At 41.8% G+C, this 72,089-nt stretch overlaps 2 protein-coding genes across 2 annotated transcripts; one reads left to right on the top strand and one right to left on the bottom strand.

Annotated features, from left to right (window-relative positions):
• Window positions 1–29,815: 29,815 nt before the first annotated feature.
• Window positions 29,816–54,775, top strand: LOC137256081 (uncharacterized). Its single transcript, XM_067793779.1, has 23 exons — window positions 29,816–29,886; window positions 36,970–37,038; window positions 37,614–37,711; window positions 37,893–37,988; window positions 38,212–38,334; window positions 38,628–38,927; window positions 39,608–39,740; window positions 40,801–41,020; window positions 42,648–43,332; window positions 44,017–44,197; window positions 44,620–44,737; window positions 44,835–45,014; window positions 45,186–45,222; window positions 46,080–46,343; window positions 46,829–46,873; window positions 47,125–47,306; window positions 48,914–49,106; window positions 49,194–49,313; window positions 49,908–50,062; window positions 50,365–50,478; window positions 50,618–50,732; window positions 51,154–51,247; window positions 54,637–54,775. Exons 1-23 carry the CDS (start codon window positions 29,816–29,818, stop codon window positions 54,773–54,775), a joined length of 3,732 nt encoding a protein of 1,243 aa, XP_067649880.1.
• A 2,814-nt stretch (window positions 54,776–57,589) lies between these two features.
• On the bottom strand, window positions 57,590–71,817 carry LOC137256173 (WW domain binding protein VOPP1-like). The gene is made up of 5 exons (XM_067793879.1): window positions 71,738–71,817; window positions 62,233–62,309; window positions 61,024–61,101; window positions 59,568–59,698; window positions 57,590–58,674 (listed from the first exon to the last, which is right to left on the bottom strand). The coding sequence occupies exons 1-5, from the start codon at window positions 71,783–71,785 to the stop codon at window positions 58,457–58,459; spliced, it is 552 nt and encodes a 183-aa protein (XP_067649980.1). The 5' UTR covers window positions 71,786–71,817; the 3' UTR covers window positions 57,590–58,456.
• Window positions 71,818–72,089: the final 272 nt, after the last annotated feature.

Raw genomic sequence — 72,089 nt, 5'->3', positions numbered from 1 at the left:
CATCAGTGCCCCTTTAAAGTGCACTGCTCGTGAATGGACTTTCACGTGGTGTCTGTGGCAGACGACAGGAACAGGGAACGGACATTCTCAAGCTTTCACGGTGCTTTCTACAAGTTAGATCATCTAATACGTGATCGTTAACATCACAAGTGACATTCAGCCTTTTCCTCAACTAGAGAGACGAGAATCGTGAATTTCAACTTTCTCTCGTTGGCGACATTGGGTGTACGGCCAGCCGTACGGGACATAATCTGTAAATCATGGCAGAACTCACAGGTATTCCAATTCCTACATTAGGTTTAAAATCCAGTAACTTGCCAGAAGAATATTCGTAAATTTAAACAAACGTGTCAGTTCATTTTTGATGGACCATTAGCTGGTAAAACAGAAACTGTAAACATTCAGTATCTCATGCTATGGATTGGAGAAGAAGGCATAGATATTCGAGAAGGATGGAATCTCTCAGAAGAAGATAAAGGGAAACTAGATGTGTACTGGACTAAATTCGAAAGATATGTGAAGCCCAAGTCAAATTACAGAGTTGCTAGATTTCAACTGAGAGCTCTTAAACAAGAATCTTCAGAGACAGTGGATGCATTTATCACAAGGGCAAAAATCATCTCAGCTGAATGTGAGTACACAGACACAGATGATCAGTTGCTTGACACTCTCATTGCTGGAGTAAATAATGAAAGCTTTCAACGAAAACTAATTGCCAAAGATAACACTCTTACTTTAGACCAAGCTGTGACAATTGTACGAACATACGAAGCAACAAGGACTCAAATAAATGGCATTCAAGACACCAAAACTGTTCACACAGTGACAAAGAACAGTGAAAAAAAGGACAACAGGCAACCCTACACACGTAATGAAAGAGACAGTAATGAAAGAGGACGCAATATGACAAACACAAGGTCTTAGTCAATAGAACGATCACGTTTTCGCAGAAAACAAGTTCAAACCAGAGACAATTATAAGGTGCATGAACTGACCAACAGTGACAATGGGGATGCAAATGTGAATGACGTGACAGATGATTTCAAGGATTTTGTGTTGGACTCCATAGACATAGAACCGTAGAAACGTGGCACAGATGAACAATGTTGTGACAGCATGATCATTGAATCAATCTACAATGATGGTCCGAGGTATCAAACTTTTGCGAATGTTGCGAATGTTGCCTTCAACAACATCAGGCATATAGTCCGATGTAAAATTGACACTGGTGCTCAGTCAAATGTAATTCCTGTCAGAGTCTACAAAGAATTTGTACCAGAGCAGCACTCTAAAGCTGAGTATGAGATGCACCTCAAACCATCAAACATAAATCTAAAGGCTTATGGAGTATACCCCATCAAACAGTCGGGAACATGTGAACTGAACTGTAGCCATAGAGATAAGTCAGCAAAGTGTGAATTCCATGTAACAGAACCCAACGGACATACAATGCTTGGACTACGAACGTGCATTGACCTTGGGATTGTGAAACTGAACTGTGAACATTCTCATTCCAACACATGACCTAGTGACATTTCAGAGGTGCATAATGACACAAAGTGTGACAAAAAATGTCTATCCTTTGGTAGCAAGACTGGGAATCCAAAGCAGGATATGTTGGATAACTTTGCAACATGTTTTCCAGTAGTTGGATTATTTCCAGGTGACTATCACATTGAGTTACGAGCTGATGCAGAATCAGTTATTCATCCTCCATCCTCCTCCATCGTCCCAGAATCACTCAAAATTCCCTTGAAGAAAGAACTGGAACGAATGACAGATCTGGATGTCATTGAGAAAGTAGACTGCCCCACCGACTGGGTTAACAGTCTAGTTTATGTCACAAAACCTAATGGCGATCTAAACAGTGGATCAAGAGAGAACACCACTACACAAGGACTCTGGATGATGTCTTACCTTTTCTATCCAAGGCAAAGGTATTCAGTAAGCTTGACGCACGGTCTGGATACTGGAATGTCAAACTGGACATTGAATCCAAATACTTAACGACATTCAATACACCATACGGTCGTTATTGTTTCAAGCGACTTTCCTTTGGTCTGGTCTCAGCACAGGATGTCTTCCAAAAGAAGACTGACCAGACATATGAAGGTCTGCCTGGTTCATTTGGGATCACTGACATTATTGTGCATGGTGAAAACGACGCAGACCATGATGCAAACGTAACTGCTATGCTCAAACGGACGGAGCAAGTTGGAATAAACCCTGACAAATGTGAAGTGAAACAGGATAGTGTGAATTTTTTCGGCAACGTGATCAGCAAGGTTGGTCTAAAGTCAGATCTCATCAATTGAGAATATGAAATCCGTCAGTGAATTACAGTCAATCCTAGGTACAGCAAACTACCCCAGCCGTTTCACACCAAATCTTGCAGCCATCACTGCACCATTGCGTGACCTCACAAAACAGGACGTAGAGTTCATTTGGGGTCCTGAACCAAAAAGGATTTCAGAACCTGAAAGATATTATTCTTTCAGCTGATGTATTGACCTACTTCGATAAACTAAAACCAGTAGTTCTACAAATAGATGCAAGCAAAAGAGGACTCGGAGCTGCTATGTTCCAAAATGGACGACCTGTAGCATATGCCAGCAAAAGTCAATCTGAAACAGAAAGCAACTATTGCAACATTGAGAGAGAAATGCTTGCAATTGTGTTTGGACTGGAACGCTTTCACCAATATGTTTATGGCAGACATGTGGTCATTGAATCAGATCATAAACCCTTGGAGAGCATAACGAAGAAATGCCTGGCAAACGCTCCCCCGAGACTGATGCGGATGCTGCTACGCATACAGAGACTTTGAAGTGAAGTATGTTCCTGGCAAGCATATACCAGTTGCTGACACTCAATCAAGGATTCCTGTCAGCGGCGTGGAAATACCAGACATGGACATTACCATCCACGAAGTAGTCAATGTCTCCCAGTCAGTCAAGATTGCAGCAAATCAGAGAATGTAGTGACCAGGACTCAACACTCGTAGCTTTGAAAAAAAAACTGTTATGGCTGGATGGCCAGCACAAAGAAATCAGTGTAGTGCTGAAACACAACAATTCTGGAACTATCGTGGCGAAATTGCCATCTATGATGGCATCATTCTGAAAGGCGACCGGGTTATCATACCAAAGCAGCTACAGTCAGATGTTCTTGATAGAATACATGCTGGTCACCAAGGCATTGAGAAGTGCCGACTGAAGGCTCGAGCGTCAGTATTTTGGAACTGTATTAATTCTGACATTGACATGATGGTCAAGAAGTGTTCTGTTTGCCAAAAGAATCGGAAATCACAACAAAAGGAACCACTGATTCAGATTGACGCAGCGCAACCATGGACAATTGCTGCTTCTGAACTTTTTGCCTTGAATCGAACCAATTATTTGTTGCTCGTCGACTACTACAGCTCTTTCCCTATCATACGAAAACTGAATTCCACAACCTCAACAAGTGTCATCAGTCACATGAAATCTATTTTCTCAGAATATGGAGTGCCAAACGTTCTCATTAGCGACAATGGACCACAGTTTAGTTCAAATTACTTTGCCTGTTTCAGTCAAGAATATGGCTTCTAACATGAGACAAGTGGCCCCCATCATCCCCAAGCTAATGGCAAGGCTGAACGTTATGTAGGGGTAATAAAACATACCCAGCAGAAAGCACTAGAAGCTGGAGAAGATCAACACATGGTTATTCTATGTATATGTACAACTCCGCTCGTTCCAGGAATTCCAGCTCCAGCTAAACTGTTTTTCAGTCGAAAACTAGAGTCAAACCTGTCGGTGGTGAACAAACAAGAAAAGAATAAAAACGGAGAGACAAAGTACTTGCTAACCATGATACTGCAAGTAGCCTTATGTCTGAATTCAGACCTGGGGAAAGTGTAAGGATCCAGGATCCAGTAACTAAGCATTGGGTGCCAGCACACATCAAACACCCTCTCGGAGTACACCCCAGATCATATGTTGTTACCGGAGAGTCGGGCAAGACTACCGCCGCAACCGACTACACATTCGGACAACTGGAGAAACATTCAAGTTTCAACCTGAATTGGATACAGAGCAGGAGACACCTGTTTCCACAGAGCCCAAAACCCCACCAAGTCCCAACAGTTCAACAATTAGAGATCGATGTGTTTCTTTTGAGGAACCTAGGATTCCGAAAAGAGAAGGACAAGTGGTGACCAGATCAGGAAGAAGGGTTGTGCCTCCAGTGAAACTTGATTTATGAAATTAAGTTTCAAGCCTTACACATCAAAGACACTTGTAATTTCAATATTACAGTTTAACACTTTCACTATTACAGTTTAAGACTTTCAGTATTAATAACTGATGTTTATGTGCAACATTTCAAAGAGGGGAGATGTCATGTTACATGATTTATTTCGTTTCGTAAAAGTGAACACTTTTGAATATGAAAGAGTTGTCTCCCCTTGTACGAGCTTGGCGCTAAAGAAAAACATGACAGTGTAACTGGGTTATGAAGATTTATAAAAAGACATGTGTTGGACCCTCAGCTTATCATTTAATCACAAGGACAAAGCATGAAAGCGTTTTACTTCAAAGTTAATGCGGGGATCTCCAATTTAAATTTGGTCAGTTATATAGGAATACATTGATCTGGTTATTCATAGCAGGACAGCCGTTTGGCCAGTTCAAATGTGGCTTTCCAGGTCGGCACCTATAGTTCGGTGATGTGATGTTCCTTGCACAGATTGTTCTCAGTATTATGAAGAGATATCATCACCAGTATGGATTATTAAATTGTCTTTGATTTGATAACGATAGGTACTGCTTTTTAGAGCACATATTATCCATGTTAATATTCCTAATATCATAATTTCCTTAACTGCTTCTAATTCCAATGTTCAGTTGCATGGCTCCTTCCTCCTACTCACCTTTTCAGTTCAAATCAAACCCAGTCATTTACAATAGATCATACGGTCCAGTTTCCAGTACGTACTAATTTTTCAGACTGCTCAGCCAATATACCACCAAAGCGTATCAGGTTACAATGTAGATTAATGTATTCAAATACTTTGGTTCACAGTGAACAATGCACAGAAAATTATCTAAAGCATATTCTGTCAAAGTGTCTAGAGTAACAATGACACAGTGTTAAGAGCAGAAGGGTTATATCCCTTTATCTATGTGGGTGTTTGACCTCTGTCGCCTATTCACGTCATAGAGGAAAGTCCATTTTCAAATCATTTCATGCATTCAATCTATTGTGTTCTACATTGGCATACAAGCCCATTTCATACAATGATATGTGGTTCAGATATCAGACAACGTTTAATTCGTTCACAGTTTCCTAAAAGATGCCCAGTAAAATAAAGCGTCGCAATGTGCTTTTTCTTGGGTGTACATTTTCTGTACGCTCAAGTCCCAAGAATCTAATATTCTGGATATTTGTGTAATTTTTGTATCCAAGGGAGATCAAGACCCGCGCTTACGCAATTCTCTCGCTACGTAAAGACTTACGTTATATATTTATATATTTGATTAAACTGTGTTTCAGAAGATACACACAGCACCCCGGCACTTGGTTAAGGTTCCATTTTACGAACCTAATATACGTTCATATAAATTAGTAATTCTGTCCAAGCTTATGCCAAAGTTGAAAACTGAATACTGGTAAATTCTGATGCTACGTACACATTTTTATTTTAAACACATGTTGGAAAACGTATTGGAGACTACAAGCATTGGTGACGGGCATTTCGTATGTAGTATGAGAGTCGTGCAAGAAATATCCAATCTTTTCATCTTCGCACCATTCCTAGTAACGTGGGTGAAGAGTAATATTCATTGCATGGAAGTGCGTTGTTTGTGGTAAGGACGTCAGAGAAAAACAGAAAAGAAAATGAACCTGTGAACTGTCACCTGGTACTAATTTAGAATATTAATCATAATTATCGTCTTCTCTATTTCACTTGCTGAATTGCCATGTTGAGCTTCCAGTTGGAACAAGTTTTCGATTACCCAGTATTTCCCGATAAACAGAGAGAAAAACATCACTTCTATGGGTATAACTGCATGTTCCTGTTCAAGTCATTTCAATATTAATCAATCGATATGACAGTAATATTAAATGGGTGAACGGGCGAGTATCAAACAGTCATGTTCTGTGTAAACAAGCACTGAAGTTTTTATGATACCTGTCATTTGGCTGTTCCTCACTGGATTTAGGGACAAGTTACATACCTAATGAGTACAAATTCTATAAATATCATATGCTTGTTGTACATAAGCCAGGAACACGGATGTGGTGTTGAGTAATGTATTTAAACACAATGTATTTGTTTCGTCTATCGCACGCATTTAAGACTGTTTGTTTCCTCAATAGCACAATACCACGTATGTATAAATACCCCATCTTTTTCATCTATTAATGCTTCTGTCTTCTATACCACATGCGAACAGATCTTTCTTCTTTACGACTCATGTACCGACGCTTCTTCTACATCACATTTGTACCTATGCTCTTTCTTCTATACCACGTATCTATTGATAATTCTGTCTTCTAAACTACATATGTACCGACCCGTTTGTTTTCTTTACCACGTATGTACCGATGCTACTTTCTTCTTTACAACGTGTGTACCGATGCTCCCTCTATAGAACATATATATTGATGCGTCTCTCTTCCATACGACATGTGTACCGATCCCTGTTTCTTCTTTTCCACAAATGTACCGCATATGTACTGATGCTTCTTTCCTCTATACCACATATCCATTGATATTTCTGTCTTTTTATACTTCATATTTACCTATCCCCGTTTCTTCTAGATGCACCGATACTTCTTTCTTCTATACCACATATCTATTGATGTTTCTGTCTTTTTATACTACATATGTACTGATCCTTGTTTCTTCTAGATGTACCGATGCTTCTTTCTTCTATACCACATATCTATTGATGTTTCTGTCTTTTACACTACATATGTACCGATCCCTGTTTCTTCTTTACCACGTATGTACCACATATGTACCGATGCTCCTTTCTTCTATACCACATATCTATTGATGTTTCTGTCTTTTATACTACATATGAACCGATCCTTCTGTCTTCTTTACCACGTATGTACCGAGGCTTCTTACTTCTATACGAAATATGTACCAATGCTCCTTCTTTTATAATTGATGCTTCTATCTTCTATACAACGTATGTACCAGTCATTTCTTCTTTATCACGTATGTGCCGATACTTCTTTCTTCTTTATTACGTACGTAGGGCTGCATGTTTCTTCTATCCCAGGTATGTAGGGATGCGTGTTGCTTCTATCCCATGAATGTATGGCTGTATATTTCTTCTATCCCACACATGTAAACATATTCAGTGTATGTACTCCTACATCTTCTGGCCATGCATGTAGGGTGGTGTTTTCTCTAACACATGTATGTAGCTGAGGCTGTTTCACACCTCAATGTACGCGACTGTTTGTTTTGTGTGAGTTTCGCCAGCTTCTAACTACATTTTTACAATGACTTTTTTTATTTTTATTTATTAGTAGTGAGTTTGTCAGTGTATACATCCCGACACTTGTATCAGCATAAGTATTTTGCATTGTTATATTTTGAAAAACGACAGATATGCATATTATAGTTATCAGCTGCATGAGCTGTGAGAGACCATGAATAATGCATGACGAACCCAGCCCTAATATGATAACTGGTATCACTTTCCTCCTTCCTAATTCACTCGTAGTATCACATTTCACCACTGACATACATGTTCAATTGTTTTGAAACTTGACGGAAATATTTGAACGGCAATTAAGGAGGCTAAGGCAGTTTCTCCCATTATAGTGTGTGTCTTTTCTTGATAGTAATAGAAACAACCATTCTCTTCCCACAGAGGTTACTCCTCTCATATGTTCCTACGTAACCTCTGTTCTAATACGGCCATATTTCCCGGTCATCGAGAAATCCCCTTGCGGTAAAAAGTCACAACAGGAATTATCCCCCTTGTTACTATCCAATCAGAACACGCGTTAAATAGACTTAGCTCCAATATAGCGGCCCCCATGGAGTTGGTTCGTCAACGTACGAAGGAAAGATTCGGTATTTCATGTTTAACTGAAAATCAGAAACTGGCAATAGAGAGTGCAGGGATCAATCGCCATGATGTGTTTGTAGAAACAAAAACTGGTAGTGGCAAGTTTTCCAAATGCATTCGGAAATTACTGAGATCATACGAATGATCACTCTTGAAACAACGTCTCTGATTGCACAACTAAATCTGAACGCCTCCAATCGCGAGTCTTGAACACTCGCTCCATAAAAGGGCCGTATTAGAACAGAGGTTACGTAGGAAGATATGACAGCAGTAACCTCTGTGGGAAGAGAATGAGAAACAACGTAACACTCCAAATATTTATGTGAGGAAAGTAGACAGCTTAAAATAATAGAATTATCTCTATTTTTTTGTTAAACCCCAATCCTAATGTCGATCTACACAGGAAGACGTGCTTAAAAAATAATATGTGGTCCAATGTAAGGTCGCTGTGTGCATATGGTACTCACGGCGTGATTAATATTATGGCGAGAACTGACTGATCGAGATAGAGGAAAAGAAACGTCGAGAGGAGAAGAAAGGGTGGCAATTCATATAATGGGTTTCCGAAACGGTAGAAGATAGGGAAATAAGATACAAACTTACAGAAAATTACGTTTCGAACGTTTCAACGAATAACTTATCAGAAGTGTACACAATGTCAGTGATCCAGACTAACAGTTTTCCGACCATTCTTGAAAGTATCAGAATCCCAAATATAATATGTGTTACATTTGACCATATGTTGGTGGAATTTCGTACGATGTACATAAAGAACTTCATTAAGCACCACCTGTCACTTTCCAATGATACGCTTTCAAGAAATGCATGAAAATTCACATGGTGACCACGATAGAACAGTATGAGTTTTTTCTGATCTGAGTGATCATTTGACTCTTTAGAAAACGACACAATTGTTTAATTCTCAATGATGATTATGATGATAACAAACACTGATTTTCATACAAATCGATGTGTGTTCAAGTATGGCCCTGGAATGTTGAATTTATTGGTCAATGTGAACATTCAAAATTCATTTTGTTGCACACGACGACCAGTCATGTCCTAAATATACCCCAAAGGGTTACGATCGGGTCTCATTCATTCGTGAGACATGTCAGGGGTGCTAAATAAAGTTCTTCGTATATATATTAGATGTGTTAAATGTCAAAGAAGTTCTCTTCAGGTACTATCAGTAAGAACACTTGATGTTAAACGAGCATAACATAATATCGTCAATGTATTGCAGTGAGATATAGTCCACAGAAATCGGAATACAACAAAAATGTTCTGAATGAGTTTAAAGAGATTTTAGCCAAGTGCTGATTACGCCAACATTTTGTCAAGATGATAAACACCCAAGCTACAGCGAAACTCCCCAGGAAAAAAATGCTTGACGATGAGAACAGTCTAAAGCTTCTAACGAACAGTTTATGCATTTTGAAATTCCCATTATATTTTGAGCTTATCTACCTCGGTCATCGGCATAGACAACAAAGCACTCAGCTTTATCCTTTGTGTCAATACAAGGAGGAAAGTGCTCTATAAAGCCTGACAAGGAGTGAGTGAGTGAGTGAGTTAATATTTAACGTCACATTGGCAATATCTCAGCCATATCGTGACGAGAACTTTAAATACTGAAGTGAAATATATGGATACTATAAAAACCTGTCAACGAAGGACAGTAAAACAACTAGAATATCACAATAAGAAATAAAACTAGCATGAAAAGTTAAAACTAATATTCCTATTCAGACAAAACAATATAAAAACAGGCTATATAGATCACCAACAACTGAAGGTAGATCACCATACTAGGGGCCATGGGGACTTACAGTACTTCTGCTACCTGCATGGTCCCTAGCTGGATTTACATCATCCCCTCAGCTGCTGGTGATTGTATGCAAGATTAGCCACAAATTAAAATGACACATATTCTACGGCTAAGACAAAATGGAAGATCAAATTTGACTTCAAATGTTTTGGGACTTACGCACCCTCTCAGGAGGACAATAATTTTACAGTGCTTTAACCCCCCTCGAGGATACAGCCACTAACACTCTAAGTTACTAATTCAAACTTCCAAGCATAAAATATTTTTCTATTTACAATTCATTTAGCAAATCTACTTCTTTTAAAAATGCAATAATTAAATGAGAGCTAACAGAATTAAAAAGATCCTTCAAAGTTCGTAAATTAAAATATTTATCCCTTGTGATGGAATATTCAACACAGTCAAGCAGGACATGCTTGACTGTGATTCTTTCATCACAAGGGATACAAAACGGAGGATCTTCACCTTTTAATAGATACTCGTGAGTATACCTCGTATGGCCAATGCGACATCGTCGCATAATGACCACCTCAAATCTGGACTGACAACCCAAGTAAGTATAACCGATATAAGGTTTTATTTCATGTAATTTATTTATACCTACTTGAGTGTCCCACCTCTTCTGCATCAGATCGCGGATATACGTTCTAATGCAAGCTTTGTAATCTGAATATGGAAGAAGAAGTGGTGTCACAGATTTGGTGAGTGCTGCCTTGGCAGTAAGATCGGCCATCACATTCCCAGAAATACCTACGTGACTGGGTAACCAACAAAAGACGATGTCGTATTGGCCAGTAGCAAGAGTATTATACAGTTCCATAATTTCTATTAAAAGTGGATGTTTACAGGAAATATTTTTAATAGCTTGAAGGCAAGAAAGAGAGTCGGAATATATTATATACTGTTTACGTTTAGGGTGTCTTTGAATATATTTAAGAGCTGTTATTATGGCGTTAGCTTCTGCTGTAAAAATAGAACTATTGTCTGGTAATCTAGAAGATATTGTTCTGGATCCAGTGACAGTGGCACAAGCAACTGCGCCACCGTCCTTGGACCCATCTGTAAATAAGGATTTGTAATTGTTATATGTATGTTTCAATTTATTATATTCTTGTTTATACTGTAATTCATTCGTTTCTGATTTTTTAAATATCGTTAATGTTAGGTCAACTTGTGGCCTAACCAACTGCCAAGAGGGAGAGGAAAGAAGACGGAAAGGAGCTATTTTGTCCAGCGTAATACCAGCAGCAGCAATAAACGGCTTTATTCTGAGCCCAAGAGGTGGAACAAGAGAAGACTTTTTGCTATATAAATCCTCATAAAGAGGATTGAAGACACAGTTATATGCAGGGTTTGATTCGTTAGAGTATAGTTTTGTGACATATTGTAAAGATAATTTGATACGGCGTTGTGCAAGAGATGGTTCATCGGCCTCAACGTAAAGACTGTCAATTGGTGAAGTTCTGAAGGAACCAAGACAGAGTCTTAGACCTTGGTGATGGACAGAATCAAGAAGTTTAAGATTGCTTCTGCAGGCTCCACCATATACGATGGAGCCATAATCAAGTTTAGACCGTACAAGTGATCGATATAGATGGAGAAGGGTAGCTTGATCCCCTCCCCATTTCGAATTTGACACCACTTTCAATAGGTCAAGCGCCTTCAGGCATTTACTTTTAAGTGATTTAATATGCGGTAAAAACGTTAAGTGTGAATCAAAGATTAGACCCAAGAATTTGGCTTCCTTCACAACTTTAATGGGCGTCCCATCTAGAGACAGTTCAGGGTCTTTATGAGGTTTGTATTTTCGACAAAAATGTATGCAGTTAGTTTTCGATTTAGAAAATTTAAAGCCGTTTTCAAGACACCATTTATTAATCCTGTTTAAACACAACTGCAATTGCCGTTCAATGGTATGCATATTTTTACCACGACAAGAAATATTAAAATCATCCACAAATAACGATCCATCAATTGAATCGTTTAAAACTTTAGATAAACTGTTGATCTTGATGCTAAAAAGAGTAGTAGTATAGGGAATGGGGGTTCTGGCTCACTTTCAAGAAATGTCTCTACAAAGCCTTATTTACTAAATAAGGCTTTGGTTGGGTCATTAGCTCTTGCTACTATTACCCCTACTACAAAAAAGTTGGCGGTAATTACTGTGCCTTGGTAGGAGGTAACACTGTGCCGTACGGTACGATCAATAATTCTTCTCTTACAAAACCCCTACCCGGCCCATCCCTCAAGTAGTATAAGTTAGGTTCGTCGGCTTTTATATCCACTTTATCTATGTTGTAAGTTTTGACTGACCATATAGGATCGGTGGCTCGCTTACGGCTATCGCCCTCGTGTTCCCATATGTTATGTTTATATCGATGAAACAGTTTAACGTGAACCGCCTACGATCTCTTTGGTGTTCATAATAAAGGCTTGCTGGGCTTTTTGTATTCCCTGTTCTATGTACTTTTTTTTCTCGTCCTCGCTGATAGCAGATTTACGAGACTTGGATCGAATATCTTGTTTCATTTCGTTATATTTTTTGAGTTCAGATAGGATTGAACGAAACTCCTCTTCTGAGATCTTACTGTCAGAGAGTGCCGTGGAAATACGCTCACTAACTGTGTTCAGCTTTGCTTCGGCCAGAACCCTGATCTCATCGTGTTTCAATGCCTTACGATGCAGTCTGCGTGATACCAACTTAAGCGTCAACCCTAACACCCCCGCTATCCCAGCTGTTATTTCAAAACCTAGCACTATAGGTGCAGCCACGATGGTGGTTAACAACCCAACGCCTGCCGCCCCTAGTCCCATGCTGGTTGTCATAAGGGTAGTGTCAGCCCCGTCTACGATATTGAAAGCTCTATTGTACTTCTTACATAGAGCTTTCCGCGTGTCACGGTCTTGTTCTAATTGGCGTTTCACATCACATAACTGCCTCAAGCGGAACCCATCTACGGTTTCCAATGTCTTCGCTACTTCCTCTACGACTGGGTACAGACCCATCCTATAATATATATTTTGAAAGATATTTTAATTGGGTTTCAGTTAAAAATCTATCAATGAATTTAAAGCCTATAATTTCTAGACTGTTAGTCAGGGTAATAGGTGAGAGGCTAATAGAATTTGTTGGTACAAAATGAACCCCAAGGAGGCTTATTAAGTGGTTTATAGGGCCCGTGGTATCCTGTTGTATAACAATACGGCAATATTTGCCTTTGTGTCTGCTAAACCAGCTTATTACCACCCCGGGTAAAATTTGGTGTGTTATTGGGGGGTCTCCATTGTCTGAATACTCAAAGAAGACTTCTATGATGAGTGTGAAAGGGGGGAATATTATTTCAGGATTACTAAATGTTAATTTATTTTCGAATAGAGTCGATAACCCATTTCTGTAAGTTTTTATTAATCCCCTCTCCGGAATGAAATCCCCGGACCAGATACCGTTGTTCATAATCTTAGAGATACGCCCCGATTCAGTTAATGTGATATAAGGTGAGGTGAGTGTTATGTTGATCAGCCATTTAGGCTCTTTAAAATCTAATAACAACACCCGTCTGTACACGTTGTCTTCGAATTGTAAGATGTATAATTCACCTTCCTCACCAGGCTGATCGAAGCCCTCCGTATCTCCCAGGTCGTTAAGTGTAGTGTTGGGATGATGACTGGTCATTATTATACTATTACGATATAATTTCCAACTGGTTTTCTGATAATAATTCAGGGGTTAACTTCATACCCATGAAGTGTATGTTGTCAGGCAGGAAGATATTGATTAGTGATATCTTGTTTTCCACGATCACGTTGACCCCTTGCAGACTGGTCTTGGAGTCGACACCCACCCGCACGTAAACGTTGCAAACTTGAAACTGGTGTCGTTTCACCCACCCGAGTTTGATCCCCTTCACGATCTCGACATCATTCACCGATGGTTCCCCTAGGTAGACTTTGATGATCAGTGTTGAGTTTACCGGCAGACTCTCTAGTATCTTGACCACGCCTTCGAATTCAGACACCAACTGCAATTTCACGTTTTGTATGGTTGGTTTACTCGATAGCATGTGGGCTGCTATAGTGTTGACTGGGCTGACGACTATACTACGTCTCTGAGTTGGTACGTAAGCCACGAGCAGAATTCCATTGTTCACGACTTTGTTTAGGTGGTTGTCTTTGTTATCAGTGAACACGTAGGGGGAGACGAGTCTAATATTGATAAACCAGTCGTTCTCGGGTAACAACACCCACTTGTCATCTTCGGTGAAGACGAGCATATATGGTTTGTTTTTGACGACGGTAGTGCTCTCAACATCGTCTAAGTCGAACAGTTTACCTCCGAACGATGGGTATATTACCCAATTATTATCACCGGTGTTGACAAGGGTGTACTTAGTGTTGACTGTTGCTCTTGTGGTATCTACTATATCACTTAGGGTTCCACCGGAGGGGATTTCAACGCGTTTGTAAATGTTGTTTTTTAGTTGCAAGGCATACGATTTACCATCTACTCCGGGAGCGTCGAAACCGCGTGTGTCTCCGAGGTCGGAGATCCCGATATTGACGCATTTTTTCACTCCGGGTCCTTGTGCGCTGGTCATTTTACGTGAAGCGTTAAGCTGAGGTATCCTATATTTACAGGATTATGATTTATATCTAACACCGATATTGTCAGCTCAGGTATGTTGCCCTGGGTTAATCTCTTATACTGCCGTGGTGAAAATGACTCGGTTCTACCGTCGTTGAATTTCTCAGTTTTCACCGGCACTGCTCTCAGTATAGTGGAAGGGTGGCCTCCTTGAATGTTATACGTTGTGCTCACCTGACCGAGATGAATGTATAGCTCTCGGTACGGTACTAGGTCGGGTAACTTCGTGCCTGTGACGGTTGTTGTTGGTTTTATCTCGTCAGGAGATATACCGAGCATCCTTGCTAATGGTCGGCCGAGCCTCAAAGGGTTTCTTCCATTGTTGATTAACACCACTGTGCCGTTTGAGTCGTTCATCTTGAGTTCGGCTCCCAGGGGTTTGAAGACCTCATCGTTTAGAGAGCACACGCTGTAGTAGCCGTCAGTTATCTGACTGCGAGTTCCACTGACGAACAGCTTATTGTTGCTGATATTAATGTTAGTCCATTGCGGTAGGTAGGTGATATCGCAGAGTGCGACTTCGAGTTGACCTGAAGTGTTATCGATCGCGTGCGTCAGCTGAACGGCCTCACCGCTAGTTATTCCTGGAAGTGTTATGTACATATTACATATATATTTATTATATAATAGTTTTAAAATGTATTCCCCTGGTGTGTTTTACCCTAAACTGGATGTTGATTTCTCCACCATGAAGATCATGGTTGCTCCTGGGTTGTATTTCAATGCCAAGTTTATAGATATGCCTGATAAGTATAAGCTTTCGGTGACTAACGTCAAGGCAGTCCACGCTTGGTTCAACAACCCTATGCAGTTCTGGCAGAATCAATTCAACTTTGCCGTGTGGTGCGCTACAACGCGGTGTGGTGTGACATTGACCGACACTCGGCGTGGACCGCTGAGTCAATCTGTGTTCAAGTTCCACGTGTACTACCAGGTCAGACGTATCCTTAAAGAGATCAGCGCCCCCCTCCCACAGGACAAAGCGTGGGACGCAACAAACAACCCGTACGATAGACGGGCCTACGAACGTATTTGCAATGAATTCGAAATAAACCCGAAGACGGATTGGCGTTTGCCGGGGCCGAACCACGGGTTGGGTATTCCTTACAGTGATGGGTTCGCGGCAAAAGCATTTAACAAATATTTACTAACAAACTTTATGAAACGAAAAATTGGTAGTACGGAAAATTTTTTCCATGTATTAAAGGAGCTTGTTCCTAAACCTGCCAAATATGGACCACAACCAGTGAAAGATGCCAGTGATGATTTAGTGAGACGAGGTATACTTCGGCAGGACTTGGCTTTGTCGAGTAATGAATGGAGGGATGATCGTATGGACTTTAAAGGTGGTGTTGCTTTCATAATCCAAAAAGTGGAGCAGGAGCAGTCAAACGCAGACGGGTGGAAAATGTTCATGCTGGACACGTCAAAAGGATTCAATCGTGCCGGGGTAGTCAGGTTGAACGACTCGATTCGAACGTACGTTTGGGCGCTGTTGGGTGCGCAGTCGATGACGCGTTCCAACATCCTCGGTAAGGGAACTGCTTACGACGCTCAGACACAATTCGTTTCCAACGTTGAGGATGCTATCAATTCTCCAGTTGATCTCCCGCGGGCTATCGAACGCTACCAAAACGTGTTAGAATACGCCAGGTCGAAAGTCGACTACGTGTTCGGCGTGGGGTTGTACATGGCTCCGAGTGATATGCAACTGAGAGTAAAAAAAGTGGTGGGTTATAACAACGAAATAGTCATAGCCACGAAGGATCAAAAGTTGGGTATCAACCCCGATATTAACACCACCTATATCCCACACATCCAACCACGTGAAAAAGGTATAGTGGCGCCACCACCGGAGTCTAAAGTTCATGTGCCCCCCACACACTCTCATACACATGTGGGGGTACCCCCCTATCAGCAGCATATTGATAATAAAACAGCCTTAGTGGTTGGTGGGGTAGCTTTGGGACTTATTTGGTTAAAGATTTCTTAGCCGCTACGTACACCAGACCCGCCACGGCGACGATGGCTGCCCACAGGTTTTGACTGAGCCACATGGCAGTTTTAGACAGAGCGCTCAACAACCACGAGACGATGCTACCCAGGATGCCGGGAAGGGCTTCGGCGGCTTTACCAGCCAGTTTAGCTAGGCCTTCCCCGAGTTTTTTGATCCAGTCTTTAACACCCCCACCACCGCCTGGGGTAACTCCCCCACCGGCAGGCCCCACAGGGGTTCCTCCCACCAGTGACACCACCAGGGTTGATATGATGAAACCCAATGCAGTCAGAATGCTGGCGATGGTGATCCCTTGCTCCCGGAACAATATCCGAATCCTGTCTGCTAACGTGGTGTCTCGGTAGAGGACTTGATTGATGGTTTCCCGTATACGGCTGACCTGGGATCTAATCTTTTCTTTGTAGCCGGACGCTGTCTCCAACCAGGTCTGCCTTTCATCTTCCAAATTACGTATTCGTTCCTCAATGGTGGCTTTCATAGACTCGTCCTCAGTTTCACCGAGTTTTTTCTTTTCATAGGCGATGTGGTCGTCTATCTCACTTATTTTGGCTGTGCTTTTCCAGAGCTGACCACGAATGGTTTGCATCAACAAGTCCAACCCCCTCAGTTCCCGAACGGTAAATTCGAGCCCCGGGAAGGGCTCGTTCTCGTAGTCAGCCAACATCTTTTTAATATCATAAGTCATGTTTTGATCTGATGTGGCGTCCCTTATGCCTTCCAGACCTTGAACTAACTTCGGAGGATACTGCTTAGGTCGCGCACCACCGTAATTTTTGAAGCCTAGTTCATCTTGGACAAACTTACTTCCATGTTTACCGGCCAATGTTGATAAGGCAAGCGGTTTTCTCGTGTGTTGATGCATGAGATCGATCTCCGGGCTAGACTTGAAACGCAGCGTGCCATTGCTGAGGGTAAATTTGTTATAGTACCTTCCCAACGGCTTGAGTTTGGATTTATTTTCAACTGCGTTGTAATAATCATCGACGGCGTCCTTAAGGAGCTCGTCACCTTGCGAGAATGAGGTCTCCTGGTCATCATTGAATGCCTGGGCACTATAGTCCCACATATCATCCATAGGTATGTCTTCATCCATTAGTATTAAAAATATATTTCATTTATATAACAATGTACGGTAGAAAATTAGATCCTTTCAGAAAATTGAGAGAGCCATTAAGCGCCAGAGCCGTGCGACAGTCGGTGACCATCACCAACAATCCCAGCAAGATAGACCAGAATCAAACTCTGCTGGTTAGATTTCCAAACCTTGGTGAGAATGACCTCATTGTACCAGGCACTGTTCGACTGGCGTTCAATATCACGTTGACCTCCGTCAACGATAAACGCGAGCTAGTGCGGAACGTGGGTCGAGCCATCATCAAGAAAACGACCGTCAAGATCAGCGGTAACGAGGTGCTGAGCATCGACGACAGCGACGTGTTTCACTGCTACAAGGATCTCTGGAAAAGCGATGGAGAACGAGTCAATGATGTGTACCAGGGTATCAGCAAATCAACCCGGGCGCGCATAGGGTATGTCTTCACGCAAGACCAACAAGACAAGCTATCGGCCGGTGAAAAGGCCATCGCTCTAGCATACGGGAATCGATTCTGCGTGCCGCTCGACTTCGAGTTGCTCACGGGACACGCGCCGTTTTACCAGGCCGCGCTGGGTGATAGACTCGAATATGAGCTCACGTTTAACGACTATAGCAAAGTAGTGCGTACGCCGAACGGTGATGAGGCCAGTTATGCCATAGACAACATCTCTCTGGAGTTCGACATGGTCACTAGCCCGGAGCTGGCCAGGCAGGTTCGAAGTCAGTACTCTGGGAAGATGGCTATCCTATACGATCGCGTACTGAGACATAGATCAGTCGTGCGAGATAAGAGCGACACTGTGTGGAATATCAACCTGAACGTGCCGGCGAGATCGATGAAAGGTATCCTGGTCGTCCCCGTGGAGGATTACGAGCCATTCCAGAGGGACAGCGAGAAGTTTTTCAACCCCGAGATTGAAAAGGTGGAAGTTACCATCGAGGGCGTGCCCAACCAGCTGTTCAGTCATGGTATGAGACCACACCAGCAGTGGGATGAGATAAAAAAGCTACCAGTGGGGGATTACATAACAAAGGACCTGGACCTAAGCTCCGTGCAGATCGGTGAATACCTGACCACCAAGTACGCCCTATGGTTGGACATGCGATCCACGGATGATGATAAACTGCACGGTAGCGGGCGCCGTATAGATAACGGCAGCGAAGGGATAACCATCCAGATTACTAAGAAGGCTCAAACCGCTGGTAAGTTGAAATTATATCTGTACGTTATTATGGACGCGCAACTTAATATAGACAATGGTAGATTCGTGCAAGCCATCTACTGATGGGGGGTACCCCCCACTGCCCACTGACCCACACTGCGCCATAGTGTGCGGGCAGACTGGCTGTGGGAAGACCGTTTTCGTGTTGGATATGTTGGAGGGTTACTACAAGGATGTGTTCGATAACATCGTTATCATGTGCCCTACTCTTAGTATGAATAAAACGTACGCGCGACCTTGGGTGATGACGGACCCGGACGTACACAAAATCGACCCTGGAACACGCCTGCAGGACTGGTTGAAAGCTCTTCACGAGAAATTTAAAGGAGAACCGACGCTGTTCATACTGGACGACTGCAGTGCTAATCGCGAGATAACAAAAAAGAGAGACATGCTATCGTACCTGGCCTTCTCTGGCCGGCATGCAAATCACAGCGTCTGGGTGCTAACGCAGAAGTTCAACTCGGTGTTGAAAGACCTCAGGGAGCAGACGCGATGGGTGGCCTTATTTCATTGCAAGGACAGGGATTCGTTCGAGGAGTGTTTGAGAGAGAACGATGTGATGAGCAAATTAGAACGGGAACGGGTGAAGAAACAGCTCGCTGAAACTAAACACGCTAAGCTCGTACTAAAGACCGACCAACCAGTAGCATATATAGTATGCTAAGCAAAGCTAAGCAAAGCTAAGCAAATGCTAAGCATAGCTATGATATTCGAAGTGTTTGTCGTGTGCAACTTAACCTTCATTTCTCTGTGTTTTGTCTGCATCGGGTATTATATAGTTAAAACTAAATCTTACTTGTTATATTATAAGATGGAGTGTGAGGAATTGCTCGAACAGTTGTCTGGGGGTGTGGGGGATTCCCCCAAGCGAGAGAAACTGGTGGCGTTGGCTGTTGGTGGCAAAGCCAAACATTACCTTGGAGACTACACTCCGGATAAAATTCACAAAATGTCAGCTGAAGAAATCGATAAGCTGTACGCTAGATACGAGTCCCGGCTCGGAGCAGAAATGACAAAGACAATAGGATCGGCTATGACCCAGATATACACCGGTATTGTGTCACATTTCCTTCCCATTCCACCAGAGCGCCGACTTTACCTGTGGGAGGACCTCGAGAAAGACCCTTTTATCGAACACGCCGTGAGCTCTATCAGCTGCGGGCTGTACCACAAATATGGTATGTTGTTGGCTCCAGTGACAGCGGCGATTATCACGGCAAAACATTGCCAATTTGAGAGAAAGAATAATAATAATAGTATAGATGGATGCTGCACAGGAAACCCCAGTGGAAACAGTGAGTTCACAGGAACCAGTGAGTCCCGAGGTGACAGTGGAGACCCCTTCAGTGGGGGTGCCCCCAACAGTAACCAGGCAGAAGAATCCTAAGAGAGTAGCTGCCGGTAAAAAACGGTGGTGTAACCAACATAAAGTGACCAACCCAACCCGACTGTTGTTGGCTGTAGGTGTAACTGCTGCCTTGGCTATCTCGTGGTTATACGTGGGGGTACCCTCCCACAGTGAGCCACCACCCACCCACAACAGTGGGGGTGTGGGGGTATCCCCCACGGTAGATCCGCATATCATGTTATAATTTTAATATTTTATATCATATACATAATGTCTGAGGGGAAAACGTTCGTCAACGACGCATCTCATCTCATCATCTCATCATCTACGAGAATAAAAAAGGCTACATAAAAGAACGTAGGCGACTGCTCAAGATAGCCACTTAAGAGTTACCTCCCCTTACTGTGAACCAATTAGACATTAGTTCTCTTAGGTGTAAACACGATGTCTACTGTAAGCGAGCTCAAGCGGGTCGCAAAACAGAGAGGTGTGATCGGGTATTCTAGAATGCGGAAGTCAGTATTGTTGAGATTACTAGGTTTAGAAGCCCCTCCTACGGTAAAACAATTAAAAGCTCAAGCAAAACAGCTTGGGCACACTGGTTATTCAAACCTGGGGAGAGCCGGGTTAACCGCATTGTTATCACATGCCCCCGTAGCACGTCCCACTGTAAAACAACTGAAAGCCGAGGCACACGATTTGGGTTTAGGCGGGTATTCCCGTATGAGAAAACCACAGCTTGTAGAATTATTACGACAGAATAGAGCTATTAACCTACAGTTCGTGTGCACTGAGCACGCCGTAGGCAATTATTTGAGAGGTTGGCGCATGCACGTTGATAGAAACATAGACATTACAGATATCAAGCCTCTGATAGCTGATAAGGTCAACCAGGAACTAAATAACCTAGGAAGTATCAAGTTTCAGATCACAGTGAAAATGTCGCTCGATAAGCAGGTTGGGAGTACCACTGAGTATGTTCAGCCTTACTTCCGAGGTAAACAAGAGGTCGTCACACATGCAGAGACCATTGACGCATCAATCGATACAAGTTTTCAGCAGATACGAGAATACCTAGAACGCTACACACACTTAGGGTCCGGGTGGGCTGTAGATAAAATCGATAATGTCTATCTAGACATAGCTAACTACGTGCCGTTCAGAGGCGGATCATACCTAGCCTTGCCACCCTACTATAGGAACAAACATGCCATAGTAAACGTTAAGAATAGAGGAAACGATTGCCTGAGGTTAGCTATCAGGTCAGCCTTATTTCCAGCTGGCAAGAATTCAGATAGGCTTTCTAGCTATCCCCAAGACGATGGGCTCAACTGGGATGGTATAGATGAACCCACCCCCATATCCCAGATCACTAAAGTAGAAAAACAGAATAATCTGGCTATAAATGTCTTTGGGCACGAAGGTAACACAACAATAGTACACAGGGTCAGCCCGGTGAAGGATCGCCAAGTTATCAATATATTCATGATCCAGCGAGGTGACAAGTATCACTACACATGGATAAAACACTTTAGCAGGCTGTTGTATGACCAATCGGCACACAGAGAAAAGACCCACTTTTGTGTACGATGCCTACATGGCTTCACCCGAGCTGATTTATTAGAATCCCACCGGGATGATTGTCAAGGTGTGGGGCAGACGGCCATACGAGTCGACATGCCTAAGGAAGGTGAAAATATCCTAAAATTCAGTAACCACAAGAACCAAATGTCTGTACCTTATATTATATACGCCGACTTCGAAGCCTTAGTTGTGGGGGATACCCCCAGTGCTGCCGCCGGTACCTTTACCCACAAGACACAAGAGCATAAAGCCTGTTCGTTTGGATACATTGTCGTCCGTTGTGACGGGGAAACGAAAGCTCCGGTAGTGTATAGGGGCCCTGACGCGGCTGAAAGGTTTCTAAAATGTTTGCAGGAGGAAGAAAAAATTATTAGGAATGCATTGTATAAAATCGCTCCCATGCGTATGACCCGAGCCGACAGGCTAGCTCACGCTAGTAGCACTAACTGTCACGTGTGTGAATCACCACTTAACGGTGATTCGGTGAGAGATCACTGTCACATAACTGGTAAGTATAGAGGCGCCGCTCACAGCGCGTGCAACCTCAAGCTTAAAATCAACCCTAGGACAATAAACATCCCCGTTGTCTTTCACAACTTGAGAGGGTACGACTCACACTTGATCATGCAGGCCATCGCGAAAATCGATGGTAATATAACGTGCATCCCCAACAACATGGAGAGATACATCTCCTTCAGTTTAAACGGACTTAGGTTCATTGACTCGTTTCAGTTCCTCCTGTCGTCACTCGACAGTCTGGTCAAGGCCAACAATACCTTCCCTATCACCGATCGATACACAGACGCCGAGACTAGACCCCTGCTTATGAGGAAGGGTGTGTACCCCTATGAGTACATGGATAGTTGGGCCAAGTTCACCGAGACCAGACTACCCCCTATTGACTGCTTTTATAGCAAGCTGAATGAGGCGTCCGTCTCACGAGATGATTACTCGCACGCGACTAACGTATGGAATAAACTGGCTTGTAAGAACCTGGGTGATTATCACGACCTGTACTTGAGGACAGATGTACTGCTGTTAGCCGACGTGTTTGAAACGTTTCGGCGGACGTGTTTAAAGCAGTATAAACTCGACCCCGCATGGTATTACACCAGCCCAGGTCTGTCGTGGGACGCCTTGCTTAAAAAGACCGGAGTTAATTTGGAATTGCTCACAGATTACGACATGCACCTATTCATTGAGAAAGGCTTGCGAGGTGGGATTTCCATGGCATCCAAACGATACGCTAAAGCAAATAATCAATACGTGAAAGGTTACGATCCTAACAAACCAACCAATCACATTCTCTACCTCGACGCAAACAACCTGTACGGCTGGGCCATGAGTCAGTATCTACCTACAGGGGGATTCGAATGGGTACCCCACGTTGATGTTATGGGGGTTGCACCAGATTCGAACAAAGGTTATATCCTCGAGGTTGACTTAGAGTATCCCAAGGAATTACACACATCGCACAACAGCTATCCCCTTGCACCCGAACGTATGAGGGTTAACACAGACTGGATGTCTGAGTACCAACATAACTTGTCAGGTGGGCGTGTGACAGACGTTGAAAAACTCGTGCCTAACTTAATGAATAAGACCAAGTACATCGTTCACTATCGCAACCTACAGCTGTACCTGTCGTTGGGTATGAGGCTGACCAAAATACACAGGGTGCTCATGTTCGACCAGAGCCCATGGATGGAGCCCTACATCAGAATGAACACAGACCTACGAAAAAAAGCCACCAGTGATTTTGAGAAAAATCTCTACAAGCTCATGAATAACTCGGTGTTTGGTAAGACTATGGAGAACCTGAGGAAACGCGTGACCGTGAAGCTGGTTAGATCTAGTGAGGAAGACAAGCTCAGGAAATTGATAGCCAGTCCGGCATTCAACCGTAATAAAATATTTACAGACAACCTGGTTGCCATACACATGAAGAAAAGCCACATAAAATTCAACCGGCCTGTTTACGTGGGGATGAGCATCCTCGATTTATCCAAACACCTGATGTACGACTTTTACTACAACGAGCTCAAGAAACAGTATGGCGACAGGTGTGAAGTGCTGTACACTGACACGGATTCCCTGCTGATGGAGATTCGAACCGAGGACGTGTACGAGGACATGAAAAAACACCTCGATTTATACGACACCAGCGACTACCCTAAGACCCATACCCTACACAGCACGGTAAATAAAAAGGTCCTAGGTAAGATGAAGGACGAGTGTGCTGGCACGCCCATAGCCGAGTACATAGGTTTGAGACCTAAGATGTACTCCATACTGAAAGCCGACAATAGTGAGATCCGGAAGGCTAAGGGGGTTAAGAAGTATGTGGTGAAACAACACATCAAACACGCCAGATTCAAGGAAGCCCTGTTCAAGACCCGTACCTTTAGACATAAAATGAACACACTTAGAAGTGATGGGCATAAGATATACGGACTGACTATAAACAAGACGTCCCTATCGCCTATGGACACGAAACGTTGGATAGCTATTGATGGGATAAACACATACGCGTATGGACATGAAAAAATTTGAGGCTATTTACTACAGCCCGCGTGGGTACTGGAAAGGAGCTAGCGCAGTAGATAAGCTAGCTAAACTAGCGCGAGTACCCCCGGAGGAAGCCAAAGCGTGGCTTGAAAAACAAGCCCTGTGGCAGATCTATTTGCCGGCACCACGCTACGTGCCTAGAAGGAGGTTCGGTATTAACATACCTAATAGCATTCACCAGGCAGACCTACTGTTCCTACCCCACGATAAGAGGTACAAGTATGCCTTAACCGTAGTGGATGTAGCCAGTCGTTACAAGGAAGCCGAACCCTTGACCACGAAAGATTCAGCCCAGGTAGCCAGAGGATTTGAACGCATATACAAACGCAGCCCACTGACGTGGCCAACAGAGCTGCAAGTTGACCCCGGACGGGAGTTCATGGGTGCCGTGTCACAACTGCTAGCCAAACACGATACAAAGGTCAGGCGTGGCACGGCTGGAGCCCATCGCAGCCAAGCTATAGTTGAGAGATTTAATAGGACTTTGGCTGAGCGCTTGTTCGGCTATCAGTATGCTAGGGAGATGACCACCCCTGGAAAACGATCAACTGAATGGGTCACGAGGTTACCCAAGGTGGTGTCGGCAATCAACCATGAAGTCACCCGTCTCACCGGTAAGAAACCGGCAGACGCTATCAAACTAAAATCAATAGTTGCAGAGTCGGCCGCTCCATTGCGTGGGAAGGAGAAACAAATACCAGATAGGGCCTTAGTGAGGTATCTATACCAGCCGGGGGAACACGAGGGCGATAGCCGTAAGCGAGCCACCGATCCTATATGGTCAGTCAAAACTTACAACATAGATAAAGTGGATATGAAAGCCGACGAACCTAACTTGTACTACTTGAGGGGTGGGCCGGGTAGGGGTTTTGTAAGAGAAGAATTATTGATCGTACCGTACGGCACAGTGTTACCTCCTACCAAGGCACAGTAATTACCGCCAACTTTTTTGTAGTAGGGGTAATAATAGCAAGAGCTAAGGACCCAACCAAAGCCTTATTTAGTAAATAAGGCTTTGTAGAGACATTTCTTGAAAGTGAGCCAGAACCCCCATTCCCTATACTACTAGAGTGACTGACAAAATACTGCCTTGTGGAACACCCTGATCCTGATTGTAATGATCAGACAGGGTAGAGCCCACGCGGACCTGGAATTGTCTGTTATTTAAAAACTTGGCAATAAATTCAGGCAAACGACCTCGCAACCCGAAGTCATGTAAATCTCGTAAAATGCCATACTTCCAAGTCGTGTCATATGCTTTTTCAAGATCAAAAAAGATAGACACAGCGTGTTGTTTGTTAATCAGTGCGTTTTTAACAAATGATTCTAAACGCACTAAGTGATCGACAGTACTTCTGTTTTTGCGGAAACCACATTGTATATCTGTGATAAGGTTATTAGTTTCCAAGTACCAAACAAGTCGAATATTTATCATGCGTTCCATGGTCTTGCAAACACAGCTTGTTAATGAAATCGGACGATAATTGGATGGATCCGTATGATCACGTCCAGGTTTAGGTATTGGTACTACTATGGCGTCACGCCATGACGGAGGAAAGTTACCCGATGTCCAAATATCATCAAAAATATTTAGGAGAGTTTCTAGGCAGGATTCTGGTAAGTGCTTCAGGAGTTGATAATGTATGTTCCTGGACAAGGAAAATGAAACACAATTCGTCGCTTAAATATACAGAATGGACTCTTCTGTTCATTGAGCATCCAAGTATTCCATGGACATGCATTGCGACATTCAGATCTATTGCTTCTATATATGGACTATGACTGTAATTTATCAGCCTTGTGTTGTAGGTCAATGACACTTTCACATTACAACAGGCAGGTTCACACTTTTCCCTGTAACTATCCGTCATATCTGCCTCAGCAAACCAAAGCAACGATGAATGAAAGTTCTATACACGTGATCGAAATAACAACCCAATGTACAAGCAGCAATACATTAGAAGAAGTAATCCTACCTACGTTTGGTGCAAGATAGGAACATCCCATATACTTGGGATACAAAAAAAAAACACACAAAAAATCAAACAGCTCTACAGACTTGAGAGAGAGAAAAGAAGAAGCCCTACATGCGTGCTATAGAAGACAGCAAAGTCCCTGGGACAAAATAATAAATTCAAAGCTTCGTGTATTTATTTAGAATGAACAAACAGACCAGACTGGGGATGAGGGCGACTTTGAGGCTTATCTCTCACAGAGTTGGCCAGTAACCCAACTGTGTTCACTAGAATTTGAACAAAATAGGCAATTTCATCGCCAGGATTGTAACGAAAAGCATATTCGTGAAAACCCGGGTTCGAATCGGTTTTCAGTAACTTATGCTGGTTGTTTAAGGAGACTGGAGGGGTCTGGTGGTCAGACTTGTTGACTTGGTTGACATTTTAAGTTGCTCATTGGTTACGAGGGGAGCATGGGTTGAGGAACCCTCGACGTTTGTTTGTGTTCCTTGAGCCCGAAGGGATAACGAAGATACAAGCAAATGCTATGGATAAAAACTTCATTATAGATTTGTCTGGGCTAGTTCTGACACTTTCTTCAGGTTGAAAAACATTGTTGTGTACAGTACAATATACATGCGTTTCTGTCAGTATATTCATAGATACATATAAGGGAACACATGGGAGTGTTCCTTTATCTATTTCCAGAATTTCATTCACAGTGCAATAACATGCCTTGAGAAGAAAAGAATAAAGGAACACTTATACTTTCAAGTGTTCCCTGAATCGTTTCTATGAGTATATGATGTACAGGAAGCCAGAGATGTCATTAAATATACACAAGGATAAGTGAGTGAGTGAGTGTGTGAGTCACACAGGCATTAGTTCAGCCATATCCTGACTAAAACAAAGTGTAAATCCACCATAAATACATGTAAATTATAAAAATCATTCAACAATGGAGGGTGAAACCAACTAGTATATCACAGTAATTTGTTAAAACTACCGTCTATCTCTAAAACTTGAGTTCAAATGCGGACAAGACAGTATGGAAATGGGCTACAGATTGCCAACATCTGAAGGTAGATCACCATACTACTGACCATGGGGACTGACAATACATTTGCCTTCAGCATGGCCCCTAGCTGGATTTATTCCATCCCTTCAGCTGTTAGAAATTTAGACACATCTAGCCAAACCTGAAAAACTAGCATATGCTACGACTTACGGCACAAGCATAAGGGAGGTGAGAAATGCAATCACGTATGTGCAAACAATATATTCAGATGAAGGGGAAGAATACAATGAATGGGTATGTTTTCACAATAAGAACAAGGATGTGTTTACGTAGGAGAGTGGGTGAGGCAGACTGATCCTGAGAGTCAATGATGGTGGGAGAGGCAAGAACTAGACCAGAAACGTTGAGGCAAATAAACAAAAGGTCTTCAATAATATTATTCGGTATTAGTACACTAACTTCTAAATGTATTTGAAAGATAACGAAGACTTGCTATTTTCTTCCGTTGACGTCTTACGCATTAAGTCAGAAAACCTCGAAATCTAGATTCCTGAAGTAGAATCGATTACTCCCATTGTTTCTGTAATACCAAAGGAGTCCTCTGTATCATTCTGACAATACCATCACCTGATCCATTCTCCGTTAGGAATGTGTCGTCCATAGGGAGAATGGTTCATGCTTTTAGACTGATCGTCCAACATAGACAGCGTTTGGTAAAAGGAGAGAGTAAGTTGTTTGTCTGCGGCTTTGGGATAACATAGGTGGTGCAGGTCTGTGTTGGCTTGACATCATAGTGTGCACATATATTGCCATATATGTAGTACATAATGTCTGCTTTGGACGCAGCTGTCATCTACAACCAAACAATACACCCCGTAGGTATTACCTGCTATAGCCTAGAATACATATTAACATTTCAATTGTCCTTGAAGAGTAGAAACTTTCCTCATTTCTGCCATCACATTCAGTTAGGTTAGTGCACTTCTGTGCAAAGATAGCTGTCATGTATTGTCACGAAGTTAAATTTCAATACGCTTTGTGTTGATATCAAACCCAGTGAATGATATCTTGATAATAACACCAATAACGAGTTTTGCAGTAGTAATGCTTTACATACATGCGCACTTACTATGAGAATAAACTGACACTTTCGAAATAATTTGATGAGGCATATAAGTGCAAAATGGACGAAACTCCTGGAGTACATTCAAAGATGCTCACATGGCCAAATTTAGATATTGTGTAGTACTAAGAACTATAACAGTCCGAAACCGCGGAGTCAGGCCCCAGGTGCATAGTTATAAAACAAGTATTATCTCAACTATAACATATGTTATATAATGATAATAGGCAAAGCTAGGGGAGCGTAACGTTCACTGAAGAACATCTAAAGTTCAAAATCAGCAATCAGCAGTCACCAAACTGGGAATCCCCAAGAGCAACATTCTTGGAGTACGGCGCAGAATCCTGGAAAATATCCCACAACATCTGCAACAAACGTAATGTATTCCACATCAGATGTCTGAGAAGATCATTCCGCATCTTCTGGTCAACCACCATTTCAGATGAAGAACTGTACAAGTGTCGGACACATGAACACTGTCCCTCGAGATCCAGACATGAACATGGCGTTGTATCGGCCCTGTATGCAGGATGCACCCAGCTTCCATACCGAGGGTTGCTATGCGATGGACACCAGCAGGCAAAAGAAACAGGGGACTCCACAGGACACATGGGAAAGATTTCTGCAGACAGATGGAGGACGCAGGGTGGACCTGGGGGCACGTGCACCAGTGGGTTCGGGATAAACAGCATTGAAAATCTCTAGTAACGACCCTATGCGTTAAGAGCATTAAAATGATAAGAACGTAAGTGAATAATTATGATCGTATGACTCCAACAAGATTATTTTCACTCATCAGCATAGTAATCGATTGATTTTTCCAGGTTATCAAGCTGGAAGAACAGTGGACTGAAACTTGTTATTAGTTGGGTGAAGGGTACACGTTCATGAGGCCTGTCTTTGATCACAGCATGGGCATATCTAAAATCAGTGTATGGTTCCCCGAAGGGGCGGAGCAAATTCGTCATGCAAAACAGCTATCAATATTAATATGGATATACAGTGGTTGAAAATCACAGGAGTTGCGATAGGATTTCCTTGTGTATATAACACAAAACGCTCGCCACAAGTAGAAATGTAGTTTATGGAAAATGGAAATGGAAAATATTTCCAGCTGATTAAACGCCGCCCTGTTATTGGGTAAGTGTGTCTGCAACGTAGGTGTGCTCGAAATATTCTGATTTACCTCCTGGATTGTCAACGTTTAAATAGCCACCCGCACACTAATGCTCACTACAGTGAGTGTACAGGCACTCTGTGTGAGACATCCTGGTGAAAGAACAGGATTGGAGTCAGACGTATCAGAGGTGTTCGGGCAGCAAGTGTACAATGAAGATACTATTTCTGCTCCTGGTAATACTTCTGGGGATCCTTGTCGAGTTTAGCGTCCAATGGTCTGGGTAAGTGCCTTCAAATCCACACACGTGATACTGTCAAAATTACAATCACAGAAAACAATACCTGTGAAACAGCTATGTGGAAAGAAATGCTTGTTTATGTTCGGTTGTATCGAATAATGAGTGAATGAGTTTAGTTTTACGCCGCACTCAGAAGCATTCCAGGTATATGGCGGCGGGTTGTAAATAATCGAGTCTGGACCAGACAATCCAGTGATTAACAACATGAGCATCGATCTGCACAATTTGGAACCGATGACATTGTGTCAACCAAGTCAGCGAGCCTGACCACCCGACCCCGTTAGTCGCCTCTTACGACTAGTGGCTTTTATGGCAAGCGTGGGTTGCCGAAGGCCTATTCTACCCCGGGACCTTCACGGGTCATCGGATAATGAACGTATGTACTAAAAAAGAACACATATACTGAAACAGCGAATTACAAACAATATGTTATTGTGAGAAGCGCATTATTTTTTTCCGCAGAATCATCATTTGTGATTTAAAAAAAATTGTGATTTAAATGAAATTAGGTCAGCTATCAGACAGGGATCAGTACGGCTACGTATTGAAAAATATATTTACTTCTGACCTTGTAGGTAGCTAAAGTAATGTAAGCCCCCATGGTCCAAGGCATGGCGATTTACTTTCAGTCACTGGCGATGTATAGCCCGATTTTAATATTGTTCGTTTTTCAAATGAGTTAACATTTTTCACTAACCTCGAAGTATTTTTCATAGAATAGTCGTTGTGCTCTCCGTCACTGACAGTTTTGTTTTAAAGTATAAATATATTTAACATTAGCACATAACCTTTTGTGGTCACAAGCGTGATATATTTTCGAGGTGACGTAAAATTTTTACACACTCAGTCATGTGATGCTCCAAGCACTCCTTCTCCAAACCATTGAAAATCTATGCATATGGTCCTTAATTGCAGAGAATAATACTTGTACCGCACCATACATATGGTATCATGGTCCAGATGAAATTGCATTGTATCCCGACATTGTACAGGCCATCATGGTTGGGGGAATTATATACATCTATCTGCACGGTTTCGGGACTGTCTTGGTATGGCTACATTGTTAATAATACACTTCTGGTTTATTCTTATAATGATATGTTTTTATTTTAATAATATAATATTCATCACGTAGTCTGAATTATGCAAATATACAATATTTCGATTTTGTACCGATGTCGGCTGCCTTGAGTTAAAATGGACGCCATTTTGAATTCAAGATGACCACCATTACCATACTGTTTGTAACGAGGTTATGAATCTCAAGGTTAATGGCTTCAATTATTTCCTATTATATATCATTCAAAAAGTAGCTGATATTGGCTTTACATCATTGTTACAAGAGAAATGATGAAACCAAGGATGAAACAGATGATGAAATGAAATTAAGGGAAACGTGACAATTTATTCCATTCCTTTGGAAATGTGTCATCTGTATGGATATATTACTTGGCAATGGTTAGTGATATGCTCGAATATCCCTACTCTTTTGATGGCATATTTCCTGAACCTGCCCTTTAATTCAATAAGACACATTCACGGACGTTCCAACATTTGAATGCGTTTGGCACTCTCTTAATACACTGAGTACTTTTAGGACAGTGTCATGCAACTTTCTAACTAAACACTTTTTCATAGCGCTCCGTACGTCTGCAGTAATTTCGAACATGCATATACAGAAATGAAAAATCAGAATCGCAATGCAGAATCTATACATGTGTCCAAGACAGTTCACATTGATTGTTATTAATAACCTCGTCACAAAGCAGTTGTGATGGGCTTAAGCAGAAGCCCTGATGTTTGCAATGGACGCTATAGGGAATTATAGTCTTTGAACAAGGGCAGTTGGAACATAGTCTTGATGTTGTAAAAACCACAACTAATGTCTTGAGAAGATTGTCAGGTTTATCTGTGATTGTAACCACGATGGTGCCATCCACAGTTTGGAATCAATATTCATGTATATCAGACACAGTTTTGATGTGAATCCATGTTGGTGATACACATGAAGAGAGTTAAAGCGGCAGGTTCTGCATGTTGATGGCATTCTCTCCACGGGTACAAATTTTGTGGCTATAGGAAACAAATAACTCAGTACATCAAGGCTGCGTTCCTCATCAACAGTGTTATAAAATGCACTTAAAATATTTCACCTGTTACACGGATCATGGCTTTGGAGGCTGACACGTTTCCGAAAATAGATGCTTGATCGTTTAGTGAGTCTGTTTATTGGAGAAGCTGGAAGTGTTTCACCTTCATAGTAGAAGCGGTATCAAAGCTTGGCATGGCGTGGGCGAAAGGCAGAAGTTTACACATGTCAACTATAGGACTTTGTTTCCACATATTAATAGATAGTGGTGATTCGACTTCATGAATAGATTGGTTGCAGGTTTACTGTGATAGATCAGTAACACTACGACATCTGTCTCATCCGCATAAACCACTACTTCATCCGTGCTTTCGGCCATTGTGATTGCTTGCATGCTAACAACACCATAAACATCGCCCCTCTCCAACTGCATGTTCAACAGTTATTCCTTCTGCTCACAGATGTTCGGACACCAGACAGATTAAATACTGCTTATTCTTCTTATTTGACAGGAAAGCCACTTTATTTTGAGAGACTGTAGTTGTGGTCTTCCCTATTATGTCTGGAGAGAAACCTCTTTAACTTTTCTCCTCATCTGCTCAGGCTCCTGTGTGGTCACATGTTCATATGTGTCAAACACTACACAGCAAGTAAAGGGAAAATCTGTGTTATCCTGTGTATGACACTATCAACATTGGTCTTGCATATGTCAGCAGTGGTACCTTATCCTTCGCCATGGAGTATGCAGAAGAAGTGCACACTCATCAAAGACTACGCCTGGCGTTCTTGTGTGTGCTCCTTCTTTTTGGTATTGTGTAAGCAGACATTTGGCCAGGCCAGACTTTGGGCATTTTCTCATGGACCCACTACCATTGAAGAGAGCTGGTGACACTGCTTTAAGTTCAAATGAGACACCTTGAGACTGGGGACCACACACAAGAGTGTAATCGCTGATAGAGCTCCATAGATGACATCTTCAGCCATGCTCCATCTGACAGGCGAGCACTCTTCTTCGTGGTAGCAAATGTGACTACAAATGTACTTGTGATACCTTCCTCAATACAAAAGTTCCAAATGTCATCCCCGTCATATTTGATTGAATCTTTCTTCCAATCTGGAAGTCACTGAGCATCTGTGTACAACATGGCCAAAGAGTAGCGATTTGGCGCGTGCTAAATCCTGGCGGGTGATGTTAGTTTTGCCCTCTCACATAAGACATTGCTCTATCACCATGTCACTCCCAGATTGCTTTGGGTTTTTCAGATTGTAAACAGTCCCACTTCAATAAGTATTTTAGAGCAAAGGCACAGACAAAGACAATCCTGAAGACCACATGCAATCTCAGACGTAACGCCTTGCCAGTTAGGTGATGAAATGTTGTAAAGACTTGAATCTTGAGGTAATTCTGAAAATGTCGAAAATGTCACATCAGCCATTAGATTCTGTAATAGTTGGTTGTATGGATGAATCAAATTTCCAAAAGTATCCCGTTAAAAGGATTTAGACTTCAGTATACTAAATAATGTGGTGTGTTGGGGTGATATGCATAAAGGTCAAGGTTGCTGTATTTATGTGCAATCCAGGAACAGGCACTTCTACAAACCTTGAAAGGATCATGTTTTTTGTCAAAATTTATGGTCTTCACTACTTCACTAGATATTTCATTTTTATCTGAACATATGATCCTAACAAGCATAAAGTATACACAGTATACATAACTAGCATTGCATAAAATTATCATAGAGCTGTAAATGCCATCGACGGTGTAGACACCACACTCGTCCGTTGTGCCAGTATTGGCTCATTGTCAACCATTGTACATAGCCGTACGTGGTACTCGGGTTAGAAATACCCGCCGGGGTATCGAGGCTTGTGGGAATAGCTCTTAAATTCATTTCTCTTCGGCTGCAATGGAAAGTGCTGAAGCACGACGAGATTAGGCTTTTTAACCAAAGTTGAACACAATCGATGATGCTATATCAGCAACGCCTCTCTGACAGCAAGATCACGCAGAAAACCAACCTTCTGTCTGGTCTAAGCAGAACTTGCCAAATGCCACAGGATTATTATTTTCTTTATATTATAATTATGTTTAACAGATTAAGATAGATATGCAGCAGAGAGGGTTTGGAGTGATCCTGGCACAGTCAGGCCAGTAAGGCTCATCATCAGCTCAGGGCCCTCGCCCCCTCTACAGGCAGCCCACACAGCGAATGGGACTTCTCCCAGGAACCACTGCCTAGTCGAACCCACCAAGAAGCTTCCGGAGAATATGAGGGCTCCCCAACACTGCAGCCTTCTGCATTACCCAGATTGTCAGAAGGGCTGTGCTTCTGGTGGAGAACCCGGGTACTCTCCAGATCTGCGTCAAGAGATCAGGAGATACCAAACCAAGGGCACCGGAAACAATGGGAAACCTGACGACAGTGTACTTGGGATGCAAGCGAGACATTTCAAAGGCGAGGTCCGCATATTTATCATGCTTTTCCTGAATCTTGCCAATAATATTGCTGTCAAGAGGGACAGAAAATTCTATGATATACATAATATACATGATTTCATATTATCATTATAGGATAATACTGTAACGCTCATGTCCATGCAACTATTGCTTGCTCAAAGCGCTGAAACGAGAGGTTCGAACCAAGTCACAATACGAGGGACATCAACGAAAATGAGACAAAACGCTCATAGAACAGGAATAGACAAGCTTTCCTTTCCAAAACGAAAAGAACCATAGGAGAATGACACGGAACTGTTTCTTCGATATCAATGTAATCCATAAACTATTCGACCGAGTTTTGTGAAATATTTCATGAACCTCTGCCTCTGCAAATGATGGTCCACAATCATTTCACCCATATTTCTTACTCCTGCAGCAGTTCGCAAAATATAACGTTCATGGGTACCTGTCATTTGACAGTCATTCCCAGTACTGCTCTTCCACTTCTGCACTTCCTGATACTTGCTGTTGAAGCCATAAATACGGCTCATTACGCATCTCAAAAGGTACAGATGAACGGTGTTTGTGTATATGGTGATATCGTCTAAGTGAGGTAAACTGGACTTCCGGTGTGTCTTAAAAATCTTGAAAACTGCTTTTGACACACAATCTTGATAGTCATGAAGCATCACAAAGACGTGAAACTGTTAAATGTCGCACACCCTTCCATTTTGAGGGTGAAGCTTTGTTATCTGATGTACAAGATTCTCTGACCTTCCATGACGAACGTCGCTGGATACTTGAGAAAGGCTAGGTATTCGTCCAAATCCTTCAGTATCATGGATTGGAAAGACGACTGAGGAAGCTTGTGTTGTTGTCCAATGTTTGTATCTCCTCAGCAAAAACTTCTTGATATGGAACACAAGCAGCAGAGATGTGATTTCCTGGGTGAGTCCACGACACGGTCTCCAGGCTCTTCATCCAGAGCTAATAATCCATCCCGTACACCTTTTGTAAGATCTCCGAATGACTGATGGTCAGTAGACGATTGCAAGCTTCCTTGATGACGTACTTCGGTGTAGACATGGTCAGACAGAACAGGAGGGACTCTTGGCTTCCCCGAGTCCGAATGAAAGTTTTCTGACATCACATTTTCTTAATTATTGCTATTGCCCCAATCTTTCTCATCTTTCTGTTCTTGTCTGTCTATCTTGGATAATGAATGTAAATACTATTATGTAAATACTACGGAGAAGGTGTTCTAAGTTGTATAACTTTCACCCAATCCTTTACTCATGAATAAAATATGTTGTATACAACAAAAACACATTTTCATCTGCCCGTCGCAGGATTATGTGGAAGCAATTTCCCATGACCGGTCTAACTAGTAACTAGTGGACACTTATCGAAAGCTGAAGGTGAAGGTTGCAGGGATCTAGAAGCAAAGGAACATAGCGAAAACTCATTCCCAGCATTCACTGTGGGGATCTTGTGGAGGCGTTAATTTGAACACTGAAATAAGCTCGATGTCCTTTTACAATTATTTCTATCAAAATGGAAAGCCAAACCTGAGAACAACGTGTCAAACAGGGAAATCTAGGATCCTGTGTGCACATAAGGGGAAATAACTCCTACGATAGGAAAGATCACAACACAGAAATAACTGGAAAATGTATTCAGACTAAAACTGTGGATCAGAAGCTCGTTTCAGGAAATAAGGCAATAATGATAATAATAATATGTGTATTTATAATGCGCTGAATTCCACACATAAAGCATGCTCAAAGCGCTATATATTTCAATCTCAACTCCCTGGGGAGTATACAACTCATTGCTGCCACTAGGCGCACCGAGTTTATTGTGGCTCTCTCATCCTAACGAGGTACCCAATTGACAGCTGGGTGGACTGGGACACACAGTCACAGCACTTTGTCCAAGTTTACTGCACGTTGCTGTACCTGCAACTAGGTGTATGCACGTGTTCATGTGACCACCATCTGGTCATATACCAACGGATTCGTGGGTTCTTTTAAGTGCACAGGGTTGTGTACTGTACACTAGGGGCTGTGACAACACAGAGTTTGCACACAAAGTTGACTCCAAGGTTTTTACACCCGGTCACAGGTGGGCTCGATCCCGAAACCTCAACCTCGCTGGATCACTAGCCTGGCACCTTAGCCAGCTCGCCCACCATGCAATGAGGACGTATTCGTAAGAATAATATTCCAACTCTCTAAAAATACACTTTACGAAACAAAAAACACGATATTGTGCTTTCTTGGTTTTCTGCACACATCAGACCATCTTAAAGACCCTGCTTTGTTTAGAAAATATCATGAAAGAAATGGCAAAGTATACCTTCTCACTTTTTAACTCCCATCACTCGCGCATATCTACTTCAACGTCAAAATTAATTTAACAACTATTTAGTGTATACTTTGATTGTATAAGAAGTATTTTGTACCCATGTAAATGAGTTCTGTCGGAAAAGATTCATATCTGTGTCTAGGTTCATGCGTTTATTTCCTTTCAGGAACTTTTGCTCTCGGACAGTCTGCAGTTACAGACGCGTGAGACGATGTGCATATCGGACATGGTTGAGGTATGTGGAAGCAGTGCACGTTGAAAGAATAATTCAAATGAATGTTTACAAGGTGAGATATTTTCTGCACATTTCTGTTTTGTTAAGCCTAATGCGTTGCTCTATGAAGAGAGCACATATTTGGAGAGCTGAAGGTTGGTGGTTCGTTTAGCACTACCGTCGTCCACTAATCGAATACAAATATGTGGTTCTCAATGGTCTAAAGCAATCACACACACGACACACACACGCACACACACATACACATCTATGTATACGAGAACAGTGGATAAATAAACACCTGTGGAACCAAACTGCAATGAAGGTCTATATTCTTGTAAACATGTTTAACTCAATTTCACACAAACACTTCATATTGTTTATTGGCGGAGACAATAATACTATGTTTCCAAGTGTTTCTACAAAAGCGCCATTGTTAGATTATTGATTTATTTCATCTTATTTTGGTCAAAGATCACGTTTATTACTGGTATTTAGTATTCAGAAGTAGCAGGAAACGTGCACAATTTCAGAGATGGTTGTATGTCGTGAATAATAATCACCATCATTGAGATGTTCCCTCTGATTCCATTCAGCTGCTGCTACTACAAGTGGTACTGGGTGCCTGATTATCGGACTGAGTATTTCTGCTGCCCTGGCTGGACAACCTCATCCTACCAGAACTGTAACAAACGTAAGACTGGTCCGTTTATGTAACAATTATGTATTCTTGAATCAAAAGTGTAGTGACACGCATGGAGTATAGATGTATTTAGAGGAGAGATTCAACAGGGTTCGTACACTGTGATGACACGTTATAGTTGTGTGAGAAGACTTGTTGGGATAATTTCATTTGTTGGGTGTTGTATTTCCAGCAATCTGCACACCATCCTGTAAGAACGGGGGTACCTGTGTGCGACCCAACACATGTCAGTGCACTGATGGAGCTGTAGGATCAACGTGTAACACGTGTACGTATTGTCGATGCCTTACTTTAACATCCTTACATAATTATAACCACCTCAAAGACATTTGATAATGTTCATAGGAACGTTATAATAGTGGAGACGTGCAATAATGAAGTAGTAAAGTACATTTCGTACAGTTGGTTAACTGAATTCTTACACGCAAAAAATAACTACACTCTATAGTTTTCCCTGATCTATTTGAAGTTTTGGTTTTATAATGTTTCAGTGGTATGTAACTACGAGAGGCCCTGCTTCCCCGGTATCTGCACACCAGGCACCAATGTCACCTGTGACTGTTCATCAGGCTTTACGTCGCCGTCAGATAGTTCGAGTGACTATTGCAGACAATGTACTGGTTCATTACTATAAGCTCATGCCAATTACAATGTCAATTGGTAACCAACGGTATATCCCTCAGAAGCAGAAAATAGGTGCTCATGAAAAAGATCCCTGCATATTTATTTTGCGTATACACTTTTACCAGGGTAACTGTGTAAGAACACTCATGATTCTTGTATGTAATGAGTTTCGGAATGTGTGTAAACTTTGTAAATATAGATAAAGTACATAAATCCCAAATTTCACGGGTTGTGATGTATTAGAAAACAAGGAACAAAATGTCTTCAATAATTTTGGTTTCAGTGGAATCAACTCAGAAGCCAGATATTTATGAGATAGGGGCCAGACTGTCGTTCTTGCAGCGGGGAACGGGGACGCCAGCCATGGAGAAATATTCCTTGTACGCGGACTCCACCATGTCCAATGCTTCCGAATTCGACTTCATATGGACAAACAGGGAGAGGTTCAACTGGGTGAACGTCACAGCATCTGCCCATTACATGGCTGAAAATCTATCTGGAACACCCTTTTTCATCAAGAGCTATGGCATCGGTATTGTTAAAGCCGAAGTTGACATTCATCACGAGAAGCTACCTTTGACGGGTGAGAACATTATAGATCTATGGTAAAAGTAAAAATATCTGAATGAAATGAAAATGATGGAATTAAACACAAGCATAAGGTAAGTCACAAATAAATACTTAATTTCCCAATTTCCCGTCATACAGCATTTATCCAGCATACCAGATTTGTGTGAAATAGCAAGACGAAGAGACTGTTGAGAGAAGTTATAGAAACATGTTATCATGACTGGAACAATCATCTTGACATCAAGGTAACCCTTGATTCTAAGACAGGAATTCGAACATGTGATGTACATCTATGTACAGAGAGCTCAAACATATTTTGGTGAGATCTATTCTGTTGATTTGAAAGCATTGCCGAGGTTTGTTCTTTCGTACCGCTTCTACTTTCTGAATCAGCACAGATGATCATGATTATGTCTTAGGAGAATCAATACATGACAGTATCATCATGATTAGCACAATGAGTGTAGTTCATTTGAAACGCGTGTTTTTATCCTGCCTGACAACGATACATTATAATTTGTCATGCATGCATTCATTTGTGAATGCAGGGAAAGTCACCATATTTATTTTTCTCCAAGCAAACATTTTGCCATAGCCAATATAGCAAATGTCATACCGAACTTAATCAACGTCACTTTGCTAAAACGTTACACCATTGTACAAAATACTTAGTTGATGACATTTTTCGTCTAGGATCAACCCCTGTTGTCAGTCTTGACACAACTCTGCCGTGTACACCGGATGTGTCTGACTTCAACCCCTCCGACACCTACTACTGTAACATAACCAAACCAAACTATGACAGATCCCTGGAAAATGGAGACAGGTAAGAAGTTGTCCTCGTTTGTAACACGTTTTATATTGGGAAAAAACACCTTCTTGGTGATATGCCGATTCTATGAATTTTTATGGAGACTCGGTGTGGACAGTCTATGATACTCTGATAATATGGGAGCGAATCACTAATGGGGCTCAACAAAATTGTATAATATCCTGTACATTGTTTTTTAGGTGTAGGTCCAAATATCACACATTACATTTGATCACTTACTGTGAGACACTGTGCATTCGCGTTTTTCTCATTGTTAACTAACTCTCTCTCCATGCTCTGCTGTCTACTCGTATATCATTCTACAAAGTTACTTTTAGAATGATACACCACTTTCTTTGGATATCTCTCAAGGTGTAATATCCTGTACTTTGCTTAGTTGGTATAGTCAGCAAATCACACATTACATCTGATCACTTTGTGGAAGACACTGTGCATTCGTGTTTTTCTCTTCATCAGCTAACCACCTTTACTTCCTCGGATGTCGACTCATATCTCCTTTTTAGAATGATATCTTTTATAGGTTTATTGATACAGAAAAAAAATTAAAAAGAAAATTTAGACATTGGCACATTTTAATCGTAGAAATGTCCAATCATTATTCTGGATTAGCCAACTGTCACATCTTTGCCACATTGATGTGAACCAAATTGACATATAAAGTGATCTTGAAAGATGTATATAGCATTGAGACATTTATTGCAGAAAAAATCTCATTATTAAATCATCCCAGAGAAAATATAATATGACCCGTGATTGTTTGTTTGTCTCCACTTAAAATCGTGTCGTTACAAAGAGGTATGCCATTCCCTTTCTTGAAACACGGTGATAAACCATGTCGGCAGATGGACATCAAACATCGACGATTCTATCTAAATGAAGTGAATTAAGAATAGATCTAGACTTCACCAACTCATGGTTCATTCGAGGTTCATGTGCTCATGGTAAATGTGCTGAGTTCTGTAATCTTAACACTTTTGCTAGACCATATTGAGATAAACATAGTACACCCAGGAAAAGCAAATGCTACATAGACATCTTTTCTTGTCGACTTCAGACTTACTCTAACATTCAAGGCATGGAACGGCGGCTACCGAAACCTCCAGGAAAGAACTACTTCTGGCCTGAGAGACAGAGGGAACCAGTCGTACACCGGACATATGGTTGACCAGTCTATGCAGTTCCGTTTTGACTTCGAGAAACCAACCCACAGCTGCCTGAGGCAAGGGTCATCCTGTTCAGATGAACCGTTTTCAATGACGGAAGATGTGACAAAGGTAATCATCCTTACATCGAATCAGGCACCATTGTCATCGTCATGTAAATTAGCGGTTGTCGTGTCACTGTCTTGAAACAATCTGTTTAGGCATTGTGTATTTCAACGATTTCTGGATAGCACTTCGTCGAAAGTCAAGTAAAAACCCATAGCTTCTGCTATGCGCTTTAAAGAAGATGGATTCACTTTATAGCTGATTTCACAAGGTCAACAGACGTTGTCGAATATGTACCCAAGGAGTCAGGTTATACATGCATCACAAATTACATTGTTAGACGTGAAAGTGAGGGAATACATACCAAATCTACATTACATAGAGGTTTAAGTTATGCATTTGACCAAATGTTGGAAGATAAAACCATGAAGTGTTTTAGTAAATTATGGTTATTCTGATACAATGAAGTTTCCCTCATCATTACGTATAGCGAGTTTGAAATATATTCTCCTAAAATTGAAACGCATCTGTATTTTCAGTAATTTAATCTCCTAACACTAAAATAAGAGATCACATGTGATACTGGAACAGTTGAAGTCACATTTCACAATAGAAACAATTTACATGTCAGATAACATGTGCAGCTCACAAAAAGGTTTCGGCGTTCGCTCACAGGTGTGCGTTGTATTCCATATCTGTTGTGGACGCCATGATACCCCTAAAACCGGTCTGCTATGTCTCATCATACATAAACCTGTATTACGTTTATGGCCCGTTACTCTGACAACGCCTGCAACAACAACGGTATCGTTCACGTTCACGTACACGTCGGCCAAGGTCATCCAACAAATTCTCGATAGGGTTCAGGTCGGGCAACTTGGAATGTCATGGAAGCACTTTGATGTCCTCGTTCTGACGATACTGAATAGAGGCATGTGTTGTCTGATGCCTGACATTAACTTAATGGAATATCTCAATTTGCCGGTCAAGGATCTGACCCTTGTGAATCCTGAATGTACGTTTCCTCCCTCGTCGATGCAGCATTTGAGAATTCGTACTCTACTCAAGCCATGCACTGCAAATGAGGTGATGTACCTCTAAAGTACATACCGCTTCGAGAGCAACATCGCATAAATCGGTTTGTTTATATCGGCCAAATAAACGACTGATGGAATAGTGCTGTACAACTGCAGACTAAAACTCCCCAGCCTCCAGACGTCCAAAGGCAATGTTTCCAGGGCACAATAGAGAGTTCCGACAAAAAGACAAATTTTCATCTGGAAACACAAAATGCCAATGATTGTCTAATCAAAACGGCCTTATATAGCCATTATCCCTGCGTACAATTCCGCACAACTGCACATGCACAATGCAAACCTATAACGGAATGTAAGCAGATTCTGAGTTTTCGACCTGAGGGCTTTTTCCATGTACACAAAACAAACAGTAATATAATGGCTGAATTATAACAGTCAAACAATATTTTTGGAAAAGTATTTCAAATTTCGTTCAGCAATATCACATATCCGTTTGCTTTTGGGGACAGTATACTTGCCTCTGTCGCCTACTTATCTCATGATCGAAAAACAGCATTCCAGTTGAAATGTTAACAGCATATATGAAATGGACACGTAATGAAATACCCCGTAGATATGAGTTTGGAACAGGTACATTGCTACACATTTATTTATAGAATCCTGTCAGTCTCCGCTGGTCCAACTGGAATGATGTTCTTTCTGGCATGTACCGCTACGCCTGGGAAGTGTTCAAACTACAGGTGGATGGGAACCAGGTTTTGAAGGAGTATGAACCCTTGAAGCCCATATATGGACCTATTGAGGTCAATCAGTCGTCATCTGCCTCCAACTCCTTCCAAACCAACTACACACCAACTGATCCTGGAGTGTACTCTTTCATCCTGGAAGCCTCGGACAAGGCCAATAACTCTGTCTTTGTCAGGAGGATCGCCTTATATGACCCCGTGTCCAGTGTTACCATAGATACAGGGGCAGATAACCGCCTGTACATATCTTCGGCTGATCCTAATGGCGGGTACAACTGGCAAGATGATCCATCTAGAAATATCAAGGTCACGTGGACCAATCACTTTGCCAACCTGAAGCACGAGCAGGGCAAGTGGTTGAACCAAGTCCTTGCCTACCCACCACAACTCGAGGACTTTTTGAAGGACATCCCTAGAGAGTCCAAACAGGATGACCACGAAGGAAACAGGACAGTAGAGGCAATACCAAACAGGAGAGGTGTTGTCAAGTTTGAGATAGCTTATAAGAAGGACAGCAACGCCGGTGTGAATCAGACGGAACCAACCACAGGCTGGACTGATGTCGGTCTCAGTGAAACATATACCATACCTCAAGGTAACATTATGCCACGTTATATTCAGAATTATACTCTTTGTCATGTGTGTTATGGTAACAAAACAACCTCGACATATTGGTATCTACTGTAAAGTAGTAACCACTGAATGTGCTGTCTCAGTAAATCTATCTATCTATATCTCGTGTCTACCCTTTTTGTTCTGAAAGAGCTAATTATCGTTTGTATCTAACAGATCCATACAAAGGTAATTTGAATAATGATTGTAAACCAAAAGTCACTGGGTTCTGTAATCCGACTGGTTGAAAAACATGATCCCATGGTATTTGATTCCTGGAAATTGCAAAACTGTTCGCTACATATTGACACGTAGAAACATCGCAAACAATTGTTCTGTTGTGTCATCAAAAGTGGTGACGTCATTCAAATCATATTGTGACGTAATGTCAGAATGACGTCACAAATGTGCAGCTGCAGATACTACCATGGAAACTTCACTGCTGTACCCGTCCTCGATGTAAAAGAGTGTACACAGTAAAACCTTTTGCTTTACAGTTGTATTGACGATGTCAATAAACATCCGAGCGTGATTGAGTATTTGAAGCACTGGAATACATTTGGAACCGACGGCGTTAGCCGGAGGTTTACTTTTTTGTTTACGATTCCCGTGCTTCAACTGGCCAAAACATGATGTTTATCTCCTAAATATTCATTTGTGTTGATAGGTTTACATCTTGGTCCAATTACAAAACACGACACGGTGACAGTGTGGGTGAGAGCTGCAGATATCCTTGGCAACACCAGGGTAGATTCGACCAGAGTTCATTTTGATGATACACCACCAGTAGTGGAGCAGCCCACGTTCAGGAAGAATGTCCAAACGAGCAATGTTCCTTTCAGTTCAACGTAAGAGGTCGTTTACATGTTCCTTAATATTTCAGTTTGTTAAAACACATGCCTGTTAGTTTGACAGATCGCTCGTCACCTCTCTGGTGTTTTTTGTTTGGTTCTTTTTGGCCCCACGGGGGGTTGTGTTGTGTTGTTGTTGTTTTGTATTTCTGGTTATCGGGCAGAACTTCAGCTTTGAGAACCTTAGCTCTTCTTCTCACTTGATGGATATTTGGATATATAGGAATCGGAAACTGCTTTTTAATGTAATGTAACAGAGTGTAAATATTCTTTCCCATTCCGGTACAGATACTGTTATCATTTTATATTCCACGGAGCTCATGTTGATAATCGATGAATAGCACTACCTCGATGTTGCCTTGTTGGTTTAATTGCCTGAAATAAAAATAATTAACACCGTCTTATTTGTTTTATCCTAGTGTTGAAGTAAATGTTCAAGACATGCAGAGTGGTCTGAAACGTGTGGACCTTTTCATCTGGAAAACCGACAGCATCCTGGCGATCGTTAATGAAACACTGCCTCTCAAGACCACAGCTGTAAGTGACTGTACATCCAGCGACTCGACTGAATCCAGTGAATTTTTGTTTCTTTGTTCATTTTCATTTTCATCTATGTTTTCACCCTTCCCCACAGTCCTGTAGTGGTTCTTCAACGTGTTACTGTACCACCGTCAATCCAGTCTGCTTCAACAGGACACAGATCCTTCCCATTAAAAACTGCTGGCTGAAGCACCCAATGTTGGAAGGGAAGACGGTGACAATGGAAATGAACTTCGTGAACATGGCGGGACTTCGTACAAAAAGGAGTTTCACTGTAAGTGTGGATATCAGCTTGATATTGCTTCTAATTACACAAATTGTTAAAGAAAAAGATTGTGTGATTATGCTATCAAGTAGGATTTTAGGGTACATTTATATTGAATACAGTGTTAATAAGACCCAGTGACTATTTAGACAATATACGGTATGTTTTTTACTATAACAGGTGACTAATCCAGAGACGCTAACTGGAACTCAGGGAGGTAAGTTGGGTATTAATGTAGGGCTGCCATTTCCAGATTTACACAAAGTGTAAAGAATACTTATGTGAACCATTATTTACTTATGTGAACCATTATACGTACTGAATGAATTACAACTTCTGTAATATTTACAACAATCGCCATACACATGAGAAAGAAGCAGCCTAGAAACGTCGTGTTGTAAATATCAAAGAAGTTGTAAATTCATGATATATGTTGCCATGTTATCTTCCAACTTCTAAATGTCCATCGAGCGCCAACCAAAATGATGTCAAATGCAGTATTCCAGTCTGCTTCCATCCGATGTGTCCAAGAATATCCCAGGATGTTCGATGGGTTGTATGTAATATCATCTAAAAGTGTTCTGCAGGTTAAAGTAAAGACAGATCGACACGTGGTATTAACGTGTTTCTATTGGTATCGTTCTTGTAATCTGCTAAGCACTGACCCTGAAACGTTCAACAATGCCCTGACTTGTTCCTGATTCCGACGCACCCATTACCGCCTCTGACATGACATAGTTTTGTCGTTTAGTTTACTGTGTTTTTGGTCACTGAAAAATACAACAACCAATTTCCCTATAAATTTCTATATTTAAACTGACCATGTTCAGGTGCACATCCTGCATATAAAAGTTTGCGTGCATGTGAAAATAGTATAATGCTTAGTGAATAAATGTTCATATAGCATTACATAAATATATTTACAAATAATAATATAATAAAAAGTAAATATCCCCATTACAAAAGAATAATCACATTTACATAAAGCATTTTACACTGAATTAGTGCAATCTCTCGGACTTTGGTTAGTGTATCGTAACTGTACATTAGTTGTCTCCACCATGTTTGCATCAGCTCTTGCACCTGTAAACGTGACTGTCACGAGCAAAGACACCAACCAAGTGACCCTGGCATGGAAACATGCCCTCAGCTGCTACCAGCGGACAGAGATGTGGATCAGCTATGAGGCGAATGGACGGACAGAGATGACCCTCCTGCACAAGGCAGCCACCACCCACACTCTGGTTGGCCTCCAGCCGGGTACAGCCTACACTATTGTGGTCATCTCCCAGTATGTGGATTATAAGAGCAGGGCTGTCCCACTGACCGTCAAAACAGGTTTGTTTATCATGTAACGTCGTACAATGTTCCACGTACATAAGAGCAATCTGTAAATAATCAGACAATCCAATTCAAAATCATGAGCGATTAGGATACGATTACATATGTCTACCAAGGCAGTGAGCCTGACCACCCGATCCCATTACAACGTTTAGTCGCGTCTTGGGTTACTAAAGACAAATGATAACCAGCACCTTCACGGATCGTCATAACGGGTATTAATGGGAAATGATTGTAGCAGCAGCAGTGGTAGTGTATCGGCATGCCAAACATAAATCTGCGCGTTCACTTGTTTCATGTTGGTCAACGAATCCACGTTTATACACATACGCTCTTTATGTCGAGCACTTGATTTTTTGTACCAAAATGCTGCTACTGTTTTAAGTGGTGGAGATGTGGAATAAAATGTTTATTGCGGTTTCTGATACATATTCTCGTGTAACTGTAACGTACATTTGCTGTCTCTCCAGATTCAGGTCCAGTTTCTGATGGACCTTCATCTGGAGCTGTTGCTGGCATTGCTATAGGTAGATGACTGATATCACAACTTTGTAAACGTGACTAATGTATCTTTGCTTCTAAAAAAATAAAACATACTGTATGCCTACAGGCAATACCGTTTGGTAAATAAAGAAAAAACTGTTATAAACCCGTACACATACTACTACTACTACTTCTACTTCTACTACTACTACTACTACTACTACTACTACTACTACTACTACTACAATTAAGTAATTAAATGTCACCACAATGACCTACCTTTTGTTTTGTCAAGGAACATTGCTGCTGATATCTCTAATACTGATTGTTGTGGGCCTGGTTCTATTCCATCTTGGGCTGTTGGCTGGAATCCTCAAGCGTCGGGACAATTACAGAGAACAGCCCCGTGTTACCACCTCAGTTGGACAAACGGCAGGCTTCAATCGGAACAACCGTAGAAGTAGATGGGCATTTGACGTACGATTTAGTATTAGATATACATCGTTGTACTACGTTAAGGTGTAGATTTTGATGTGTTCTACCACTGAACCTTGGATATGTTTACAGATGAATAATTATCCCAAAATGATAAACTAACGGGAAAACGAATTTTATCACTTGTAAACTAACGCTTTCGCAAGATACTGCCATTCGTCAAAATTCATTCTGTGGTTGAGTAGCAAGGCATTACATAAGTCCGTTATTCAGTGAATTTTGTGCTGACACGAAAAATGTACTGTGCTGAAAATACCCGTGCACAATTGTTGCATAAATGCAGATGTGGAACCGTGCAACCATGCAGTGTCAAAGAGAACATCACAAAAATGCCAAGACTTTCACAGGTTGATCGTGACAGTCCCGTTGGTATGGCTGAAATAGGGGCCTCGCAATGTCTTGTTGCAATATCTTCTATTGCATCCAACCGTCAGGAACGTGCTGAGCCATCTCCAACAGACATGTCAGACACGTGATCGTCCTAGAACAGGTCGACCGAGGTTTACCACGTCAGGTGAAGACCGATGCGTCCAGACAATACGCCTGTGGAACATATTTGTCATGGCGAGGTCGACTGCGGCGAAGGTATTGGGACATCCCATCAGCAGACGAACCGTACTACGATGACTCTGTATAGCAGGCATCAAAGTTAACCGTCCCTTTCGTCGAATGGCCTTAAGAACAGTGGGTCCACTGGGTCCCAATCACCACTGGGTCCCAATCACCACTGGGTCCCATTCAAATTCAGAATCCAAAGCAAAGTATAGTTCTTGTTTTCAATACGTCCATGGACTTGCTCCAGTGTGTGTGTGTGTGTGTGTGTGTCTCTGTGTGTGTGTGTGTGACGGTGTTTGTATGTGTTTGTGTCTGTATGTGTATGTGTGTCTGTGTGTGTGACTATGTTTGTATGTGTTTGTGTCTGTATGTGTATGTGTGTCTGTGTCTGTGTGTCTGTGTGTCTGTCTGTCTGTGTGCTGTCAACGCAGGTTACACCTTGGGCTCGAACATTACGTAGGTGGCAAGGACGTGTTTGGGAAAGACCATATGTGCGTCATCAACCTCCACCAGCAAATTGACAGCAGCTCGAAGAAGTTTTCTTGGATCCCTGGCACAGAATTCCTGCTGTCGTCATCCATGAGGAGACTGTTTTGGCATGTAACTATTCAAGTGGTCGTCATACGTGCTACAGAAGGGTTGGATAGTTCCATAATAGGACTTGAAACACATCTCCTGAATGATCTGTGATTGGGTTACATTTCATTGTGACCCCTCGATCCTTGATCTTGATTCCGTGAAGAGATTACTATCGCTTGGACATTGGTGATTTTGTTTAATGATAGGCAAATGATTACATTCTGTATAATGAATAATATTTCGATCATATATGTCTTGGTGTCTTCTCATCAACCACAACACCGGGTGATACGTTTCTTTTGCCCATGAATTTATAAAAAATGTTATACAATAGCAGACCAATTTCAGGTTAGATATTCTGTGGCGAAACCAGATCCCATCTGTATTATCTCTACTATACGACGATTACTAAAACTTGGAAAATGGATTTATGAAACACTATATCCATGCAACAGAATTCAACATATACAAAGGACGACGACATCTACATCTACGGCAGCATGGATCTCGGTGAACCGTGGTACGTCCCTCCTGAGGACATCACCTTGTCACAGGTCATCGCAACCGGCAAGTTTGCTACCATCTACCAGGCCAAATGGATGGAAACTCCCAAGAACGTAAAACAAGTTGTGGCTAAGGTTCTGAAAGGTAAACGTCCAAAACACCTTCTAAAATATGTCATAATTTTCTCTGATTTGTTAGTATTGCTGGTTAAGTAGATTTCTATTGCCCCAGTGCGGGAGAGTCAGGACGACATCGTTCTGATGCTGGCGAAGATCAACTTTGCTGCCACAAAGCTGGGCAAACACAAGAACCTGTTGGGCTTCCTGGGAGCTGTCATGGAGAACGAGGCGTGTGAGTTGAAATCATCATCACCATTTAAAATAGAATAACCTGACGTTTGCCGGTCTATTCCAAGTAGACCATTTGATTCATACCATGAACCTAACACTGTTTCGGAAAGACGCCAGTCAATGTGTTTGTACAATATGCCCATAAGAGAGTATAAAGATTCCTGTGTGTTGTTTGCATCAGGCATCTTATTACACGGTCAGTTTGTTCGATACAGTGACTTATTATGAATCTTGATAAGATCGCCGTTGAGTAACAGTTGTATCCGCCTATGGTCACCCCATAAACATGGGCCAAGTCACAACCTTCAGTCTTCGTTTCGTCCCATACCTCTTCCTGTCCGTGCTGACAATTCTCCGTGGATTTTTCTACCAAGGCTTCGTTTTTTTGGCCTTGTTGCATTTCATACAATTCTGCATAATTATAACATGTACATATGTTGTGTTTGCTATTCCAGCAAGCGCATGAATATTTATTTTGAGTCCATAGGTATAACGTATGTAATAACGCCTGTTGGTGTCTGCCATTATGATGAGTCTGTAACTGTTTAGTGTCTGGCTGTATAACGTGTCTGACTCTTTCTGTGTTGTCTGTCAGTGGGTCCCGTCATGGTGCTGGAATACTGCGAGACTGGCCAGCTGGACAAGTGGCTGATCAAGCAGAGATGCAACATCAACAACGACATCCTGGACAGGATACAAAATTTTGCCCTGGACATCGCTCGGGCCATGGAGTACCTGGCGTCTAGAAAGGTCAGTATGTAAGAAATGTGCCAGACGTACATAACACAATGCTGGTCTGAAAAGGCTGCAGATAATTTCTGTATTCCGGGGAGAAGGGACTGAGGGGATATTGTTTAAAAGCTACGAGTGTCGTCAGAGGTGATCAAATGGATAGGATCATCAAATCCAGATCACATGTTTTGAAATTCATAACGTCGATCACTTGAACAGGCTATTTACAAACCTTCACCACGTGGAGAGAATACTGGTGAGTGTGACTTTTAACGAGCAAACAAACTCTCAGTGGGTGAACAATTCTGATGTTTCTTCAGATCGTTCATCGCAAACTGGCTGCAAGGAACTGTCTGTTGACCTTCCTCCTGGAGGTCAAGGTGACTGGGTGTGGACCGATGAAGGCTGATGAGTCAACTGATGACGCCAAAGGGGTAAGGGCGCAGCCGCATTCATCCTGATGTATGATGCAACATAACAACAGATAGTTTTGAATATCTCTGAGGCCAGTGCTATTACTAATGTCAACAGTCCTCAATCATTACCCTGTGCTGATGTTTGTTTCCAACTTAGGACCGCATCCCCCTTAAGTGGACGGCCCCCGAGTGCCTCAGGTCCTTTAAGGATGCTAGCGAGAAGAGTGACGTGTGGTCCTATGGCGTGACTATCTGGGAGATCTTCAGTATGGGTAGGTGCTTTGCTATGTCTCGTTTTGTCTTGATCTGGGTTGATGTGAATCGCTTGTATGTGCCGTAAGTGTGGCTCTGGTGATATCTCCATCTGAGTCGAAGAAAGATTTCCGCAGTGATTGGTCTGTGGTTTTCTCTGACTGAATTCGGATGTGTGAGATTGCGGTTGTGACAAAACATGGTTGGATGACTATGTCTGGGGTCCGGTTAAGTTTGTGTAAACTTTTGAATTGGCTGTTTGACGCGTGGTGCTGTGGTATATTGTCATCTTGTGTCTGGCAATCATATCGGATAGACATTGTAAAGGTTAATTGATAGGTAACAGAAAGGTATGATTCAATGATTGAATGACTGTTCAACACCAAGAGGAACAGCAGTGGTTTTGTAGGTTTCTTCTATCCAGTTTGCCCTCTTCCCTAGGTGAGACACCCTACTCTGACATAAGAGGTCGTGACATCCCAGAGAAGGTCAAAGGCGGATATAGACTGTCAAGACCGGAGTATGCGGAGGACATGTAAGCAGTCTCAACTTAATACTTGAGTTCAAACTTGGTATCTCTCTATGTAAAAGCTCAAACTGGTTAACTTCGTTATCCGTTTACATTAAGACAGATGGATAAGCTCAAATCGTACAGACAGGTAAACCTTGATGGTTCCAAATGAATGATCTTAACCGTTAACACTGTGAAAATTCTAAAATGATTGTACAATTATCACTTCACTTGAACTACATTCTAGTGTAATCTATTACCCTGTGAAAAGGGACTTAAGACTCGAATCTGATGAATACAGAAAAGTTTGTTTGGTGTCTAACGCCGCACTCAGCAACACTCCCGCAATAGGTCTCTAAATAATAACGTCTGGACCAGACACTCCAGTGACTGACATCATGAACATAGATCAACTGATATATGTGAGTCAACCATGGCAACGACCCTGCTCACCCGATCCTGTTAGTAACGGTTTGCAGAAGACACATTCTGACCCATATCTAGACAAGAGGACCCTTTCCAATGTAACCATAGATAAAGATATCACTTTGACTTCCCATAAGGGTTACCAACAAAATTGTACAGAACCGTAACCTAAATTCGTTCCGTAACCTTGATTCGTGGATCGCCATAATTATCATGTTAGCTCGTATATTAAATCTCGACTTTCGTAATAAAGCGGTACTTTTGATGTACGTACAATGTTACGCCTCAATGACAGAAAATGTTCCGAATACGGCATTACACGTTAGTATAAAATATTATTAAAATATTATTTGGCCAGCCCCAAGATAGATAGCCCAAGGTTAGTAAAGACACAAATACAAAATTTTATTTTTTCAAAATATCCAGTTAAAAAGATACCGTTAACCCTTCTCACTTCTGGGCGTCTTCTTTCCTAGCGTGAATAACTACTGCAATGGACTGTCGTACATAATAATATAAGGTCACAGCCTACGTAATCCACGATTCAAGATGGGCACAAGAAGGGGTAATGATTGCAAAATGGCTTAAGTAAACTGCAGAATCAGTGAATAAAATAATCAGTGCGTATTCAGAATGAAATCACGTACTGACAATATGATTTTTGCAGCACCTCTCTTATATCCACGGATCAAGGGTACGCGAGGGCACTTTCATCTCACTTTAGTTCGGAAGTTAAGTGAGAATCCTGACACATTTTGTTTAGTTTCTCTAAGAGTTTTGCCCACGTAATATTTGACATCATCCATGCCTTTGACTCAAACTGTATGAGCATGCCGCATTAGACTTTCAGCATGTTCACAATAGACTTGCTAGTATCAAAGTCTGAGAAAGAAAAGTGAAGAGGGTTCCAAATGTGGCATCAGATTATTGCATTTCACCATATCAGTCGAGGTAATGTAGACTAGTCATATTAATGTGTAATACACATTGTAATATAGAACAACCATGGTAGTGTTAGATATTCATAGTAATGTAGATCAGGGTTGGTAAGTGAGTACATTCATACAAAGTGAAGAACTTATGGTCAAGGACATTTAGAACGGTCATCTCGATGTGGAACCAATAATGGCCTTGTGATTGCACCAACCGCCATTGGCAGCCATATCAATATGTGATGTAGACACCTTATAGACAACATCTACAGGTCTTCTCGTCATACTGGCAATCAAGCGTCGATTTCTCACCATCTGTCACCTCCAAATGTAGGCGTCATTTCCTGAAGATTTTGAATGGGAGGATGGCTCAGGTCAAGGGTGGTCCATGGGTTCATAATGGGGCTCCATTTTGCAGGCCGCTGCAATGTTTCATTCGTGTTTTTTTTTCAGCAAATGGGCGATGGCGACTCGAAACTAAATAAGTCTAACGTTTTATGCAGCAGGACGGCGGCATCAAGTACTTCCTATTTCACGAAGTGTCCAATGTACTCTAACGTCAATCTGCTAGAGAACCACTTGCTAAAGTGCATGAAACACTATTTGGGTCAAGAATTATATCCCACAAGTCGACAGAAAATACAACATAAAATGTGAAATAACCAGTCGTTTTCTTCTTAAAAAAGAACAGTGATTATTTATTTGGATTTGGGGTAATTCCATTTAAAATGACTTGAGGCAATCGTCGCTGCTGTCAACAAGTAGAATATAAATCTTAACACACACTACTTATGGCTACTTATGGCTACTTATGGCTACTTACTGCAGTGGCAAAACGGGATCTCGTTTACGGCCTGAGATAAACTAGATGTGTATCTTAAATATTCTCGGTCAAATGACATGACATTATTACATTGCATGATTGAATATCAATGGACATTTTATTGCTTATCATTTTTAAAAGTAACATTTTTATATATTCGTCCATCCAAGAGTATGTCAGATGCAGTAAACCTATCTTGTAAAATATCTAAGAAATGTTATAGATGTTTTACAAGTGCTTACGAATCTATCTGTATTTTTGTATTTAAAAATGACAAAAATGCATCTTTTCACCTATCAAATTGCATGTCAGTTAAGGTGACCGAAAGACATCACATGCGTAACTAGTAATTACGGCAATAGGATACATCCAATTGTTGTCTGCTACAATATATATATATACATATCAACGTTTAATTTAAGTTATATACACAGAAAGAAGGAAAGAAAATGAAAATAACATGTTAAAGCCGCGTTTCAAACATGCGGGAAATGATTTTCACTTTAGCAAATCTCAATACCAATAGTACGCAATACTGTCAAACCTGATGTAATGATGAATTAAACTGGAAATACATGACAGGGCAGTCCTGTTGAATTCGAATATGTATTTTGTAACAGTGACAGAAATGTGTAACAGAAATAGTAAATTGAACAGTGACAATAAACTATAAATGTTACGGTTCTAATGTCCGCATTAGAATTCATCCCCATGCTAAAATGCAAGCAGTGGTACTGGTGGCCAGGCTGGGTTGACATATGTTATCGTATCCCAGTTGATGCTAAGTCTGTTGTGTTGTTTGGTCCAGACTAGACTATTTACGAACCGATGTCATATAGCTGAATTATTTCTGAATGTGGCGTTAAACGACTGTGAGTTTACTTTTAGTCCGCTCTTAACAACACTCTTGCTATATGGCGTCAGGCAGCAAATACCAAATACCAGTTCTGTACCATACAGCCATGATCTACAGCATGTGCATCGATCTAAGCAACTGGGATACGGTGGCATGTGTCAACCAAATCAGCGCGTCTGACCACCGATCCCGTTAATCGCATCTAACGACAAGCATGGGTTACAAAAGACAAATCCTAACCAGGATCTTCACGGTTTCCTTGAACAATAAACACCCATAGTAATGTGTAAAGGTTATAATAACAAGGAACATTTGCAATATGCCGTCATTAATAACAGCGATTGGTTTAGGTTTATGTTTGTTATCTTTCTTTCAGCCATTATCGAATGATGCAGGACTGTTGGTCGGAGTCACCGAAGAAACGTCCCACCTTCAGCACCGTCGTGGGCAGCCTGGAGTCCTCCTTCGGTCTTCGACCTGATGGCGACGATCAGAACTATTACTATCAGAAATGAAGCTGGCTGGCATGGTACCATGTGGTACTCGCAACACACTTTGTGTTTACAGGCAGTCTGTCATGGCCTGTGTCACACACACATTTAAAACCGCAATTTTACGATTATGAGATTCCATGTCGCTTTACGTCTTCCTGACATTGCTGTAATATTGTGTTAGTTCCTGTTTGTAACTCATATTATTAGCTTTCAGTGTCTCCTACAGGAATTGTTTGTAAAACAGAGTACGTACGTGGAAAGACATTCTACCATTCTTAGCACCGCTGATGTGTATCGAACGTCACGTGTTGGGAAGAAAAGGTACTACAGAATGAGTCTATTACGTACGTGTCGTCCTATCGAAAAGCTGTGGACAGTTTGGTTTAATGTTGTTTTAACATAATTTTCCAATTAATTTCATATATATTTTTGCATTATCAAAATGGTGTAGTATTTGTACTTTCATAGCTTTCACTTTAAACTGTTTACACAATTTTATTTCTGATTTTATTTGATAGTGATATGTAACGGTTCAACGGCCGAATTATGATTTGTCTTGTGCAAACCAATGTCCTTGCAAGATGGCTGCTTGAAGCACCCATTTGTGACATTCCTGCAGCGGGTTCTCATAGTGCCGACGTCAACCTTGGCATGTTTTTCGATTTTCTGAGATTTTATTCAGTGATTCTTCAATCTTCACGGCAACCACGCTGTATATCCTCTGTGCTAATAGTACCCGTACATCGGACAATAATCACAATTCTGCGAAAATTCGTACAAAACACGTACAAATGATTTTGTTTGCATTTTGGCAAAAGAAATGTGATGGTTTCGTTATATGCAGTCGGTGTTCTTCAGTAATGTTACTAGTTCGAGGGCATGCTTTAGGATTGCAGCAACAGTTCGAGTGCTATACTTCCTTCTGCTTGTCAATTTATTTTTGTTATAACTCTGTGTAAGATTATATTCTAAATATATGTGTGTATGCTTACACTAGCACGTTTTCAAGCTTCTGATTATGAGGCCTATGTGGTGCCTCCCGTTTCAGTGAGACGGTTTTTATTGTATTTATCGTATTTGTCAAAGAGAAATCTGGTTACCTAGTTACATTTTTTGTGCTGGCCAAATTAGGGAAAAAACATCAGAGCAGGACTACCATTTGTCAAGGGATTATCGGGGGAAGGGATTATCGGATTATCAATGTCTACAATAATCAACGTTATGAAAATGTTAAAAGAACCCCAAAACATCGTCATCACATCAAACGTTTCAGTTTTGAAAGTATATATTGCTCATCTGATATGTTATTCTGTATTTCCTTAGGATACGTCAGAGATAATTCATTCAAAGATATATTTTTAGGATGATAGATCTGTCCCCACCCCATGCAGAGATACAAAAATATTTTATGTCGTGCCTTTTTCAATTTTTAATTTTTAATCGCCTTACACGTTTTACTTATGGTTCCGTTGTTTGTGTTTGTCTTGTTTTGTTTGTTTTTTTTAATAAAGTGCACCTTAAATCATTCACAAACCTTCTTATATGTTTTGTTGAAAGTTCAGAACTCAGTAGTGGTACTCAATGTTCTGTAGTCGGTGCGGTTGAATAGCAAATCATTGATGAATATTGATTTAAAAAGCCTGAAGAAAGTCCCAGAACAAAACTGAATCAACCTATAATGGACCTTCAGCAAGCCCTGCGACCTACGTGAATCGGGTGTTTAGGCTCGCTGACTTCGTAAAAGTTAGCGTAACGTAATGGCGTGGGTCGATGCTCAGGGTGTCAATGGGCGACACAATAGCTGATGATGCCACTGTTTGGGTGCATCCACTGATGAAAGCACTGTTTGATAGCGTACACACGACTGCTATAGATACAGTCTGATATTGTCCACAGCAGTGAACATTACTGTTTGAAAGTGAAATTGTACACTGATGTAAGCTCATATGGTGCATAGCACTGGTGTAGTCACTAACTTATGCCGTACTCGTGAAACCTGCAGTGAAGGTCCCGGGGTAGAGTAGGCCTTCAACAACCCATGCTTGCCATAAAAGGCTTTTAAGCTTGGCAGCTAACTGGATGAGGTGGTCTTCCTCGTTGACTTGGTAGACCCACGTCATCGGTTCCCATGTGCGCAGACCGATGCTCATGCTGTTGATCACTGGATCGTCTGGTCCAGAATCAGTTATTATTTACAAACCGCCGCCACATAGCTGGAATATTGCTGAATGCAGCTTAAAACTAAACTCATTGACATCCTATTGAACTTAAAGCCAGGATGTGCCTTGTTACCAAAGGGAAATAACTCCATACGCTACAATCGTAAATCAAGCAGCGTATGTCCTTTAAGTCACGTAGTAATGGCACCATAACCATGGTATATCTTGTCAACATACGGTAACACGATGGACAATTATTAATGTGCTTAATGAGAACATAATCAGAAACGTATGCTTCTAGTTAAATCGCAGCCTGAGTATGTTAGACGGGTGCATTGTGTGCCGCTGATTAAGCGCAGGACTGTGAAGGTGTGAGTTCGAATCCCGGATGGGACTCATCGAAACAAGAGTACTAGAGCCAGTGTCATCAAGTGTTACATTTGAACACTTTCAAAATGGCATTGTTCATTTATCTCTTCTCAGGCCTCAACTGAATGGTCACCTTGCTTGACCGTTGTGACATCAACACTGCGCCTTAACACAGAAAATATACTCACCATGGATTCGCGTATACTAGTAGTCAAGCAGCTGGACTGCTCCTAGACAAATACGTAGGCTTAAACGTGATACACGTAACGAGAATTCGTCACCATATAAATACAGTGAACGCTTGACCTTTCCGTCAGAATTGAGGTAACTTTATTTATGAACAATGTAACAAATAATGTGGAGTCTGAAAAAAAGACCTCAAGAGGCACTATGCAGTATATTATCAACATCGTTTGGAGTACAACATGTGATATATATCGTAAAACGGAGTAAAACAGGTTACATACAACACGGTGGGCGATGATGACGCTATGCAGGGTGTAGCGATGCCTATTTTAACGAAAACGAATGCTTATTCAAAGTGTCATAGTAACCCACATCGCCGTCTGAAAAGATCGATATATAAAGGTTGGGATGAATCCTTTACAGATCAGGGTGAGTTACTTTTATCAGTATCCGTGCAATGTCACTGGGACACCAGAAATGGGCTTTACACATTGTCATGAATCTGAAATTTTAAATCAGGTTCTTGTGACACTTTGTATTCGCATCTCGTAAAAACTTGCACAGCGCAGAACATCAGCCTTTCTCCGAGTTTATAGTTGTATTCAAGGGTATCTACTGTCGACCCTTCTGAGTCCTTAATGATTCTGTCTACGATACTTATACTGTTGACAGTAATAGCACTAAAGAGCACTCCATTCCGCCGTAAAAGAGGTTTTTGTTGGAAGATAAATTCGTTGGGTACAAATGAGTTGATATGAGTATTACAAACGAACACATTGTGATGTATATCGAGTCACAATAATAGCCGAATTTAATAGATTCGCCATCACATGAAGATTAAAAAGTATATTATGTGCAGTCGTCTTTATCTCATAATCACCAAAACCCCATTCTGGGCGACAATAATCGCCAGTGTTTGTCGTTGTTGAACATCACGATACTTGCGATTAATATTTGATGCAAATTCCTTCTGATAATATGCTGCCCGTTAGAACAGGTTATTTGTCTCGTTGTCCGGCGTCATCCCTGGGGGTAGATATGCCGGCTGCATAGGTCCCGCTGGGGGTGGATTCTTGCCCTGTGCCTGCCCTGCGAGGGAGGAGTATGGTGGCGGAGGCCCCGGGGGACCGGAGACATATGGCACAGGTTGCACAGCAACATATGATCCAGGGTAGGTCGGTGTATGGATGTATTGCTGAGTTGTCACTGTAATGTGAGAAGGTTGGATGAACATCTCTTAGCGTATGTATCTTTCAGACTCCTTGGGTTAAATTGTGTATGAACTTGGAGAATTTAATTAAAAAACGAAAAAATATAAAAACATGGACAATTCCCAGCATATCATCGTCACGTAGGTCAGGGAATACAAGGATGGCTGACCGTTTGCCCCCCGAGAGGTGTCGGGTTTCAGTTCTGCCCCGAAATGAAGGATACGTTACACGATTCACCCTGATAGTTTGTTCACGAATGTTCACTCATTCGAGAATGGGTACCCGGTAGATTACTGTCATCCTTCTCGCGCCTCACAAACAGCTTGGGTCAACCAGGAAAATAATGAGCTAGCGCCTTGATCGTGAACAGGTGATTGGATACGGGGTTATTATATGTTTATGGATCATTATGAAACTGATTGGTCAAGGATAATGCAAAACGTCACTTTGATAGTGATGGAATGTGACCAGATTTCCCAACAATAATAGATTACCAACAGTGTTTGTATCTATCTATAAATGTATCTATGACCTAACTGTTTATAGTGGTTATAAAATAGATCATTATTGTTTTAGAGGCATGCTGATAGATTCATTTCGCGAGTTTTGACGTAGTTACAGTGAGTAAGTATGTTCTTACGCCGCTTTTAGCAATATTCCAGCAATATCACGGCGGGGGATACCAGAAAATGAGCTTCACACATTGTACCCTTTTTGTGAATCGAACCCGAATCCTCGGCGTGACGAGCGAACGCTTTAACCACTACGCCACCCTACAGCAGTGAACACCGCGTTGTACCGATGTAGTTATTCGAACATGTAGTTTTTAGAACTCTTGGCCTCGAGTCAGTGAAGAAACTTCATCATAACAGTTTAAAACCAACTCACCTGTATGCATATGGACAGCACCGGGTCCTATTGCAGTAGGGTGGACCCTTAAAACCCGGCCGTAGTAGCGTTTCTTGTACCATGTGATTGATGCAAGCAGGAGGAAGAAGGCAAGAGCCAGTATCCCAACCCTGAAACAACAAGACAATCACTCAACACATAGTCACTCTGCGTAGTTGCATGTGAATATCAGGGTTAGAACTGATCTTCGGTAACCCATGCTTGCCGCAAGAGGCGACTATAGGCTACTAGATATCGGGTGGTCATTCTCGCTAACGTGAATGACACGTGTCATGGTGCGTAGGTTGATGCTCATGTTGTTGATCACTGGCTTGACTGGTCCAGAATCTATCATATACAGTCATATAACTTGAATATAAACAAATCATGCTACATGTTTCTTACACTCAAGTCTAATACCGCACTGCTACACTAGTACATGTATATATACCACTACTAAAATCATTCAAAAAAAACTTTACGAGCTCATTAGTGAATGCTTACTATCATTTGTTCACACGGAGGTGTTGTGTTTGTTTTGTCAGACTGATATTCTTGTACAAAGTGAATGTGTATGATTTTATGCCTCTTTCAACTATATTCCCGCAATATCAATGTGAGGAACACCAGAATTATGCTTCATACATTGTACTCGTGTAGAAATTCGAACCCGAGTCTTGCGTAACGCTTTAACCACTAGGTAATCCCGCCGCCTCTATCTCTACAACGTTCAGTATTGATACTGTCATAGACTAAATCATTTCAATAAGTTTCTTGCGGGTCTCCACATCGGGATCATTGGTCACTCAGTCTCGATGTGCGTTCTGTCACATGTTTACCACTGTGTATGCCATTTTGACCATCATTCAACCAAACAATTATAAAACATGACTGTTGTCGTCTTTACCTCTACCGTCGACTCTTGGCTTCCATTACTCTTGTCCACCATCCTAAACTACCACCCGAGAGCAGCCTCGACGACCGCTCTTGGACAATACCATGAAGATATTCACTGGCTACAATATGTTCTTCACTTAATTTCAGTCTTCACTCCTCATCTCTCGCCCTTACTTCCTCTCCACTTCTATTATCAACCCAAATTCAGTGCCGCCAGGCTCCGCTATCATCCCACTTTTTCGACATCCCATCTCACCTCTTGCTTATTCTTGGTGTGTGTCTCTTTCTTGCTCATTCTCGCTGAATCTCTCTCGCTGTCTCCCTCTCACTCATTCTTTCTGTCACTCTGTTTATTTCCCTTACACACTCTCTCTCTCTCTCTCTCTCTCTCTCTCTCTCTCTCTCTCTCTCTCTCTCTCTCTCTCTCTCTCTCTCTCTCTCTCTCTCTCTCTCTCTCTCTCTCTCTCTCTCTCTCTCTCTCTCTCTCTCTCTCTCTCTCTCTCTCTCTCTCTCTCTCTCTCTCTGAAGCTCACATTGTCTGATAACGTCCAATACTCACCAGAAGTACCACAATTTGTGAATCAAGACAGGATAGTCACAGCAAACTCCGGAGCAACAATACTCCCAGTCATGACACCTGTACCAAGAACAGCAACAACGTACAGATGGATACATAATTCACGTAGGGACTATCGAAATGAAGGTACTTGTCCTGTTCGTGTAGCACTTGAAGTAAACTTTAAAACACCATAAAACATACATCACCAGTTATCCAAGCTATTCATGGGCAGAATTACTGTAAACAAATGTTGCAAATGTCTTCAGTTCCGACTGTTTGTAGCCACCAGAAAAAACGATCTCAATGGCGTCCATGGGTGTTTTCTGCAGGATATCATTCTGGATAGCAGGGTAAGACTGCTGGTGCACAACCGGACCTCATCCTCACTTATAATGCCACAAGACATGCTGCAAGGGGCGTGCATGCCCACGAAGTGCGACTATCCGCATTGAGCGGTCTGTTCAACAGAACTATGCGCTACATAACACATTTAGAACACGTTGCAGATCACTCTCAAGTGATGCTTCTACAAGAACTGTCAATGCAATAGAAACTGGGTAAACTCCTCCAGGCAACCATACAGATTCGGATACTTATTCGGATGTCACTTAGAACGATGCAATACACATACCCATTACTGGGAGTTTATCAAACTCAGCGCTGCAGAATTCATTTGGAAAGAACTGCAGATAGCTCTTACACGGCGCTTCTGCAACAACTGGGTAATGATTTCCTGAGGGGTGGAGTCCTCCAGACAGTTATTCGGAACGTGATACTACGGTGGAAAGTTGTGAACACATCACATATCTGTCACAGGGAGTTTTGAAATATCATATCTCACAGAACTCTCACAGCGCTGCAGAGCACATTTGGAACTTGCTGCAGATCGTTTTCAAATATATATTTATGTGTGCATTGTTTGGCTTTTATTAAATATGTCTTCGTGAAATATTGTTATTTTTCTCAGTTGCAATCCTTAGAACACTTTGTATGGCACTTGTAAATACTGACGTACATCCACAGTGCAATTAATAACGTAAGTTTCGTTTCACATAAAAATCGTCCGGAAGGCAGGGTTTCCGGATATGTGGGGTCCGGGTAAAGGTGGTTGGACTGTAGTTGTACTGATGGTCTACTTTTGGTGGGTAAGTTATTAATTACTAAACATAACGATCAACAGCCATCCAGCGACTTTGTGTTTGTACTTACTTGTAGTTGACGACCCTTGAGTGACTGTAGTTGTAAGTATGGTATGTACAGGCCTTGTTCCCACTGGTGCAGCAGATCTGAGATAAATAGATAGATAAATAAATAAATAGAGAGCTACACGCATATCCATATACACATGCATACATAAACCAAAGGGTAAAAGAAACGTTGGCCTCTAGTTTTCGCATCCAGTAAAAGCACATGACAAATTATGTCAACAGATATCATTGTATTTCAGTCACCCGATATCATTGTATTTCAGTCACCCGATATCATTGTATTTCAGTCACCCGATATCATTGTATTTCAGTCACCCGATATCATTGTATTTCAGTCACCCGATATCACAGAAGCAACAGTTAACATCAGGTGAAACCACATGATGATGTTGTGCAAGGCAGTAAGCATTCGATAACAGGTGTTGGGTTGTCCATAATTCGATCACATTCCATTCATGTTTTTATTGCGTACATCAGCGGGTGTGTCCACCTGTAATCAGTGTCGGCGGGTGTGCCCACTTCTAATCAGTGTCAGTGGGTGTGTCCTTCTCTAATCAAAGTTAGCGGGTGTGTTCACCTGTACTCACTGACAGCTGATGTGTCCACCTCTAACCACTGTCACCGGGTGTGTGTACCTCTAATCAGTGTCAACGGGTGGTTCTACCTCTAGCAAGTATGCAGTCGCTGACGTCGTACAGACGTTACCAGTCTCATCACAATGGCTGGAATGATGATTTGATAAGACTAAACTCTTTTCCGCAGTGTCCACTTCAACGTCTGTCCGTTATGTGGTACCTTTGAGGATTTTAGTTGGAGTTGTTCTTCAGTAACTCATGCCTGTCGTAATTGGCGACTACCGGTCAGGTGGTCAGGCTCGCTGACCTGGTTGACACATGTCATCGTATTCCAGTTGCGCAGATAGATGCTCATGGTGCTACTCACTGGACTGTCTGGTTCAGACCCGATTATGTACAAGCCGTTGCCATGTAGCTGGAGTATTGCTCAGTGCGGTGTAAAACATAAATCACTCACTGCCACGTGGACGTTGCTGACGTTGCCGAATATGTCTCACAAAATGGCCCAGCGCTGTCCTATCGGAATCACTTCAGGGCATTTCATTTGTCTGGACTAGTCAGAACTTGGATGTTGAAAAATTATCTTGTAACACGTACAGAATGTCGAGTGGGTTATCCTGCTCTACCAGCGTCCTTGGGTTTTTCTGCATGAATGTATGCACGAGTAGTGTCATGACCTGGTTGATCGAACCAATTGTAATCACCAGGTTCGTCTTATATATGCTTTTATTCTTTCAATGGAGAATACGAGATAAATACAAACTAGGTTACATTAGAAATTACAACAGAGGCGTGTAAGAATTGTCATGCATTACAGGTTGCGAAGAAACCGTTAACAACAGTTTGTGTATACAGCTCAGCTTCCTCGTCAGAGAGCAATACCGGGGGACAGTAGGCTGCACACCAGGTCCGTTTCACTCTTGTAGTTCAACGCTCAACTCCACTGGACCCACGTTGATAATATCACACCAGAGTTGGTCTCTGCTGCCTGCAGAAGCTTCGCACGAAGTTAAAACACGGATCAAATGGTCTGCACAGTTTGTTCTGCATTTACCACAATGTTCATACACACGGAAATGGCGCCAGAGAGCACACATTTGTACCATGAAGACGCATTGTTGTTTCAAGACGGGGTAGTTTTTGGCGAGAAGCCACGCTACGTGTGGCTCTATCGATGGGTGTAATGTCCTGAAAAGTTTGAGATCTGGATCTGATGTCATTCGTTGGTTCCAGGTGGATTTCTCATATTCAATCACAGAGACTTTTACAATTTTCTTCTAGGAGAGTTGACTCATGAAGACACCGGAAGAGACGAAACTCTCAAGAAACTGCATCACTTTGTATTTTTCAAGTATACGTACTATATCTGGTATAAGTCCTGATCTTATCTTCAATATGCAGTTTCTGAATGCAAATAGGCGTGAGATAAAGATTTTGGAGCAGAGTAGGTGTTTCTTGCTGTTGCACAAGGAGCCAAGGAAGAATAACTTCATTGTGTCAATATGTGATTCTGTGGAATACCGTCCAATCAGCGAGTTGCATATGTCAGATCTAGTAGTTTTGGGGAGTCCTTGACACATCTTTAAACAAAACCGATGGTGATGACAACGCCCCCTTTCAACCCTGCCCACAATTCGCACCCAAGCAAGGACTTGGGCATACACACAGACCTGACAAGATTGGAATTAGTAACTGGATTCAACCCACTTTTATGTAAACCTGATTTCATCAACATCATTGCAGTTGACTTCATCTTAGAACGTGCATTTGATGTTCGAGTGTGGTTGGTAAGGTATGAGTCATGAAGAATACCGAGATGCTTAGTGTTGTCTACTTGAGGTATCATCTTTCCGTAAGGTGTGATGTTGCACTTGTTGTTTCTTGCAGGATTGAAGACGTTGCTTTTTCAGGGAGAGAATGTGAACTGCCACTTGGCACTGTAGTTCTGACACTATGTTACCATGGACTGTAAGTGAGCTGTGATAGGACTGATGAGTGAGATATCATCTGCCTGAGGTGATGCGTCGAGGTGGAGATCCAGTATGAATGTTCCTTTCTTCATGTGTGACAATTATCAGAAGCTCGTTGATATAGACCAAGTAGAGCTTAGCAGAGAGGACGCTACCTTGCCTCACTCCACGTTTGAGTTTAAACCAGGATGAGTAGGTTTTGTTACCGAGAACACAGCTTTCCATTCCAGAGTATGTGTTGCAGAAAATGCGCCACACACCTGGATGAATAGACAGTTCCTTCAGCTTCCAGAGTAGCCCATCGTGCCACACAGTGTCGAAGGCGTTGCTGCTGTCCAAGAACACCACTTTCAGTGAGTCATTCTGTTCCTATTAGTGGCGGACTGTGTCCTGTAGGAGGAATGATGCATGGAGAGACGATATGCCTTTTTGGAAGCCGCATTGCCGAGGATCAGGGAAGTCCGTGGAATCTTGAAATTGTGGGATTGACACAATGACCTGCTCAAAGACTTTTGAAATAACAGGCAACAGAGTTACCCTTCTGCATGAGTCTAGGGACGTCCTTGGTTTGCCTCCGCCTTGAAGATTGGGGTGATGATGCCTTTCTTCCACTGGGATGGAATAAACCCTGTGGTGATTATCCCGTTGAATGGTTCAGAAAGATAGTAATGCAGACTTGAGCCTCCATGTTTCAAGTGTTCATAGTAGATTGCATCAAAACCAGTGCCCTTGTTGATGTTCAGGGATTTGCATAAATTGTTTACTTCAGACTGAGAGGTGAGGATGTTCTTTGTTGAATATAGTTATAGTGGTTAGCAAGTGCTTGGCAAATTTCCAAGGAATCTGTGGTATGGTTCCCTGATACAGTTATCGTTGAAATGTGTGATGTCTTGCCTCTGTTGTTGATGAGAGCCCAGAATGTTTTCTGGTCGATATCGTATGGTTTATCAAGAATGTTGAAGTGCTCTGTTTCATAGAGTGCAGCTGCTTCTTTTACAGCAACTCGAAAATTGTCTTTGGATTTCTTGTAGTCCCGGAAGCTAGTGTAAGTCATGCCTCTAGGTCTACCGTCTATGATCCATTTCTGTCTGTACGATAACATCACATCATGGAACTGTTTGACTTTTTCCTTCCAGTAAGGTTTCTCACCGGAAGACAGTCAGACGCAGCCATTGTGAGGGCTTTAGTAATGGTATCAGTAATGTTCAGTGTTCTCCATCCTCACTATCACAGTCTAGAGCTGGTATCTGCCTTCCCCAAAGCGTGTTAGAGACAGCGTAAGTGTCCTTGATAGAGCCATTGTGGAGGGCTTTCTTCCAAGCTGGCCCGTGTAAAGAGGGATCTGCTGCTAGCTTACTAGGTCGGTCAATTGTAAGAGAGCATACAACTGGATGATAGTCGGATACGTTTAGAGGGTTATCATCTTTCACTTTTGCGGAGCATATCAGATACATAAGCTCATTTGGCACAACGATGTGGTCGATAGGTGTCTCAGGACCACCTGCGTATGTATAGAAGGTGTTGACTGGGCCCGAGCAGAAGTTCTGCATGTTGATGCAGAATAGTGAATTTTCAGACAGGAACTCACCGAGCATGTTAGATCTTTGGTCGAGGCTAACAGTTGCCCTTGTGCCTGCAATCTTTGCATTAAACTCGCCTAGGATGATTACCGGACTTCTTTCAGACAAGGCAGAATTTGATCCTTGGAGTTCGTCATGGCACATTTCGTAGAGGTCAACGGACCGATTCGAGGGTGGTAGGTACACGGATAGGAGATTATAGAGTGAATGATGACTTGGAACAGAGAGTTCTAGGGCTGTGATTTTATCACTGATGATATCTATGGCCTGGACATATGGCTTGAGATGTTTGTGACATACGAAGGCTCTTTCACCGCTCCTTTGGGACCTGTGGTTCCGTGGTTCTTGAGCTGGGTTGGCAACTGAGAAGTAGTCTTCATTGAGGGAGTCTAAGAATGACAGATTATTTGCTCCAAGTTGATGATCGGATAAGGCAAATATCTGGATATGGTTTTGATAGAGTGTAGCATTGAGCTAACATACACTCGGCATTGTGCCACGACAGTTCCATGGCATTAGTGAAGTAATTGGGAGTGACAAAATTATTTAAGAAGGGTTATCCTGAACATCGTTCATTCTCTGTCTTTCCTCTAGCTGTTGCCAAAACTTACTTCTGCTCAGCCACGGCTTGACAATAATGTTTTCTGGCCAGAAATTGACGTTTCCAACTAGTTGCCTGTCTTTAGCGAGAACATATGTCTGTGCAGAAGCATAGCGTTCCTCGGGTTTTATGAAGATTTTAAGGTGCGTTACAGTGACACCCCTTTGTACCATATACGTTTTGATCGATTGCTCTGAGCAGGACTCCTGTATTCTACCAATGTAGTAACGACTAGTTCGCGGGCGAATAGGACCTGCACAAGACTCATCAGCATCATGGTTGAACGAAGATCTTTGTCTGTTGCTGATGTGTACTTGAATCTTATTGTTTGATTCATTGTTATTGTCCGATGATGTAATTGTCTCAGTTGGGGTAGCTGTTGTGGTACTTGGACCCTGGGTGATACCTTCTGAGGACGGCATGTCGCTTTGGGAAGTTGGAGTGACGTCATTAGAGGCGGGCTGGTTTTGTGAGTGAATCTCCTGCACAATCTGTTCAGTGTTACCAGATACACTTTGAGCCTCTTTTGGGTGTTTGTTGGTTGTTGACTGGTACTGTAAGCCTTGTCGGGTTTGCTGTGTTTTGCTGCCTGGGCATAGGAGTTATGTTTGTTTTTCTTTGAGTCCTTTCTTTCCAATATGGTCACCTTCTTCCTGAGGTCTCCTAGAGACATCGAGCATGATTTCAACAGGTCGTGTACGGATTTCATCTCTGGTTTATCAACGTAACCTTTGATTTAATAGAGCCAATTCCCAGGTGACGCTCATCGGTGATATTGAGACAACCATCATCGACTTTGGACTTCAAGTCTTTGACCATGTTCTGAAGATCCAAGTGGCCAGATTCATGTTTACTTGTCGACTTCATTGCCTCGGCTGCTGCCGCATCACCTTTTGGTAGTTCAGTTTCAGAAATAAGTTTGATTTCCCGTTTACATTCAGTCACTGTAGATTTGAGGTTCTGAATGCACTCTTTACAGTTATTCACTTCAACAATGGCGCACGTGCTGTCATTGTGTAACTATTCCACGGCCTTATGCATCCTTTCCCGCAATTTATCTACACAACCTCTTAGTTTGGCAGATTCCTCGCTTACAGCTACAAGTTCTGAAGCTAATTGTTGGACTCCTCGAGGTGTTTCACCTTGTTGTGTAAGCAATCAATGTCCTGTGTGTATTCACCCTTGAGAGTATACAAAGCGCGTTCAAGCCGTGTTATTGTCTCGCTGATTGGTGCTATTGTATCCGGTGTGTTTGTGTCACCCCCACTGGATTGTTTTGTTGCCTTCTAGGGTTGAATATTCAAAACATCAAAAATATCATAAGAGTTTTCACCACAATAACGTCTGAAGAGAATAAAGCAGTCTTTAGCTAATTTCTCCACTTTTTCACCCTGTTTGGCGCGGCGATGAATTCTCCGTTTAAGTGCGCTATCTTGAAAGGGGAATGATTCACATTTCTTACACATATTCAAAAACTTAAGTCTAAGTTCATCCAAGATGTTCGCATCGCCTTGCACTTTGGGTAAGAGGTTATTGAAAAATTAATCCCTGGCGTGATTGTTGATATTGGATCTGATATATTCGAGTAAAATTTGACAAGCCGTACCTGTTTGCGTAGTAGTTCTGTTCTCGTCGCCACGACTGGGCCCTGTGTCAGAATGTTGAAATCCAGTGGGGGTTGAGTTGCTGTCTTGAAGGGGTTGATAAATCAGCCCAGAGCAATCGAAAATATTGCCAGTCACACCAGATGTTGTCTCGCCAAAGTATAGGCCTTCATCCGCAGCACATCCATCTAAAACGTGGTTTGTTTCTAAGAACAAGGAGGATACGTTTACATCCGTCGCCATCTTGAATGCAGGATGCACTTCTTGAACGCAGTGGCGTGAAACTCTTTTGTCTGTACGCCGGTAAACTCTCACATGGCCGTCATCGCTGAAAAGCTGGTATCTGCTTTTATCCGGAAACAGCACTCTGTCCAAATGTAGTCTTTGCCAGCGTTGCACAATTGCCCGACCTAAAACCCGATACGCTCTCAAACCAAAATGTCGGAGGCGTTGGGGTACGGTCTGATTTCCGACCAGTACCTCTGATACGTTTCACCAGCTTCCAAATTGTTGTTTTGTGGCAACCCATGCCATGTGAAACTCTGGTCTGAGCTGCGGCTGAAACGTTCTGTTTCTAACTGTTATGTACGGTGTTATGGAACAACGATACAGTGGATTTGAAGGCGTACAGGTGATAGTATGAATGGGCATCAAATGCAGAATTTATCATCTTTTGCATAATGTTTGACATATGACATAGAGATTTGATGCCCTATTTGGCGACAAAGAAGATATTCAATGGCTTCAAATGTACATGTATGCACTGCAACATCAGAATTTGGCAAAGCTGATTAGTCTAATATTGGCCATTGATGGAGGTTAACCTCAAAAGAATCCTCTGAAATCCCAAGTAGGCGAGGCTATCACCTTGAACGTTAGATGTTTCAAATACGTTCACTGGTCTTTTGCCTCTGGCCCGTAGTTATGAACTAATGAAGTGAATATTCCTCGCCAGTTACAATCTCACTTTGACGTAAGATATGTCTGCCTCAAAACAACGAGAGATGACAAGATGACGAGTCTGGGGAGTTTCTGGAATCTTGGATCCCAGCGTACCACGAGTGTCGTCATGCCAAGTTCATTCCTCACGATGTTTTCTCTGCTTTCTTAGTAAAGACGTGCACTGAATGTAAGCCACTGAATGCACGAATGATTTTGAGGCTGCAGTAATGATTAGAACTGTTCAACCAACAGTCCTATAAGTCTAAACAATATGCTTCAGGTTTGTCGATGTAAACTGAAGGGTAATCCAGACAATTTACTTTTCTGTTCGATATTTTATTTACACGGAATGATAAATCTTGGGCTACATTAGGACGACCATTAACAATTTAAACACTGATAGAAAGAAATATCACACGCATGTCCTGAAATGTTTCATGCCAAACGCACTGACATAGGCATATTCCTTACATAAACTATGAAAGTCCACACATGTGCCATTTACTGGCCCAGAGATATCCAGCAATATCACGTCACGGGACACCAGAAATAGATTTCACACATTGTAATGATGTTGAGAATCGAACCAAGGTATTCGCTTTAGCCACAATACTACACCACCGCACCTTACGGGCACAGGAGCATTGATAACAATAGAAACATAAATACGGTTAAAAGCATCAACCAACACTGACGGTGGAATACAACATATAAATCATATACAGACCATGAAATCCTACAGGGAGCGTTGACGGGGATTAGTCCTATATCAACTACGAAATCATACGTACAAAGCAGAAACCCTGACAGAGGGATGAACCATGATTTAACCATGGAGTCCTTCATTCAAAACAGCAACACTGACATAAGGGTGAACCATGTTTTAGCCATGAACTCTTTCATACAAAAGAGCAACACTGACAGATGGCTAAATCATATTAATCTTACCTCACACGTAAATATCGTTTTCTGATTGGCTGAGCCAACCAATGTACCCGCGAGTAACATCTTCTATGTTACCCGATGAAAACGCTTAACTGCGGGAATGCGTTTTGTACTTCGTTTTGTGATGTTTGGGCTGTTCGGTACTAATTATGATCCTATACTCGAGCTGCAATTTAACATTGAGGTGTTCGGTAAGATGAATACGTTGTTGACTGGTCCCTCGGTGCCCATGGGCTGATGTACCCTATATCTTTGGGAACATAAACAAACACAGGTGGTAAATCAACCCATGATCCCCTCGTGACCAATGAACATCTTATATTATAACATTGACTCCTTCATACAAAAAAGTAGCACTGACAGAGGGATAAGGCATATATGCCATGGACTCCTACGTGCAAAAGAGCATAATCTGGCAAAACTAGAGGGAGAAAAAATATATAAACCATGGAATCCTGCAAAGACAAATTCAACACTGACAGAGGGCTAAATCATATATACACCTTGAAATTCGACATAGAAAACATAAACATTCACCGAGGGATAAATCACATAAATACCATAGCATCCTACATAGAAACCAGAACCACTAAGGGAGAGATACATCATATATAACCCGTGAAGCCCTGACCCAAAGCTGAAATACTGACAGAGGGATAAATCATAGATAACCCACGAAACACTGCATGCAAACCTGAAATACTGACAGAGGGATAAATCATAGATAACCCACGAAACACTGCATGCAAACCTGAAATACTGACAGAGGGATACAGCACATATATACCGCGCGACCTTACATACAAAACCAGAAGCACACGAAGGATAAATATAAAAAAAATCATGCACAACGGAAACAACTTGGTTACAAATCCCACAAAAGCCAAGAAACCTCACCACGAAACAGAAACATTGACAGTGTGATAAACTGTGTACTTTCCATGTACACTTCAACACAAGAAGTGAGAACGGCGTTAAATTCACTATGTTTACTTCAACCTAAATACATAAGTGAAATGAAACGTCAAGGCCATAAATAAATCGATTGTGGGTATAAACATTAGGCGTAAATGGCAAAAGATTTATGGAAATTATGAGAAATGATCACTTTGAAAACCAGTGTTCCACATGTACCTTACTACACAGAGCTCCAAAGCAGAAATATATGGATTTGCTTTTTGGTTGAGTCGGAGAAATGGGTATTTCAGAAAGCCAAAGCTGTCACATACATCGTCAGCGATACTGGAATGGTAAAACCATCAACGATATTCTACCCTCGCATTCCTCACCTGCCATGCTGCGAGGACGACAGCACTGCTGCGATACCACCTGGCCATAGTCCTACCTATACGATCAACCTGACGCCATGAACGACTCCTACCTTCTTCAGCATCACAGACCACGTGACCGCGCCTAACTCCGTTACCATGGTTTTCAAGCGTTGTGATCGATGAACGCAAATATAGCATGCAGTGGTTCCTGGAGGTCGGGGTAACTATAGGACATCCACAGTCCATCTGTATACAGGTATAAGAGGATTGCCATGGAAACGGAATAAATCATCGTGTTTCCTGAATGATGCACCTAATTATCAATACATGTAACAGCAGGTGATTAGGAGGTGTCGCATCATTGTGTATT

Source organism: Haliotis asinina, chromosome 11, assembly GCF_037392515.1.
Source record: "Haliotis asinina isolate JCU_RB_2024 chromosome 11, JCU_Hal_asi_v2, whole genome shotgun sequence".
NCBI classification, from domain to species: Eukaryota; Metazoa; Mollusca; class Gastropoda; order Lepetellida; family Haliotidae; genus Haliotis; species Haliotis asinina.
This window is presented reverse-complemented; position numbering and strand designations above follow the sequence as displayed.

Excerpts from the sequence above, each read along its gene's own strand:
- LOC137256081 (XM_067793779.1), top strand. The coding sequence starts at position 29,816 with ATGAAGATACTATTTCTGCTCCTGGTAATACTTCTGGGGATCCTTGTC. Across the intron at positions 46,344-46,828 it reads CCCACTGACCGTCAAAACAG|TTTCTGATGGACCTTCATCT; the intron begins GTTTGTTTATCA and ends ATTCAGGTCCAG. Across the intron at positions 46,874-47,124 it reads TGTTGCTGGCATTGCTATAG|GAACATTGCTGCTGATATCT; the intron begins GTAGATGACTGA and ends TGTTTTGTCAAG.
- LOC137256173 (XM_067793879.1), bottom strand. The coding sequence starts at position 71,785 with ATGGCCAGGTGGTATCGCAGCAGTGCTGTCGTCCTCGCAGCATGGCAG. Across the intron at positions 62,310-71,737 it reads TCGTCCTCGCAGCATGGCAG|ATCTGCTGCACCAGTGGGAA; the intron begins GTGAGGAATGCG and ends TATTTATCTCAG. Across the intron at positions 58,675-59,567 it reads TGCTGTCCATATGCATACAG|TGACAACTCAGCAATACATC; the intron begins GTGAGTTGGTTT and ends CTCACATTACAG.